Source organism: Rhipicephalus sanguineus, chromosome 10, assembly GCF_013339695.2.
Source record: "Rhipicephalus sanguineus isolate Rsan-2018 chromosome 10, BIME_Rsan_1.4, whole genome shotgun sequence".
Classification (NCBI taxonomy): domain Eukaryota; kingdom Metazoa; phylum Arthropoda; class Arachnida; order Ixodida; family Ixodidae; genus Rhipicephalus; species Rhipicephalus sanguineus.
In genome coordinates, this window is record NC_051185.1 from 111,574,757 (window position 1) to 111,646,845 (window position 72,089).

Consider the following 72,089-nt stretch of genomic DNA (forward strand, 5'->3'; position numbering starts at 1 on the left):
GGTGCAAGGGGGGGGGCGGCTGCCCCCCCCCCCCCTGGAATTTCGGATAATATCTTTCTATGCAGTAGCAATAAGCTGCACACGTTCGTTAGCACACAAAAGGTCCGCATATCCGTGTGAAACGGCCTTCAGGATTGCCAGCCAACTTTGCACATTATTACATGTTATTGACTAACCTTGCCGGTCAAGTCACGGTAGTGAACCCCCCCCCCCCCCATGGATGCACCCCCCTGGAAAAATTTCTGCGGACGCCCTTGCTCCTTGTTGCCATATCGCCCGCACTGCTAGCCGTATATTTACTGGTGAGCCTCCTAGTTCTTTTTCTCCACTGCGTGTCAACGCTTTTTCTATACAAATACCTGAAAACCTTCTCTGCCCATCTACTGTTCTTCATTTTCCTCAGCCTCTCTTCGAATCTCATTTTGCTCTGAGCTTCAAAGCCTGTCCATCCCATATCACCCTTTACAGCCTCATTTGTAGTCTTCCCGTGAGCGCCCAACGCGAGGCGGCCCACCGTCCTTTGATTTACATCCATTCCTGATTGTACCTCTGACTTCATGCACACTACTGAGTTCCCAAATGTAAGCCCCGGGACCATCACACCCTTCCACAGCCCTCGAAGCACCTCGTACCTATTGTATCCCCATAAAGCTCTGTGCTTCATATTTGCAGCATTCCTCTTTCCCTTTGCTACCGATGCTTGTACCTCCATATATCTATCCCCCTCATTTACCCATACTCCGAGGTACTTGTACTCGCTTACCCTCGGGATTTTTTGGCCCTGTATAAAGACTGCATGGTCTTCGTGATCATTGAATACCATCAATCCACATTTTGTTGCACTAAATCCTAGTCCTAGAGCCTCACATTCCCTTCCGCATATATCTGCCAGTCGCTGTATATCATCTTGACTGTCCGCAAATAAGACAATATCATCAGCATAAAATAGACCTGGAAGCTTCTGCTCAACCATCGTGCCGACCTGCTTGTGTGACAAATTAAATCCAATGTTGCTACCTTCGCTTTTTCCATCCTCACCATGTACAGCATGAATAACAGCGGGGACAAAGGACATCCCTGTCTCAGCCCCTTGCTAATTTCAACGCTGTCCTTGCTACTTATTCCTTCCCATTCTACACAAACTGTATTTTCTCGGTATTTCCCTCAAAAGCTGTATACAGTCGTCACCTATGCCCACTTCTTTCAGTATATCCCACAAAATTTCCTGATTAACGTTGTCATACGCCCCGGTAATATCTAGATAAGCTACGTATAAGGGCCTGTTTTCTATTTTCGATATTTCTGTACACTGGGTAAGAACAAACAGATTATCGTCTAACCGCCTGTCAATTCGAAATCCATTCTGAAGTTCTCCCAAAATATCATTTTGTTCTACCCACGCTTCTATTTTTAATTTTACTGCCTGCATCGCCAACCTGTATAGCACCGATGTAATGGTTAGCGGTCTATACGAGCGAATGTTATCCTTTTCTCCCTTGCCTTTATAGATTAAGTTCATTCTACTTTTTCGCCAACTGTCTGGTATTTCCCTCTCCTGTAAGCACTTTTCTACGGCTTTCAGCAGTGCTTCTTTAGTTTTATGTCCGAGTTCGTTAATGAAGCTGACGGGAACCCCATCTAAGCCCGGAGTAGTGCGCTTAGGAATTTTTCCTTTGGCCTTCTTCCAATTGAAATTCTCTAGTACTACATCTTCGTCGGTTGCACTCCTTTGCGTACTTTTACTCACTGGGGAAATCCCCGGGGCGACCTTTTTAAACGAATCAGCTGTTATCTTTCGGATGTAACCTAGCGCTTCATACCCTTCCAATTGATTTCCTCCTTCATCTACCATGTTGTTGCATTGTGACAGACTTCCTACCCAGCGCTTTTAGGTGGCTCCAAAATATCCTAGGCGCGGCCTTCTTCTTTTCGCGAATCTCTGTCATCCAGCGTTCACTTTCACCTTTAATTTTTGCCTCGACTAATTTCTGCACAATGGATTTTTGCTCTAAATATATTTCCCATATTTGGTTGACTTCGTCCTGTGGCCGCTTCTCCTTTTTTGCTTGTCTGTGCTCCCGTGATGCCTCACGTCGCTTCTCGATCGCCTCCCGGATTTCTTTGTTCCACCAACTTTTTGGCTTTCTCTTTCCTTTCCAACAAATAGTTTTCTTCTCTTTTTCCATTTCTTTCGTGATTACATGTAGCAGCTCACTATACTTCCAGTCTTTGCCTGGTAGTTCGTCTACTTTTTCCTCGACTCTTGCGGCTATATTTGTTATTTGTTTGTCATTTAGATACAAGCTGCCAAACTTTGATTCTATGTTCTTATTTTCAGTTTTATATCCCATTTGTAATATTATGCGTTTATGATCACTACCCAAGCTGTTAATGCCTTCCTCGTCTATTCTCATCTCTCTAAGTTTGTCATATATTCCTTCTGTCATGAGACAATAATCAATGCTCGATTGCCGGTTTCCGACTTCCCACGTGATCTGCCCCTCACACTTAGGCCCCACGTTAACTATCTCAAGACTACGTTGCTCGCAGAGATCTAGCAATAACTTGCCATTGGTGTCTGAATATCCGTCAAGGTGATGAATGTGAGCGTTCATGCCCCCTAGAAGGATTATTTCGGCATCATGACCAAATTCTTTAATATCGGTGCTTATGCATTTCACTATCTCCAGATTCTTTTCTCTGCAGTTATTGCCTGTCCACAAGTAAGCTACACCTAGCCACGTTTTCTTTCCACCTACTGTGCCCGAAACCCACATGTGCTCTGAACACGTTTGTTGCAGACACGCACTGTGGGACGCCATCTTGAGAGGATACAAGTGGCGAGGGGGGGTGATTTATTTAGCTAGCAGGCCAAATTGAGTGAGTGGAAGGTATTCAGATGGAGAGCGCGCGACCGTCGTCCTGTTGCGCAACCCGCCACATGATCAAAACCAACGTTACTAGATACATTCAGTTGTCAAACTCTCCGCTGCCGCCATACTCCGCAGGTGGCACCATTTCTGTGCTTGTCGCCAGATGGCGGGACCGTCGCATCGGGCTCCAGCCGGCGCGGTGTCGTCTGCTCAGCGCAGGCGCGTTTTTTCGCTTGATAGCGCTATCTAAGTGTTTTTAAAAGTTTTTTTAGACACTTCCCCGTATTCAGAAACGCTCCTTCACTTGAACTTGACTTGCCACCGCCTTCAACGCGTTTTGAACGCGCTGCCTTTAGGCTGTGCCAAGGCAGCACAAACGCGTTTCGAACGCGCTGCCCAAGGCGGTTGCAAGTCAAGTTCATGTCGAGGAGCGTTTCTGAATACGGGGGTTATGCGTTCATGGCTAGCAAACATGGTACGCTCTATTGCATTAAGCACGGGTGACATGCAACATTTTTTTTTTCAAGTACTCATTCACTCCATTTCAAAGCAGATCGGACGGTATTAACTCACTTGTTTATTTATTTTGAATACCTGCAGTTATACATCCTGCAGGTATTTATACATACATGCACTTACGCTTTTAACAGTTATACATCCACAAAAAATTATGCACATGTGCATCCCAGTTGCTGGCAGTCTCCTTTTCATAGCAATTTAGCACGCTTTCTTGCTGCTTTCACTGGCACACTAGAGTCTCGCTGCTGGCGAAGAAACTTCGAATAGAAATGCATCCGTGTGGTCAAATAAAATTTGATGATTCGCGCACTTAGCTCCTAAAAATGCTCTGTGCAGCCTACCCGAGTCAGAGAACATCCAGACAGCTCTCCCATTATAGTCCAGAACAACTCTCCGAACACTTTGTTACCATTGGTCCTTTTTTCAATTACGTTCAATGCCGCTAAGCATATATGTCAAAGCACCTGATGGATGCTGCAGTGCACCAGGCACAAAGGATCGCATCTCTGTTAAGGCTGCTGCTGCTGGTACGTGGTTATCAGATATACAAGTTGCAAGGCAATCTTCACAACTGGTGAACTTTCGCGCCTTCTTCACGACATAACCACCAAGGTAGTACAGCGCGCTTGCTTTCGCAGTCATGCGGCAGTAACTGTGCTGAAGTGTATCAGCTGTCATTGGCTCCTGCAATTTTATCTGTGAAATGACCTTGCTCAGCTCTTCCTCCCGGGCTGTCAATTCCTTGTCCGCACGTGGAACTGCTTTGTTCCAAGCTGCGCGAAGACTCACGTCGGTCGGAGCCAGGGGCGTAGCCAGAAATTTTTTTCGGGGGGGGGGGGGGGGTTCAACCATAATTATGCACGTTCGTGCGTGCGTTTGTATGTGTGCGTGTATATATACGCAAGCAAAACTGAAAAATTTCGGGGGGGGGGGGTTGAACCCCCCCCCCCCCCCCCCCTTTGGCTACGCCCCTGGTCGGAGCGTAGAAAAAATAGAGAGTTTTAGCAAGTTACGGAAATACGGTACGCAAATACGGTAAGGCAGTACGGTAGCGTTCCTCCTTTCCCGCTGGTTGTGCTTTTGCCGCTCCCCGTTCCAGTGACAATGCGTACCCCAAACGATAGGTGTCTCGTTAACAATGCGTGGGCTGGCGGGCAATAATAAGCCGTGACAACCCCACAGTAAATTTCGAAAAAGCTTTTGTGGTGTTGGGGTGCCTTCCCGGCAAAAGGTCGACGACCTGGAAAGGAGGAGCGGTTTTAGCAAGTTACGGAAATACGGTACGCAAATACGCTACCGTAGGACGGTACCGCTCCTCCTTTCCAGGTCGTCGACCTTTTGCCGGGAAGGCACCCCAACACCACAAAAGCTTTTTCGAAATTTACTGTGGGGTTGTCACGGCTTATTGTTGCCCGCCAGCCCACGCATTGTTAACGAGACACCTGTCGTCTGAGGTACGCATTGTCACTGGAACGGGGAGCGGCAAAAGCACAACCAGCGGGAAAGGAGGAACGCTACCGTACTGCCTTACCGTATTTGCGTACCGTATTTCCGTAACTTGCTAAAACTCTCTAATGTCTGTCCGAGCTGCTTGCGTCCTTGCGGTATCCGCTCGCGCACCCCGGCACGCAACAAGTTGGCATGGTTCACCCGAACAGACGACACATGATGCGAACGCAGTACGAAACGCCCAAAACGCCACCACAAAAGCTGCAGAAGGCAGATAGAGAACGCGAACACGCGAACAGATGACACATACCCTATCGCGAAATTTTTTTGTTTTTTGTTTTTCCGCGGCACGTTTTTTTTTTCGCGGCATTTTGGAATGTTTTTAGCGACTGAGAACATTCCGGAATGGATGGGGATACTTTAGCGCAACGCGCACCTGCGGCGTCTCCTCTCCTACACCATGCATGCAAGTCTCCTCACAAGCCGCCCTTATCCCGCCCAGGTGCGACTAAGTCATCCGAAGTGTCAATCTTCAAAAGTCAAGGTTCGCTTCACGACGAGGGCTTAGAGGTTGAAGTACGGGTGTGCTCTTCATTATGCACCTGCCGGCATGGGCGTAGGCAGGGGGGTGCAAAAGGAGCACTGCCCCCCTCAAGCCACACCTTGCCCCCCACCCAAGCTATGCCAGCTCTCTCTCCCCTCCCCCCTCCCCCAGCCGCGATGTAACACGGGTTTGCACCCCCCAAGGCAAAATCCTGCTCACGCCCAAATGGAAGTGCGTTATGAGTGAAGACTACGAATAGCTTCACGTCCGCTTTAAACTCCGGCGGCACGAACACATCGTTTTTGCCACTTTTCCAACTGACGCGGCGGCTGTTCTTCTTTAAGTTGTTTTATATAGTTGATTTTCATTGAAAAGCTTGATCTTTGTGCATTTGAATATTATCTATCAAAACCAAGTCAACCGTTCGTATTTTGAAATGGATAGCCAAGAATAAGCGCCAGTTACACGGGTTGGGCTGACTGTGGCTCATAAGTTACCATATTTTGGAAAATCTGCTACAGTTACAACACTATTTCTTGCACAGCACTGTCAAGACACATTTATCTATTTCCTCAACGTAAAAAATTAATCTCGGACTTTTACCTTATTGCTGCTTAGCTTTTGAAAACAGCCAACTTTAGTAACTTTCGCTACAGACTGTCCGGTAACTATTCGCCAGAGAAAATTCATTTTCGAGTCGTATATATAGAGGACAAGATTTTCCGTCTGAATGCTCGATTTCAATAGTTTACGAGCACTCCCTTTTTAATTATGTTGATCTAAACTGGGCGATATTCTCAATACATGTACCTACCTTGGTCCATTTTTGTGGAAAGCTACTGAAGTTCTGTGGCTGAATTTGCACGTAGAGAAACTAGAGCCCCCTATTTTTATTTCCTCAACGTAGCGCTTTTGAATAGAGCATGAAATTCCAAACGAAGCTCGTAAATTGTCTGAATTTATCGTGCCGCAAACGTCAACAAAACCTCAGTAATCTTCAAATAGCGCTGAAATCTGAGCATGCGTAGCCTGAAATATATCAGTTGCGGTCTCCTGATATAATTATGCACATGAATCACACAAATATTGCAGGAATACTGAGCAGTCTACATTATTACTATCACTACAACTGATGGATGGATGCTATGAGCGTCCCCTTTATAACGGGGCGGTGACAAGTGTGCCACCACGCTCGAAAAAAAAAAAATATATTTTCCCTTTTTCTTTTCTAGACGGAAACAACCAAAGCGCTGAATTTCAAAGCTCCCCGTCTCTCCGACTGTGGCGTGCGAAAACATTTGACATCAGGGGAGAATGTCTTTTCTAACTTCAAACCATGCGCCACCATCTGTAAGTCTAACAAGCGTTGAAAGCTAGGCGAGTTGATAAGGTTTCATCTTCTAGCAAACTGCGCAGCAGACGGGACACAAAGAAGGAACCAAACAGGCAGCTAAGCAGTGTGTCAGACCATGGCGAACCTGAGAACAGAGGACGGCTTTGATCGAGTTTTTGAAGAAACACAAAATGCCGCCATGATGTTGGGCCTTGATCAGAGTGAAGCCGCGGTCGCCAGACGCGTAAAACCGCCCCCGCAATTTGAGCAGTCAAATAAGACTGCTCCTCCAGTGGTATTGGATGCAAAGGCAAAGCTCCGAAAAGAGTTCTTTGCAGCAGTTGACTGCGTGACATCCGAAATAAAAAATCGGTTCGACCAACCTGGCATGGACTATCTAGCAAAGCTTGAATGTGCGATCGTCAGCAGTGCACATGGACAGCGATTAACCGAGAATGAACTGAAAGAAGCACTCGGAGTCCACAGAACAGCTTTTGATCTAGGCATACCCTTGTGGCACAGCCTGTACTCCTTCCAACAGTTATTTCTGGGGCAGATGTGAACGCTGTTGAAGGTGAGGCTCGAGTGTCAAACAGTTCGTAATCTTTTGGACCAGGTTGTCAAACTTGTGCAGTTTTTGTTGAGTGTACCGGCATCAGGAGAGCGTTCTTTTAGTGCCCTCAGGCGAGTGAAGACATATCTTCGGAGTCGCATGACGCAGACCGTCTCACTCATCTTCTTCTCCTGCACACCCACCGGGAAAGAACAGGAATGTGATCTCTGGATAAAGTCATCAACAAATTTATCACAAAAACGGCCGAACACTCAGCAACGTTTGGCTCATGCTAGCTGTGTTTTTTTTTTCGCAACCCAGTTACGGTTGAATACTGAGTGTCCTGTGTTTGTAATCGACGCAGGCGCATTTCATTATTACTTCGATACAGACATATTTTTGTTTCCTTCCTTATTCCGCATATTTCTAGCTGTCGTCATTTCCGTAATGCACTATGTAATCGTACAGAATAATGCATAACACCTATTTGCGAGTCCATATGATACATTATCTTTTTTGTTCACACCTATACTGGTTTGACAGACATGACTGTCGGGTCATGACATGAATAACGTGAAAATCCTGTCGCGTATGTCGTCAAACCCTTTCCTCCGGACATGTGTGGCGCATACCCGTATTCGAACAGGTGATTGATGGTGTATATCTACCCAGGAACGGCGAGAACAATGGTAATTTAAAGGGGTACTGACACAAAAAATATGGCCTCGCGTTTTATTGCTGCAATGTGTTGCTGGGGGCCTGTTAGTCATAACACGGCACATTGTTTGCTGCAGCGCACAACAGATAATTAATTACAGGCTCATTACCGACCAGTGTCAGTTTCGGTTTCAAAAACAAGCCTCCGGGTGCAGCGCTCGATCAGGTCAGCACACAGAACTGTGATGCACTTCCGCGCGGTTCGCGAGCAGCCGCCGAGAAGTAGGCTGCTGGAGCGAACGCGACAAAAAGACGTGGTGGCTATGACGTCGTCATAACTTGTTGCAGCGTGGTCATGTGAGGGAAGTAAAGGGTCACAGAGGGTCACCTTTGAGGATGTCAGTAGCACGAGGGTGCCGACCGCTCACGCAAACTTCAAAATTCATTTCAAATACCTTCCAAAATATATTCGCTGCTGATATTCTTAAGATGATATATGCATGTTCATGGGAATCGATCCCGCAGGCTATCTCGGCCGCGAAATTTTGTGTCAGTACCCCTTTAAATGCAGCAGCGTTAAGAAAAACTGACACTGGCAGCATTGACCTGACGAATGCAAAGAATAAAAATTAGGATCCCAGCAGGAATTGGACCCTAACATTCTGCGTGGCAGTCGGGTATACTACCACAGAGCCACACCAGGTCTAGAAACCGTTTTGGAAAAAGACCCATGCAGGCATAATTTAATGTCAATTGTGATTGTAGTGCTGGCTATCAAATTTTATAACAAATCAATAAGCACTACATATGTACCCCTATGATACAGACATCATGTCGGGATAACGTCAATTGTGGTTCCAGTGTTGGCTCCACTTTTATAGCAGTCTAATACACACTACATTTGTATTCCTATAATTCAGCAAGCTATATTCAAGCGTCGCTTGACCCTGGAGGAATACGCTAACGAAAGTTAAGTAGAATGTTGCACAGCAGTGTGATGTCATAGCGTATGATATCGCATCATCACACCGTAGTGTGCACTTCGTTTCGCTAACACATATTGTCTGTGCTCTAACGTCAGTGCTGATACTACGTCAGACCATAAGTTACCATTTAAACGCCAGTGTAGTCAGTGTGCCTGATAAGCCCACGATGTGCACACAACTCCTCCATTTACAAAACTAGCCAATCCACCTTATAACGCTTGGTTCAAAGCCAAAAAATGCAGCATAGAACTACTGGCTGCCTGCTTCGTATGAAACCGATTCCCACAAGGCATGGGATCTGCAGAATATTTTTATGTTGTATTTATTACTGCATTTTTGTTAATAGTGCCCACCCCCTACGTATCACCTTTATGCGCCCTGAGGGTAATTAAATAAGCAAATAAATACTGAGGCTCAAATCGCACAAAGGGACCGAAAGCTATGGGCAGAAAGCTGTGTCAGCATGCCATTATTAGCCATGAAAAAAAGCACGCACCTTAAGAAACATTTATTTTTGTCAAAGTAATAAAATATCTTTCAACAGAAATATGAGAAGAGTATGTAAGAGAAACAGGCAGAACACACACACAGCGACTTCTTTTGGGACAAACACCAGGAGAACTTGTTTGTTTTGTAAGAACTGCAGCTTATTGCCAGTGTTACTAGTGGGACATTTCACAGAACAGAAGATTGTATCAAATAATCTGCTAATCAAAAAGCTTGCTCCTGACAAAGTTTGCCACAAGAGGTATCTCCAGTAAAGCACACTCAGTACTAACAAAAGCAACACATAAATAAGGGCTGTCAAAGCAGTCTTGTCAGTGAGGGTAAATGGTGGTGAAGTACTAAAACATTACATTGTTAAGCCAGCACAAATTTGCTAATTTATCAGAATGCAGACATTGAAAAAAATACGGCAAGTCACGCGAGCCCTCTTTGTACAGAGTAGAATGACAACAAAAGATGGTGTAACAAAGTAGGACATGTGATGTAGCCACAAGTACAATTACTGCAGTCTGTGCATGAATAATGAAATAGTAAAGAGCAATAACAATTACTGGCACAAATACAAGGAGGTCAATTGCTAAAATGCACATATGGGACAAGCACATGCCACCTCCACACGACTATGTCCAATAAGGCGATATGAATGAGTTAGGTGGTAGACAACTGTCCATAATTATGTCTTGCATGTTGACATTGTGACATTTAAGTGGCAATATTATCAGCCCCAAATCCTGTAATCATTCATGTACTGATGAGATGGGTGATAAAAAGCTTTAGTGCATGAACTTGTGGAGTGGCCACCGAGTGAGGTAACAGTACAGTTGAAGAGCTTACTGAATGCCGATATATACTTAATTTGAATCACTAGAAGTGTCACTCCCGACGATGTGATGGTCCTTTCCGAAGAAAGCTGGCAGCATGGCCATGCTGATGATACCATCAAAACCACGCATATAAAAATTGTGCAGCTTGTCAAGCAGGTTGGGACCTTCGAAGGTCACCCAGATCCCTTTGCCATTAGTAAGCGTATAGAAAGTGTCGGCAGGTTTCAGGGAGGGCCCTAACGCAGCAAGAGCAGCGTTCCAATGATCAAGACGTCGTTTAGATTCTTCGTCCAAGGTTTTTAGGCTGCCTGGGTCTTCTTTTCTCACCACTGGAACTTCGAGTGTACCCGGTTCAATCTGCAAGAGAAATGTGGAATTGAGGCTACGGAGTCATGCGTGCGAGTGACACAACCAAATGAACAAGGATATGCTAAGCTAAAGTACTGTTGCAGCATTTTCAACCTGTCTCTGTTAAAGGGATACTGTACAAAAAATAGGAAAAGATGTCGAAAACACCGAAATCCCACTCCGAAGGTGCGACTGTTCCGATAAGCAGAGTTTATTTCACATATTTTTGAACAGTTGGCTGCACGCTAGAAATTGTGCATAGACGGCCGAGACATCAAGTGTCCCCACGACGAAAGCAGGGTGCACACTTTCCTACCCTCCTATTTCCCTTGCTCGCATGTACATCCCACCCTCCCCTTCCACAAAGGCGCTAAGATGTGCCTGTGATAAGTGAAGTGGCCGTGTGTGAGGTGAAGTGGTGTAATCGTGTTTGAAGTGCGCGCCACAGAGACCATCGAAGAAGATGACACAGTGAAATCAGGGAACGTGGTGGTACGAAGCAAAAGGAGAAGTGATCAGACATGGCTGGAGATTGAAGAACCAGGGCACAAGAGCAGAGACCCGTCGGGTTGCCGAATCAAGGTCTCAGCGGGCTCCCACCTGAGGCCATACCAGCCATCCTTGCGCTTCGGACCTGGCGTGGGTGAAACGTTGCCAGGACGTTTCCGCCAGGCGAATCCAACATCAGTGGCAGCGAGTGCAAGCCAGCGTTCGAGATAGGCATGGCAAACGCCATGCGTGCTCCAGGTCAACGACCTCTGCAGTGAGCCCCATTCCTGACCACGGCTGGCACCGCACCTGCCGTGCTACCCAAGTGTCGACCGTGGTACCGTAACACCAAGTTTTATCTATTGCCTTCACCTTGTCCATTGTTTTTTGCGCTAACTATTACGTCTGTAGTCAATACGCACCAACTAGCCCAACTTGCTTCTCTAATACATCCCTTCCCAGCGTTGAGTTTGCCACCTGCACTTCACCGCCACCTAGCACTACGGTGAACTCTTTTCTTTTAGGGGCAAAGCACCTTAAGGCCGAGACATGTCCATCCATCCGTATGTCGGCGTCCGTGCTTACACACCTACTCGGCCATTCGTCATGATTCACTTCGTGGAGATGCGTGATTTTAACAATCGATTTAACAATAGACTAATATCAATCATAATTGTGACAAAACAATATAAAACACCTGCAAGCACAAACCCTTTACACTAGTCCGAGACTTCAACATACACATTATGAACCTTAGGACCTCGCTTTGTCACCGACTCTCACTGTCCGCTGTCATGGTATCAGAAAACCGTTCCTATAGTGGAAACATATATGTATGTGTGTGAATTAAAAGAAAGGTTTACAATAGACGAACATCAATCATAATTGTGACAGAACAATATAAAGCACCTACAAGTACAAACCCTTTATACTAGTCGGCGACTTCAACGTAGACATTATGGACCTTAGGACCTAGCTTTGTTGTCGACTCTTTATGTCAATTTGTCACTTAATTTACATTATATGGGGCATCGTTCGGGTAACGTATGTTTACTCACCCATACGATACCCAGAGCTTTGCCCACTCATCATGATTCACTTTATGAAGATGCGTGTTTTTTTATTCTGCCCTTCGGACTCTTGCACTAGCAGTCCAAGCATGTGTTCTATTTTTTTCTCACTTGATTAATTATTAGACCCCTCTAATCTTCTGTAAATACATTGTGTAATTGCATAAACAGCCTCGTTATTGCCTGATGACGTTTAAGGCATCGTAATTCTTCATACACAAACACGAGCGTATCATTTAGAGCTCTGTTGTCTCGTTATACAGCTTGTTAAATTGACGTCCAAGGCGACAGGATGAAGCAGTTTATTGCATTGATAGTTGCTGTGTTCCCTGGTTACATTTCGCTAGGATTAGAAAAGACCAATCAAAGATGAGTACAGATTTAACGACACTAGTGTTGCACATGGGGCTAGAGGGAGCTGAGCTGATGGCTTGGGTAGAACGGGAGGCTCGAGCTCAAGAAGGGCTGCAGAACGCGAAGCAAGGAAAGAGAAGATGGAGCAGATGGAGTTAGAACGGCACTTCAGGAGGAATGCGAGAAGGCTGTACAGTTGCGTCTTCAACTCGCTGAGGCTCAGGGCATTAGAGAAGCAGTGGTGGATGACCAAGGCCGACCAGTTCGAGCATCTTCCAACGTGAATCCTCACAATTTCATCCGAGGGTTTAATGAGAACCGGGATTACTTAGACGCGTACCTAAAGAGATTTGAGAATGTTGCTACCAGTCAAGAATGGCCAAATGACAAGTGGGCTATGGCCCTAAGTTTGTGTTTGAGGGGGGAAGCTCTCAAGGTCTTTGGTCGTGTCTCCAGAAGAGGCACTCGATTACGACAAAACCAAGTTGGCATTACTGCAACGATCTCGTTTCCCGGCGGAGGGTTACCACAGTGAAAAATTCTGGCACAGCAAACCACAAGATGGTGAAAAGGGCATACAGTACGCAACAAGGATAAGAAGTTTTTTCGAGAGATGGGTTGAGATGTACAAAACGGAAAAGGAATACTCATCCATTTGGAATCTCATAGTAGCGGAGCAGTTCATAAACAATTGTCGTGACAAGGTGGCACTATTTTTGCGAGAGAAAAACTGCCACAAGCTTGAAGAGATCGCGGAAGCGGCCGACAACTTCTTAGAAGCTCAGCGAGAGACCAACTTGCTTGTTTTCCGTGACAAAGCGGACAACACACCGACAGGAAAAGGCGGTAATACAACTTCAAAGGCTCCAACACGACGTTTTGTGTGACAAGACCGGTCACAGAGCGGCAGAATGCCGCACTCGGATGAAGCAGCCATACTGTGGGTACTGTCGTAAAACTGGGCACGACACCGAAGCATGTACCAAAATACCGAGTACCACCCGGAAAGCGTCATGTTTATGGTCGCAAAAGGAGAACCATAGTAAAGTCAAGCAGGTGGATGACGAAAAGAACGAAGAGCATATGGCTAGTGCAGTGAATACCGAACCAAGGGTGACGAAGCATCAGATGCCAAAGTTGCAGGGCATCATATTCGGCAAGACTGTCTCAGTATTACGGGACACAGGAAGTAATACAATGGTTGTGCAGTGTTCCCTCGTGCCAGATAGAGCACTAATGGGAACCACAGCGACATTGTTCTTGGCGGATGGAATTGCTCTTCCAGAAGCAAAAGTGGAAATTTTTTCACCCTACTTTTCAGGCGTATGCATCGTAAAATGCACGATTTCCCCGTTGTACGACATTATCATGGGAAATGTGCCCGGATCACGCCAGGCTCACGACCCTGATACAACATGGAAAGAGAAGCTTGCTGTACTGAAATTAGAGCCGGACAGCACAGCACATAAAAGATACAAGCAGAAAGGTCATCACTTGAAACCCTTGCTGAGTGGCATCAAGAGCACAAGGTCCCAGCCGGATTCAGCCACATTCAAAGTTGACACTTCGAAGGTGACCAGAAAGGACCTCAAAGCGGCGCCAGCAGAGGACAAGACCTTGGATACCTACAGAAACAAAGTCGGACAAGCATATTATGGAAGGGGATCAACTCAGTATTTGTTTACCACAGAAAAGGGGATACCCTACCGCCATTACCGGTTATCCTCTGGCAAAACGGTAAAACAGGTGGTGGTTCCCAGCAAATTGTGCAGCCAAGTGCATGAGATGGCACACGAAAGTCTGATGTTGGGACATCAAGGTACGAAAAGAACGACTGATCGGGTGCTAGGATCGTTCTATTGACCTAGAGTCCAGGAAAAAGTTAAAGATATGTTCGATCTTGTCATACGTGCCAAAGAACGTACCCGAAAAGCAAAGTAGGCAAGGCACCACTTGGCCAAACGCTGTTGATTGACACACCATTCAAGCGAGTGGCAGTAGACATTATTGGACCCTTGAAACCAGTCTCTAATAGGGGTAACTGATACATTCTGACAATGGTTGACTTCGCGACACGTTATCTTGACGCAGTGGCCCTGCCTGCTATTGATTCAGTGACTGTGACAGAGGGCCTGTTGGAAATGTTTTCGCGCACTGGATTTCCCCGTGAGGTTCTGTGCGATCACGCACCTTGCTTCATGTACGAGTTCACGAGAGAAGTCAATGACTTGTTATCCATCAAACATCTCAGTTCGACACACCACCCCCCTATGTGCAACGGGATGGTTGAAAGGTTTAATGGCACGCTGGAACAGATGCTGCGCAAACTATGTCAAAAGGATCCGAAATCATGGGATTGGCTGCTCACACCACTTCTTTTTGCATACCGAGAGGTACCCCAAACCAGCATGGGATTCTCACCGTCCGAATTTATCTATGGGACATATATTCGAGGCCCTCTCTGTATATTGAAAGAGATATGGATGGGAGAACACATCAGTGATGAAGTGAAAACAATGTATGGTTACGTCTTGGATCTTATAGATCGTCTTGAGAAGACGTTGCAATTAGCCCATGAGAACCTGTCACAAGCGAGGAAAACTCAAAAGCAATACTATGATCGGGGGAGCAAGAACCGTCAGTTAGAAGTTGGAGATCTTGCTTTAATCTTACTCCCTACCATAGAGAACAAGTTACTAATGCAACGGAAAGGACACAAACACGATCGTATCATTTAGAGCTCTGTCTTGTAATACAGCTCGTTACAGTGCCCCACCCTAGAGCATTGTTTGCTGCCATTCATACTGCTTCTAGGAACTTTAGTGGGAGCAGAGCGGGTTGAAAGACTCTGGCCACAGCTGGCATGGTTGGCATGCCCGTTTCCAGATACGCTAAACGTCACCTCGTCTAGTTTACGGCGCGGCAGTTTGTGAAAAACGCATCAAACTCATTATTTCCCGCTAGTTTCTGCCTGAAATGAACGTTGTGTCTACCAATTTCAGGAGCCAATCTTTCAATTAGGCTGAAAATCTTGGTGGCAAAAATTTCGTTCAGTATCCCTTCAAGGGAGTACAGGCACGAATTTAAGAAATTTTCTTGTTGTTGCTCTAAATAAAAACACTAGTGTCAATGACCCTAAAGAAACTCTGGATCCAGCACTTAATGTAGTGTTAATTATGCTCTAATCCAGTGCTAATTCTGTGGTTAATGTAGGTCTTGGCGTAGTCCTAAATCCTGCGCTTAATGCAGCTTCACTACCGTGAAACCTGAGAAAGCGCATAGCACGGGCAACCCAGTAATTACCTTGGCAATCATGCACTTGCCACCGCCTTGGCAATCGCGCGATTGCCGAGAGGTTTTAGAAGAGTTTTTCGTGATTTTAGGTAAATTATTGTGATTGCAGAATGAACAGGGCGCAGACAGGAGGGCCAGAAAAAGATGGAGATGAGGACGGTTGTTGGTGGTCATGCTTGCTACGTTTCAGGCTGCTGGTCGCTACACCTGTGCTAGTTCTTTAATAAACGCATCACGGACTCAATGCTAAACGCTTACCATCACGATTAATTATTGGTTATTTCTGTGGTTTATGTTATCTTAGACCTTGTTAGTTTATTTTGCACTGGTACTGGGCATTGTTAACCTTGTTTTAGACCTGTACTGACCGCTGCGTGACCATGCGACATGATACAGTGGATGGTTGACAAGCCGGGCCCCTAAAGTGCTACGCACTTAAAAGAGTACCGTGGTGCCTCGGAACATATGGAATGCATTTTTAATAGCAATACCCTAAAAAACACTTTCGGTTTTGATATCGAGGGAGCGGTCTCACAGTGACATGTGAACGCAGTATGATGTACATCCAAGTCACGTGGGGGCAGCTCTTGAAGTACCAGCAGCAGCCCTGTTGTCTGCTCTCAACTACACATGATACACATCAACAACGATAAGCGAATTGTCATCCAGTGACCCCAACAAGATTTCGGTAATTTTGGCTGCATGTAGCCAGCCGTATTTGTAAGTTCAACGAACTGTGTTGACTCCACGAGATAATGTCCACTGTAGTGGGCCTGGTTTGCATATGCTGGGTGGCGAAAACTTTAAAATCAAACTAAAATATTTTGCACGTGTTTCCTGGCTCTGGCGTGTTCAGAGCATTAACAGTGCACGCCAAGAAAACAATAAATGTCCCTTTTGGGATGCCTCAAAATTGTGTCATTATTCCTTTAAAGGAACACGATTGGCAAAAAAAATAACATTTTATGTCAGAGTGAATGGTTAATGCTTGAGAACATCTAAAACGTCAATATATACACAGCAGTGCTTTAGTAATCGAGAAATTCAGGTAAATTCAGGACACGATTTGCATCACCAGTGTGAAATTCTGGAACACAAGCCTGATGACGTTCTAGGGCCTTAGTACATTTACTCACAACTACTCAAACTAACCATCACAAAAAAGAACATTTCAGAGCATTGCAAGACAGAATAAAATGCAACGTGTGCATTTCATTCTGGTTCACGCAAAAAAGAATTCTTGATGGTTATCCACAAGAACAACGCAAGTTCCGTCTTCGCCGGCTCTTGGGAAGTAAGGGAAGGGTGTGCATGGCAAGTTCTATGTCAGAAGGCTGTTCTCGGTGGCGGGTGTGGTTTGAATTGTGCTAACGATATGTGAATCACTAAAACATGATTTTCTTTCAAATTAGGCACGAAACAAGCACTACAATATTTCTGGAATGCTATTTCAACAATCTAAGCCGGCCTTATACTTGCCTTTGATGTCCTTTAACCCTTTAGTTATCGTAAGAAAAGAAGAAAAACGTGCCAAAATTAATGAAAACATTTTTTTTCACTCATTTTATAGAGCTTTTTCTTCTGAATAAAATGGTACCATTCTTTCGATTCAATGGGGTTCCTTTATTTCACTAAGCGTGTAAAAAATAACTCGAAGGTGGCTTCACGGCATGGCAATACAATGAAAAATGGCAATAAAATGAGAGTGAAGACACAAATGGCCCAACATGGACAAGTGTGGCCATCTAGTGTCAGTAAACACAAGCATGATGTGTACAGTGTTCATTGGTTCCGTGTGGAAACAACTTTTGTTGATGACGAGTGTAGTCGTCATCAGTCATTTTGTTAAAAAATTTCATGACGACTATACTCGTCAGCAGTAGCGAAAGGGTTAAGTTAAAGTTCTGTTTCAGCGGTTTCAACCCGTGTGTGTCAATATATATATTATAGGCCCTAGCATAATGTAACAGAAAATGAAAGGGCACTTTTAATGAACTGCTACACCATACTTGTTTTTATGAAGTACTTATTTTAGCGCACAGAATGCACCAAATGACTGGCCGGCTTCAGTTGTGCAACTTTTGTGGTTGTCAGATGCAAGTCTGGCCCAAAACAATGAGTGCAGCTTTGTTAATTTCGTTTCAATACCCAGTCTGTCAGTCACACTGAACCATACCCAATTTTACTGTAAAACAACAGCAGAAAAATATGTTCTGCGTCATGACTTTCTGACAACTTCAATGTTAAGTTAGGCATTTGGAGAGCAACTTTCTATAGTCGCTTACGACTTAAAAATAAAAACAGGCCAAAGAACTGTTGCATTACTGCCCTTCACCTGTGCAAGTGAGTTATTCCAGCTGGCTTCCATTCAAAGCACTAAATACTTTCTGCTAATGTAAATACTGAGCATAAAATAAAAGTGCATCATTTGTGTACCAAGTATTCTGCCTGTCTGAGTATTGGTCTCATAATTTCTGACAAAATTTGTCAGGACACTTGAGTATACGACACGAAACCAGCGACACAAGTGTATACCACGAAAATCAGAGAACTTAATTGGATGGATCATCTATACAAATTCTCTTTGGGTGGCACAGCAATGGCCATGGGTGAAGCTTGTATTTTTCTAGGCTGCAAGCGTCCGATTATCGTATTGCTATCACAAACTTGAACAGTGAGTGATAGCTTTCCATTTGAGAGACCTCTACATTAAACATAATTGTTTCAAGACACCTGGCTTCAATGGGCCCTAAAACACCTTCACTATTATTTTAAACATTTCAAGCAAACGCACGCACTGAGACTGATGATCCAAAAGCAGCTCCCTTTGCTCTTTGCTTCGCTAAGCTCTGGCTCATCTCTCCTCCTGGCCGAGTGTTCCTCCTCGCCATGCAAGGAGGAAGGGCGGCACATATGCGTGTACCTGCGAGCAGAGGTTCTTTTTGCGGATGACATGACCAGACGTGAATGGTGACGTCGCGGTCAATAATGCTGGGGATTAGTGAAACGCCCGGAGAGGAGAAGGGACTGTTTCTTGGAATAAGTGGTGAACCCAAGGATCTTAGTGCTGCCGCACCTAGCACTGTTCGCGACCACATTCGAAACTTTGAAATATAAAAAAAAAATATGGCAGCTTCGCACTAGTGGTGCCAAGCCTGAAGGAAGCCCCCTTCCTTGTTTCTCTTCATTCTTTCTTTCTCTATGTTTGTTGTATTCCTGTTTCTTTCTAATTCTGTCTTTATTTCTTTCTGGCTCTTTCCATCTTTCTTCTATCTTTCACTGTCTCTCTGCTTCTTTCTCTCTGTTTATTTATTCTCTTTATTTCTCTTTCGGTCTTGCTCTGTTTTTTCTATCTCTTCTGAGTGTCTGTTTCTTTCTCCCCCTTTCACGTGCTCTGCTTCGCAAGCAGAGTGTTCATTTAACACTCACGCGTGCCGTACTCTGTAGTGGGGCTTGCCTAATTTCTGCGGCGCATACCCACCTGTGGTTTTCAGTGGGCACCAATTTACGGCTGGCTTAAACATCTCTACTGTTAAGAATTATCCGAGGGGCTCTTCAAAGCATTAAAGTAAAACCTCTTGCACTCTCTATGGAGTGAGAGAAGAAACAAATGCATTGGAAAAAGAATTCCTGGTGAATAAAGAAATACATGAATAAAACAAAACACATTTTCTTGGCGGAGCGGGATTTGAAGCTGGGCCCCCACACTCCCAAAGCGACTGTCCTAACCAGGTGAGGGTGCCTTTGTGCAGCTGATAAAGAGGAGAAAGCAGGGAGAGTACAAAAGAAGGCAAGAGCTTGGGGATCCATGGGCCAGAGGTTTCTGGCACTAAGTCTACATTGCCACAAAAGCATTGGGCAACATGGGGGGGTCATGAGGCTGAAATTGTATGCACATTTAAAAAAGGGTTTAGACGAGTGAACAAAGATGGCGCCCTTCCAAGGTTACCAAATCCGATGCACTGACACCCTTGAAGTTCTGTGTCTCAAGTGCATTGCTCCATGTGTGTGCACTCACGATGCCTCTTCATTACCCTCGACAGGAGGCAAGTCAGCCACAGCACTATAAATTCGCCAACCTCTGCAAATTAGGCAGAGCTGATGGAACAGGCAGGTGGTGTTAAGTTTAACCCTACATTCTATCATCTTCATGTAAACATATCTTATCTAGCTGGCCTCCCTGAGAGCAGCTTAGCAGTACACAATTCACGCAATCTTATTTTTCTTTTTTCTAGTGAAATTTGTTAAAGCTGTTCACGTGGTACTGTTTTTTATTGAGTTGGTCACCTATGAAGAGTGAGTCCTTCTAGTCATATTCTAACGATGAATAGGTGTGAAATATGAATAAAACAATGTTAAGTAACAACGTGTGTGAATCCTTCAGCATAATGTTTGCTTCATGTAAACGTGACACGTTTTTTTAGGGGCGAAGCTCCTTAAGCCGTGGGTCTGTCCTTCCTCTGTGACCGGTTTGTAACCACCTAGTTGTATGACTCACTCAGCAGGTGGCGCTAGTGTGAGTGACGTCATGACGTCACTCGCACGTGACTGACGCAATAAAAGGCAATCGCTCTTGACGCGCTTCCTCTTTCGCAGCGAGTCACCGGATGGAGCAGGTGGCTGTAGACAGTAGACGAACAAAATAAAAGCACAAAATAAAAGTTGATTTGTATATACGCACATAGTCTCACGTCTTTCTTAATGATGTAATGGGCGAACTTTCACGGGAGGGTTACAGTTTTACCGATGATCTCCCCCTCTCGAGCTTCGCCCACTTATCATCATTCATTCCGTGGATATGGCGCAATTTTTTTTTAAGTGCAAAGAATTCATGTGTAGAGGTAGCATGTTAAGTTTAAGGCAAATAACAAAACAAGAAGTACAGGGTGCAAGCCAACCCGGCTTGCTCCTGAAGAAAAGCTGGCATCTCTGGCCAATCACACCCTGCACAACTTCTTTTCATGTTCCCTAAAGGTACTGCACTGCTTTCCTGCTAGACATATATGGTAGGCGAAATATATATATGCACTTCAAGAAACAACTGTTCCTTCTTGGCACTTAGGTGCATATTGACAGCCCACACGTTCCGAATGTTTAGTGCAACTCAGAGTAAAAGGAAACAAAGGTCGATTTTGGAAGGTAGGACCAGAACGTCATAGTGTACCAAGCCCAAACTGCTACTCTTGCGAAAGCCTGCATTCTTTCCCCCCACTTATTTCTTTTTGACATGACAAATGGCTGTCAGAAAGTCCCCGCTTACTTTCTACTGGAGAGTTAAAGCTGCAATTTTGGGTCATTATGCAGTCCATTCGGCTATGTTCATTCTCAAAACATCATGCCTTTGTAAAGTGAAACTGGTTCCACTGATCTCACCAAGATTTCCTAAACTTATTTTATTATCATTTTGTACTTTTCATGTTTCTCTTCTTACTGGGGAAAGTGTAAGAGGGGACCTGGGTCACCTTGCACACATTGTTATTAAGGCGAAAGCTTTTAGTGCATTATCAGATGCTGGCCTCGAAAAATGTCGTGTGTGGTACAGAAACTGACATGCCCTTTCAAGCATGACCTTATAAAACAGGGTTTGAACTGGAATCGAACCCAGGCGTTCAAGAGTGTACTCCTACAGAGTCATGCCAGTGCCAGAAACAACTTTGGAAAAAGACCCCATACAGGCTGGATATTTGTTGAGTTGCTGATTACTTTGGCAGATATCAAGCAAACATCAGTAGCTTTGCTCTGTGCACTACTCGCTCAATATAAAAAGAAAGGTGCAAATCAGCATATGTGTCATCAGGGGTAAACTGAGAAAGAAGAAGAAGGCAACAATAGGTGTCTCCGCCTCCATCAATGGTGTAGTTTCACGTTTTGTGCAAGACACTTGTAGCAGGACGTGCAAACGCACGCCAGCATACTGTTTTACAATGCAGTTTGTCAGATGAATGCTGATGTAACACAGTGAGCAGGTCACATGATCAATATCAGACAGCTGCCTGTACTGCATAGGTCGGCAAACTCCCTCATGAGTCGACTCACTCAGACTCAGATCGAGCCGTGAGTCTGAGTGATACCGGGCGAGTAATATTTTGGTGAGCTCGAGTCCGAGTGAGCCCTAAGCCCAAAATACATTTCTTGAGCGAGTCTGAGTGAACTCCACATTGCTTTGCCGACCTATGGTTATACCTACACAACTTCAATACTATCAGCCTTGTGTCAGCTCACCGTTTATACTCCCACCGACTGACAAATACTTCAAAGCACTAGCGTTCATACGCTAGCTCAATATTTATTAATCAGAGGTGTGAGCTACGTAGAACAGCGGGGGGGGGGGGGGGGGGGGGGGCAGGTTGAAAAGTATCTTGTGTGAGTCACCACTTCCAGTAAAAATGTCCTTACTGGATCACAACCACTGATAACTCATATTTGAAGGTTCGAGATCAAAAGCCACCAAGTAGAGCACCAAATATGAGAGATATTGGTGTTGAAGAGCATTGACAGCATGGTCAAAAAAGCCAATTATACGCTAACGGACTCATGAGTCAACTCGCGCAGACTCAGATAGAGCCGTGAGTCTGAGTGAGTAATATTTTGGCGAGTTTGAGTGCGAGTGAGTCCGACTGAGAAAAATTTCAGTAAAGCTAGGTCCGAGTGAGTCCATTTGAGGAAAATTTTGGTGAGTCGAGTGAGCTCGAAGGGCAAAATATATTTTATGAGAGAGTCTGAGTGGGCTCCACAATTTTTGCCGACCTATGCTGTGCTGTCTATAGGCCTAGTGCGCTGCAGCTTTGAACCGAACAGGCAGCGCAGGATTGTCGTTTGTTGCTCCCGGGCGCGCAGTCATGGTAGAAACGCAGGGCTCCTCGCCGAAAGGACGTAAAAACGTCGCAGTAGTCCGGTACTTTTTCGTACTTCGGCGTGCATGGCTGGCACAAGAGCTGTAGGAACACCGTTCGGAAGCAACTAGCTTTAAAATTCAGCGGGTTACCTCAGAAGTCAGACGAAAATGAAAGACAAGTCTACCGCAGCTGTGCGGGGCTGCGTAAGCAACGCCTCGAATTCCGTACATAAGTGCCCCCACTTTCGTGCGTTTTTTTTTCGCCTTTTATTATTTATTTTAAATGTATACACAAGCTTACAAGGTCACAAAGAAATAGGAAGATAGCAGGCTGACAACGGCCACCTAGAAAGGCAATGGGCCTGTCTGCGTCTCCTGCTCTCACGCGTGATTTCTTGCCAGCCAGAGCGGTGAGCAGGGGCAGCCGGTGCGGAATCAGACACAAATTTGCCACGTCCTGTTCGCTGAGAACGAAAACAGTTCGGTATGGCTCAGCACACGTAGAGCACTGAAAAATCAAAAGCTCACCTCCACTCGTTCGACGTAGTCCTCGGTTTTCGATTGCACTCTGCATTTCGCAATAATTTAGGAAGATTCCATCGCGCACATCAATTCTTCTTTCAGACCACACACTGACCACTCGCGTGCAACTTCGTACCAAGCGACCAAAAACTCCTTTTGAAACACACGTTATTGCAATTTCAATCCTACGGAAACCGCAGAACAACAGACGATCGTCGCGTCTTGTCCTCACGTTCACGCGCGGGCTGGCGGCCGTGGCTGGCGATGCACTTTCCTAGCAGACGACAACCAGACGAACTGATGGGCGCTCGCTTGCAGTCTCACTGTCTGTGAAGTGTGTCTGCGTGCGTTGTGAGCGTGTTTGTGTGTGGGTGGGGGGGGTGGTCTACTGTTCCCCGCGTGGTGTCCAAGAGACAGAAAAGAACTTGTTTCCGGCGCAAACAGCTGTCTTTTGTCTGCTTTTCTTTTTTTTGTTGGTAGGGCTCGCAGTTCGGTTTTCAGCGAAAAGAATGACTGAGAGGGGCCTGTCTTCCTCGAATGGCTTGAGGCGAATAGGGGACGAAGTTTTTTTTGAATGCTTACGTTAACAAGAGTCGCTGCATGCTGGTTTTTCGGCAGCTTTAAACGGCTGTAGTTTGAGAGGTTTTTCAGACAGGAAGAAAAACATAAATAAAGATAAGTTAGCACAGCGTATTTAGACACGCAGACTGAAAAAAAAAAGAACTACGGCAGCCGTTTTTGGAGAACGGCCGCCGCCGCAACCGTAGCCTTGAAACATGCAGTTGGGCCCGTAGGCGACAATCCTAACAGTGCGCCGCTAGCCCGATAGAGGGCGAGAGCAGTAGCGCCACCATAAAGTCCCTCTATTTTTCAAAAGTAGCGAAAGGCCTTGATCCAGCCGCCGCGTCCTGCAATAGGTCGGTTGGCGACAAGTGACCTTTTCGCCTTCGCGCCCCGCCCAAAGGGTCCAGCGGCGGCAGCGCTGTGCCGGCGATAGGTACGGATCACTGTATTTTCAAGCGTGGAGTGGGGTGATTTTAGCGAGTAGTGAGTACTTCTCGCGCCTCTGTCGCATTGTTGTTGCAAACTAGAAGCGTTTATGCACCTGAAGTTGAGTGGACGCAGGAATTCCGCGTTTGAATTTAATGTTTGGAGCGTGACGTGCTGGTATGTCGGGTCTCTATGCCTTCGGTTGCCTCCCCGCGCGGAGGACAGAAAAAAGTTTCTTTTTTCTTTTCGTTCCTCGCGGTGAGAAAAATATGTGCTGAAGGAAGGCCCAACAAAATCAGTCGCAAGAAATTTGTGCCCACAGAAAACACCCGGATATGCGAAGTACGTGATTTTGTAATGGTTATAACTTCAAGCAGCCTTTCGGCTGGCCGGCGTGCTTTCTTTCGTGCATATGCATGAGCATTCTCAGAAACACTATTATTGCTTCGGCATTCTTTATGCCGTAGATTTGTGCGCAGTAGTCAATGGAGAGTCACACCCCGTATCTCTAACATTAAATTGCTCGGAACCCAATAAAGCTGCCTTTGTTTTTCTCACCGAGGTGGCTTCAACACTACAAGCTCACAGGGAAATGAGCATTAGGGATTAGTTTTTTGCCACACCTTGGCGTGTTTTGCCGTACTGCTATGTGCGAGATCGATTAGGGCTTCTTCGTTGAAGCATTCCGCGTAATGTATTCCCTAGAGGACCAGAATGCCTTTGACATGTTCGAATAAATAATATTGCAAGACGCTGGGAGGAAAAGACTGAAACCATATATGCCGCACCGAACATCGTTGCTGATTTGCCAAGGCAGAAGGAACGGAAGCCACCCTGCAAGCGAATGAGGGGGGATCAGTGCTCACAAAAAAATACTACCAAAGAAAAAGTTTGTTATGAATTCATGCAATAAAACCCAGTTTTTCAATAAGTACTCTTTTGTTCTCTTGCATCTCTACAAAAAGCCACCTAACACAGCTTTTTTGTTGTAGTCTGGTTTTAGGGCTTCTACGTGTATACATACCCCAAATTTATTTGAAATGGCATTGGGTAACATTGCAACGTGCCTTTATGTCTGCGGGACACGGAGGCAGCGGGCGTAGTAAAAGGGGGACGGCTTTGGGTAAATGCACGTTGTTAAAAACAGTTAAACATTAAAATGGGCGAGGCACAAGTGGGCATGCTATATTTCCTAGATCTTGAAAGGTACTCAAGTTGCTGATATTCCTCAAATGCAGTGCAACTGCATTGAAGGAATATCAGCCCTTCTCCTAAGGGAGGAATGCATGAGGAATATCCCCTCTTCTCCTAAGTAAATCTCTAAGAGTATAAGCAAAATAAGCGTAGTTAAAATACCGTGTAACCGCGGAGACTTCCGAACACTGACAAACACAGTCAAACCAATAATAGCGCGTATTTTGCGCTACTTAATACAAGAGCGCTAGGTGCCCGATGAACTTTCCGAGAGTAGCAGTACGCTGACTACCTGCCTATTTTATTCGAGCTAGAAAACGAGCACTTTTAACTCACCCAAACACCACCTGTTCTTAAAGTTACGCTGAATGTCAAAATATGCAAAGAAAAAAAAAATAAATGCCCTGCATGACTGCTGCTGTGGGGAACCCGCTCGGAACCTGCTTCGGAAACGCACGCGTTTTATTTCAATATTTAACGTGCTCCGTGCTCGTTAAAGTTATTGTCCCTGTAGTTTCATAACTGATGAACATCTTAGGCCACAAATATTAATAATTTAGCGGTTCAAGCGAGCACCGAGTTCGGTTTCAGGCGCCCACAATATGCACGGGAGCGAGCGGCGCGTCGTCTGCTATCGCTGCTCCTTGGACCCCTCGAGAGGGCGCGCGTGTAGTTGTCGCTACCTTTATAAATATAGGGACCTTACGCCACCATACCAGCTCACGAGGTCTATAATAAATAGACGACTTTTAAGGGCCTTGAATACGTATACTTATCAATTTCAAGAGTTTTTCATGGACCTGTACGCACACTGCATGATGATCATAAGCGATTCTTCCCTCAGAGAGGCAGCGCTGCGCAAAACTATGCGTTCGGGCATTGTACCTGTATCATCAAGTGCGACGAGCAGCAGGCGTGGAAGACCACCTCGAGGTCCCCGTTCGGCACGTCCAGTTCCTGCATCGGTGCTCCTACCGTCGCCCTGTGTAAAGCCAGTCGCAAGCGGCGCACTGAGCGTTGCTCCGGGGCAAACATGGTCACGAGCGGCAGCCCGGGCCACAGGGCCACGTAGTACGCCTCGTGGTCGGGAGACAGGCTCTGCAGCCTCTCTACGAGCAGGCACGCGAAGACGGTGCCCTCGTCCAGGGTCCACGTTAGCGTCACCTCGCAACCGTCAAAGCGCAGCACCGACGCCGTGCGTGAAAGCACCCGGCGAAAGTCGGAGAGAACCTCAGCTTTCTGGAAGCGAATAGCGTACCACGGCCGAATACTTCTGCGCGGCAGCAACCAGCAGTGTAGCCAAGCGAGGTACTGCAGCCGTTGTCTCGGGGCATCAATGCGTTTTAAAGCGCGAATGATGTCGCTGACAGCACGACGACGCGTGCTGTTTTGCAGCGGCGGTAGCCAAGGAACGAAAGCGTCGTCCAGGGTCCAGAGTTGGGCCGGTGACAGCTCCTCGAGCCACGACTTCAAAAGTGCCAGGTCGGCCGCTGTCATCTTAGCGCACACACGCCGCGTCAATTCTCGCGCGTTCAAAACGCGTTTGTAGTATTTTGTGTTCGAAAGCTAGGTACCTAGGACCTGACATTCACGCGCGCTCTGATCCCCGTTCTGCGCATGCGCGAAAAAAGAAAAAAAGGTACAATTTGCAGTGTTAGGGATCTCTCTTCTTCAAACTTTAGGTACTTTCTAGGTGCTTCTGTGAATCGCTGTTTTCCCTAGGTTAACGGCTCGGGCAACGTTTTTGTTTTGCTCAGAGGCTCGGCAAATCGTCAGCGCGGGAAAGATGGCAGTTGAATGCGAGGTAGGTCCTTCGTTTTTCTTTCACGATTTTGCCGTATCGGAAAATGATAGCCGCAATTAAAGGCGCGTTGAGGGCTGAAATGAGGAGGCGATGTCGTCTGATGTAGAAGTTGTTGTGTCGTGCATATCAATTAAGGCACATCAAAGGAAACATTCGTTCCTCATTCTTTATTTCCTCTTCGTCGTCTTCGCTGAGGCGGCCGCCGAGCACGTGCCATCTCCTGGCGCCGTAGTCGGCAGTGACGCCTTATAGGCACCGTACAGTCGAGTTTTCCAGTGCGACTGCAGCGCCAGAACGCAAAACCTAGCGGACAAAAAACTCAATAATGAGACGGGGTTGCTCAAAATGGAACGCGATGTGCGCGTCTCCCTCTCTGAATGAGTAGGCGGACTGCGGCCGGGATACACGGGGGACGCGTTCGCGCGTCTGTTTTCTGCGTGCCCCTAACGGCCAATGCCAGTGAACTTGGGACGGGCCAGTGCGAGCAACGCAGCTCCCTCTGGCCAGTGTACGGTGCCTATACGACATATCCCCTTTTGCGAAAAAAAAAAAAAAAAAAAGTTGCTACCTAATATAGTCCTTGAACTTCTGCGGTGTCTTCTTCTTACGAGTGCTCCTTCTAATACGCGCTTGAGATCCCGACATATTGGGTGAAACTTGCGCACTGTCTGCTGCGAGTGGTTCAGGAGAGTCCGCATTTTCATGATTATCCTCTCTTGACGTGCCAGGATGCGATAGATCACCCATAACTGTACCAGACGATTGAGTGGATGCCGGTGACCAGTTCATAACAGCAGATGTGCCTGATCTCATTTTGCTGACAGCTGCAGGGTGAACAGCAGCTAACTTGGACGCGTTCCACACTCGTCCATCTTCCAACAAGTACGAGGCTGGTCCACGCTTTTCAACGATCTTCTTGGGCGCGGAGAACTGTGAAGATAGCTTCCCAGGAATGGCAGATAATTTAACCCGCACGTAATCACCAACGGCGAAGTTTGGTTCTTTGGCTCCGCGTTTTTCATCTGTATAGCTCTTCGACCTGGTTTGCTTGTTTTTCACGCGCTCTCGCAACTGCTCAATCGCCCTTGACGGGTCCGTGCTGAAGCATTTGTCGGGCATGCCCACTATGTCGAGCCTTGTTCGAGGTTGGCGTCCATGAAGAAGTACAGCGGGCGCAACACCAGTTGTCGCGTGAGGCGTACATCGATATATTTGCAGGTAATCAAGCATGGCTATTTTTATATCACGGCGTTCAAACAGAGCCAGTTGTATGTATGACTTCAATACCCTGTTGAATCGTTCCACCAAGCCGTTAGCTTGCGGGTGGTACACAGAAGAGTTGTAATGCTTGATTCCCCGTTCTGCGAGAAATTCTTCAAAATTTGCTGATGAAAACTGTGGCCCATGATCGGATACGAGACCACGTGGGTATCCTTCGCGTGCAAAAAGTTCAAGTAAGAATTTCTTCACTGTAGGTGTGGTCGCGTCTCTTACGAAAGCCACTTCAGGCCACTTGCTGTAATAGTCAATGATTGTAATGGCAAAACGGCAGTCGGCTGAAGCTTGCGTGAAAGGTCCTACGATGTCGATTGCAACTTTTTCCCAAGCTTTGTCAGGAAGAGGAACGGGTTGCATTGGCGCTGCAGAGGTACGTGCAGACTTGTCACAGGACTGGCAAATCACACATGTGCGCACAAGCTCTTCAATGTGACTGTCCATGCACGGCCACCAATAGGACTCTCTCAGGCGAGCTTTGGTGCGACTAATGCCTGGATGTGACTCATGGGCCAGATCCATAAAACGGCGTGTCATAGACGCTGGCACGACAATCCTTTCACCCCGGCACAAGATATCATTTACAACTGAGAGTTCAGCTCGCACATGAAAGTAAGCCAGCAGCTCTTTCGACAAGGATTTTTTGTCAGGCCAAGAAGTAATCGTGAAGTGCTTGGCTTGAGAGAGAGCGGGGTCGTTGGCACTGGCTTCTTGAAGCTCTTGCATGGTAACGACTGGAGACAGGAAGCATATGAATTCTTCTTCGGGTGCATCGCGGAGTAAACTCTGTACGGGCAGCCGGGAAAGAGCGTCAGCCACGACGTTTTCGCTACCCTTTCTGTATTCCACGGTGTAGTTGTAGCACAGCAACCGTGAGGACCAGCGCGCAATCCTTAATGGACGGTGACCGGTACCTTTCGTTGAAAGAAGCGTAACCAATGCCGCATGGTCAGTCCGTAAGATGAAAGGTCTCCCCCACAGGTAAACGTGCCAATGTTCGCAAGCCCAGACGCAGGCAAGAGCCTCGCGTTCGCCAACTGAGTACTGCCGTTCATGTGGCTGCAGGGTACGCGAGGTGAACGCGACAGTTTGCAGTGAGGTTCCGTTATCTTGCTGAAGTACCGCACCTAATCCATATCCTGAGGCATCAGTCGTGACGTACACCGGTAAGTGAGGATCGAAAAGATGAAGAACCTCGCAAGATGTTAGAAGAGCTTTCAGTCGCTCCAAACTGCCTTGTGCTGCCGCAGTCCAAACGAAAGGTGCATTTCCTCGAAGCAAGGCACGCATTGGCTCCACAACGTCAGAAAAATGGGGGATGAACTTGGAGTAGAAACCTGCAAGTCCCAGCAGGTAGGTCGGAGGCGCCCGAAGCAACCATGTAATTCTTGAAGGCTTGTATCCATTGCTCCCAAGGGATGACCGGGTGTCCAGGTGACGGCAGGAACGGGGGTGGTGGTTGTAGTCCAGAAACACTCATCGTAGAGGACGACAGGCGTACGTACAACACTCACGAAGATGAAGGTCAGACCGGTAGCACATAGGCTCGTAAATCTTCGTCGCCAAAATATGTTGTGTCGTGCATATCAATTAAGGCACATCAAAGGAAACATTCGTTCCTCATTCTTTATTTCCTCTTCGTCGTCTTCGCTGAGGCGGCCGCCGAGCACGTGCCATCTCCTGGCGCCGTAGTCGGCAGTGACGCCTTATACGACAGAAGTGTTTAACGCCAGAGCGTTTGCCGGGTTAATCTACTGAGGTGCACGGCGGTTGAAACGCGATCCTTTTTTTCGACACTCGGCGGGCGTTTGAGGTCGCCTAATCGAGCATTTGTCACGCAGTTTGATTATTTCGATTTAGATTGCGTTATACAGAGCCATTCTAAGACCGCTATACACGAAAACTGCGGCTCGACGACGAGTCAACATGTATGAGCTCTCTCACTTTGTTGATAAGCTGACGGCATTCCCCCGGGATATTGACTAAAAAGGTTGGAGTGCGCGTTAGTACGATGCGCGCCGAAAAGTCCGGCACCTTTCGCGGTGTAAGAATTAGGGAAAGATCTTTTATTTATTTATGCAGGTGCCCTCTCCAGTTCCCCTGATGGATCTGCGGAGTCGGATATCTGGCGCTGCGGAGAACCGAGCTGATTGCAGTACCAGCACTCTGAAGCACTTATTTGAGCAGGAAAGATAAAGGTGAGCAGAAAGTTTCGAGGCAAGACTGACTTCACGTGTGGAGTGGAATCATGTTGATATTCGGTGCAACGTTGGTGTGCGGCCCGGCCCGAACCCGAGAAAAAATTTCACATCCCCGGCCCGGCCCGACCTCAGATCGGGCCCGACAGAGGCCCGGGCCAATAATCTAGGTCGTGTTGCCCGAACATGGAATCGACAGCAAGGCGTTTTAAGTAGCAAATATCTACGTTTTGTTGGCACACGGTACGCTAACAAGTATGCTTTAATCTACGGTAATTCTTACGGTAAAGGGTCTCACTGTGGTAACAGGTGACCGGACATACTGGGTACGATTCGGCAGCGGTATACTATGCATATTTTTTCAACAAATACAGTGGGAATCCTCAAGGGCGTTTCGTAGCAGATATTGAAGCAGAAAAAGGTGATTTCATGGCCAGGAATTGGGGACATTGATGGAGTTAAGGGAGCTGCCACTAAACGCACCAGTGGTGAGACTGACTTACTGAGGCATTGAAGCACCCTCTTCGCCTCGCTCCGCCGCACACGCTCCCGAGCATCGTATTCAAAAATTTTTTCAGCACCGCGAGCTGTTCCGACATAATCTGATACAATGAAGGAACAGATGTGGACTTTGGAAACAACAAGAATAAGGCCGACAAACGCGACCGAGGAAGTTACATGGCGTTAGCTACACAATAAAGCAGCCTATCAATTGAACAAGCGCTTCTCAGCCAATCTAAAACCGGGAGTCATTTTTGAAACCTCTTCTTTGAGCTTCGTAATCGAAGTCGAAAGAAGCCAAAGTGGGTCTGAATTTAGGCGGCTCTCACAGGCTGCATGGTACAATCTTCAAATGGCCTGGGAAGGTAGGCGCTTTGCGGCACGTTATTGGAATTACGCCTAAATTGTTCAAGTGGTTCCCTAGTATCTGAAACCGACAGTCGTTTTCAGTACCATATTTTGTTCGTGAGATATTATTTTTGTGTGTGTGTCCACATAGGCGTGCGCACAGGGGGGTGGCCGCCCCCCCTAATCACCTAAGAGGGGGGTGCAAAATCTGCCCCATACATTGACATAGTAGGGTGGGGGGGGGGCGCTGCGATGAACCTTCGCCCCCCCCCCCCTGATGGGGAACCCTGCGCACGCCTATGTGTGTCCATGCTTCCCATTCAGTTACTGCAGGGCTCCCTGCCGCCGCCAGGAGATAGCGCGACATGCACATGTCCCGAAATAATGGGGACGGCAGCATGAGTTCAGTTTCAACAGGGAGCGCAATAAGAACAGAGGAGACAGAGAATAGAACGCTCTCTTGTTTTTATTGCGCTCTCTATTAAAACTTAAACCATGCTCTACCATCAAACCCAATCGTGCACCTTTCTGGATATGTAGCACCTGTCTTCAGAATGGGAGCACTTTGCCACGGCAAGAGAAATAGGGGAAGAGAGCCAAATGAATTATCTTTGTTTTAAATACACTAACCTAGATAAAGATCATAACGAACTCCGTGCACCACATGTACTTTTCGAAATATGTATAAACAGCCGAAAGGACGAAAAAAGCTATTTGTTATAGCATTATTTCCATATATCACACCTCTGCTAGTATATACAGTCTATAGTGCCGAAGAACTTTTTCTTTATTTATTGTGTGCTGCAATTCTTGTTTGCTTTTACTTCTATTTCTTTACTCACTCCCCTCTGCGATGTCTTTGGTCTTGAGGGTATCAGTAAATGAAAATTAAATGTAATAAGTTTGTGTGGCATAGTTTACAGTTAATTTCCTGACATGTCATTGTGCAAAAAGTCAATTTTTCAAGAGATTCCGTCTGTAAGCATGCCATGCTCTGTTGCATCAGATATCCTACTGCTCTACAGTTTCTTGAACTGCTTGCACTAGCCGCAGGAGCGCACGAAATCTGCCTTGCGAATTGTGAAGGCTTCGGCAGTCGTAGTTCCCAGACCTCCCACACTCGAGGAAATTTCGGGCATCTCTGCGGACTTCTGCAGAATGTACAGCTCATCGCTTCATTTGTCTTGTTCTCGAACGTCATGCCCTTTTCAATATAACCCATAAAACTCCTCTTTGAGGGCTTCTCTTTTCTTTCTTTCGCGACTGATCCTCCGCTTGAGGTGTATGATATCATGGGTAATCCAGGGGTTCCGTTTGTTCGCCCTTTTCTTTGTAACAGGTATGAAGCTGTCAATGCTATGGAAGATGATTTCTTTAAATTTAACCCGCATTACTTTAACGTCAGTCTCAATGCTGAAATTATCTAATGAATATGAAAAATAATCGATTATGCTAGTGTCATCTGCTTTCGAGAAATTAGGCACGTAAACGAGGCGTTCCTCAAGTTTAGTACGCACAGCTACGTGTTTTATTTGAACGAATACTAGCTCGTGATCCGATATTCCCTTGTCAACTGCTAATTCATAATTATCAAAGCACCTGGGCAGAAATACTAAATCTAGGATAGACTTTGCTGAGCCTGCCGTTCGTGTATATTGATGAACTATTTGCTTTAAAGGGGCCCTCCAACACTTTTTTTGAAGCGCCTACATCGCTGCTGACCGCATCAACGCGTAGTGGCGCTTGCCAGAACTATTGCGGGCGGAAATGACGAAGATGAGCGCTGGCCTATGATTGGATAAATGTAACGTTACTGCAGCGCCCTGGCAAAGAATGCGCCGAACGCCACGGCGCTGGAGGGAAACTGCGCTCGGGACGCTCCAGGCGCCGTTGTTTGTAGAAACTGAAGGGAAAAAAAATGTAAGAGCGTTGATATAGACGCCGTCGCAACAAGAAACACGACTAAAACTAGAAAAAATGTAGAGGCGTTCATGATCTGCCTCATTTCACACGCGCAGTTCACTCTTAATGCACCACATTGTTTGTTACTATCGCAACGGCGTCATCAATACGTTGGAAAGAACAGGCCAACATTGTATGCAAGCTTCCCGTATGTAGGATCTTTCAGTTCATTTCATTGGGGCGCCATCAGACGTCACAGGGTGAGTGAAACGTGGTCAGGTGACCCCGCGAAAATCGAGTTGAGGGTAGGCCTCCATTTTATTGTATTTTGAGTGTTCTAGGCTGAATAACTTCGGACTGCGTGCCCCTACCTGCTGCCGTTCTTGCTGCACTAATCTCTTCAGCCTCCAGTCTACGCAACCCGAAAGTAAAAACTGTAAAACATGAGGTCAGGAAAAGTGTTAGAGGGTCCCTTTAAGTCATGCACAAAAGCTATATCAATGAGAGCGTCACACTCTGGGCCCTCTTGTGAACCTACAGTAAAAGAATCCCAGTCAATATCTGGTAAGTTGAAGTCTCCCGAAAGAATAATACAACCATGTCGCGGCTTGTGTTGATCTAAATAACTTTTTATATCTTGCAAGTATGAAGCCGATTTATTAGGCGCTCTGTAGATAGCCCCGAGGAGAACAAAGGCATTGCCAATCCTGACGTTGCACCATACACTCTCGTGGTTTTGGATTCCTTGCAAACGGATGCATTCAACATAATCTCTAACTATGGCAACGCCACCTCCTCGGGATTCACTATCATTCCGCATTATCTTATAACCAGGTGGTGCTAACTCATTGTATCGAATATCAGGATTTAGCCACAACTGTGACAATGTGTGGGTCATAATTGGCTAGGGTGTATTCCAGGTCGCCAGTTTTATTTACCAGGCTTCTAGCATTTAAATTGACGAGACGGAAGCTGTCTCTTTTGTTAGGCGCACACCTTCAATCATGGCCTCTTTGCGCTGACGGGTGTGGGCTACGTTTAACCTTGACTCGGCGGTTTTTTGTGGAGTCCCAAGAAAACGCTTCATTATTAATGTATATTTTGTCGTAGTCAAGACGCACGCGCTGTTCCTTCTCCCTTTTCTTCGCAGCGGAGTTCCAAAGCAGCTTACGTTTAGCCACGGTTGGGCTAGACCGCACGCGCGCGCTCACTTCTTACGGCCTTCGCATCGGGTGTAGTACATGCCTCTCGCCGCTGCTTTGAGGGGGGCGCTGTGACCCTGACCCTCCTCCGCCGCTCCGTGCAGCGCGCGCAACGCCGGCACATGAGTTCAGGCGCGCTTCTTCACTCACCACGAGTTGAAAAACAAGTTGCCTAATCGTTGAAGACGCACAAATGGTTTATTCTGACTTCTTATATGCGCAATGTGCATCGAGCTTAAGCTTATCAAAAAACGTATAAATGCAAGAGCCGGGAGTACAGCGCTCCGCCATCAAACGTGTAGACATTCTGAGGTCTGGAAATAAATATTTATTGCTCGTAAGCACTCGCAAATAGTTGAACGCTTTCAAGTGAAAACTTTGCCGGACTTCACAAATGTCTCGTTCACAACCTAAAATGCTTCCTAGTCGGCTTGTGTGCGTAGGTGGAAGGCTTGTCGTTCGCGTCAGTCAGTTGGTTTGTGTGATTGACGAGGAGAATTCTTAGGAATTTTTCGGCTATGAGATCTGCGGATCATCGGGAGTGGCTGTCGTCAACGCCTTCAGGGCAACTTAAGATGGGAGCGCGTTGCAAGTAGGGCTGGACTGCTGTTTCCAAAACTCCTAGCACATTCCTGCGTGGCACGTGTTCAGAGGCCTTATCGAAAATGACCACTATCTTGTCCAAAAGAGCTAGAAACTCAGGCCTCGGGTTGTGTAGTTCGTTCCTGTCTTGTGCTCGCAGTAGCTTGTACAGCTGATGCTGCCTGTTGTTGGTCGTCAGTAGCACAGTGCAAGAGTCAAATCCGAGGTCTGTAATAATAATAAGCGACAAGGAGAGTCTGAAAAGTGCGAGCGATTTGAGCGGTTGTGCGTTTTAGCGGTGCGATTAGAGCGGTTGTGCGTTGTTAGCAGTGCGATTTGAGCGAATATGCGTATGCGACTTTGTGTTATGAGTTTTGCGTTGTAACCAAGTTGTTGATAATTAAATGTAAACTTCTTTTTCCCTTTTAACTGTGTGTCGTGCGTTGCGTTTTCTATTGTGTCTTATTTTACGGCCCAGCCATCCCGACGCTAACAAAAGGACCGCAAAAGAGCTCGGGGTCCCTGGAATTAATGTTTCCAGGTGGTGTTAACACCAGGTGCCACTCTCGGGGCGTGCCGTCCGAAGGGGTTATTCAGCAGCAAGAGTCCTCTCTTGCTTTTTTTACTTTCTTTCTCCCTATACGCAGTTATTTTCAACCATTAGAGATACGACTCACGTACGTGCTTCAAAGAGCTGTCAAGCTGCAGACCGCAGCTTTTAGCCCTGAAAACCACTCCAAATGTATTTGGAAAAATAAAGAAATAGAAAATAGCTAGCAAAGGCAAGGCGAGCTCTCTCAATTGCGGCCTCATTGTCCAACGAGACCAAGGGCCAAAGGTATTTGGTGCTCTCTGCTTGCAGAACAGGTGCAGCGTTATTTATCTCTCTCTCTGATCGTTGCCAGTGCTTCATGCCTCCTGCATTATGCCTCATGATGGTTAGCGCAAACGCAACACGGACGAAAAGAAGAAAAAACGACGACACAATTGAGCGCTATCTAACAACTGAATGTTTATTGGAAAAATCGCAAATATATATGTCTAAGAAAGAGAACTGCGTGAGCTGCCCTTCTATCGCTTTGATTGATGAGGAAGTGTCTTTCCTAGAAAGGGCGTAGTTTTGTTATCATACACGTTTTTATCTGTCAATTATCTTTGGCGCATGTGCGGGTTTGTTGTTTTTTCTCTTTCTTATACATATATATTTGTGATTTTTCCAATAAACATTCAGTTGTTAGATAGCGCTTGTGTCGTCGTTTTTTCTTCTTTTCGTCCGTGTTGCGTTTGCGCTAACCATCATGAGCAATTTCCAACTCGCCCAATTCGCTACCCTCCTGCATTATGCCTCGTTAGCCGATTCTTCCGCAGTTTTACTGAGTTTAAGCTTGTATTATCCACGAGCACATGCATACCGACATTATGCGGAGAGCCGTCTGATAACATTAGTTTTTTTTTTAAAGGAGGCGATCCTTCCTCTACCCCTGACTTCTTGAATAATCCCCCTCCCCTTTCTCCGTCGAGAACCCCCATTCCGCGGTTTCACATCGAGCTAGGTTAGGTTAGGTTAGGTTAGGCGCAGCAGATGCACGGTCAGGGTCGCAGCGCCCCTACCGCCGACGGGCGGCGAAACATACTGAGAAACTCTCCCATTGCTTTCGCGACGGGTGAGAAGGCCGTAAGGAAAGAAGCGCGCGCGTGCGGTCTAGCCTGGCCGTGGTTTAGCCAAGGTTTCCTTGGAAAAATTATCTGAGACTGAAATACCAGTTCCTTTCAGATTCTTACAATTTTTGTAGAGCTGCACTTTTTCCCTGTAATCATATAATCTTAGAACAACAGGGCGAGGCCTCGTGGTCTGCTTTTTTCCTATTGTGTGCAAGCGTTCGACAGTGTTTAGCGTAACATGCAGCTTCTTTTCCATTACATCATTTAGCACTTTACTGCGCAGGTCTTGTGGTGTTTCATTCGGTTCCTCTGGTAGGCCAAATACCATTAAGTTGTTCCTTCGGCTCCTATCTTCGAAGCTAACAAGCCTTTCCTGTTTTTGAACAGTTGCGCCCAGTTCCCGTACTGTTTTCGTCAGCTGTGAGATAGCTTTTTCATTTTCTTTGAGGATCTGTAGGCTGTCTTCGACCTGTTTAATCCGTGTACATAGCCCCTGCAGTTCGTTTTGAATGGTAAGAAGCAAGCAAAAGCAGGTGAAATGTAGATTGTTTCTGTTGTACTGTGACATAAAATGAAAACATAATCACGACACACAACATAAATAACATAATGGAGCTGCCACACACAAAGGTTCAGGCTATCCCAGATAAAAGGTTCCTCCCTTCTTTATGAAATATTGACAGAAAAAGACACTGAAAGTAAAAAGCAGTGACACTAAAACTGCACAGGACAATTAATCAGTCAGTCAATGAACTTTTTCATAAATTGTCCAGAGGAGCCGATTACCCTTGAGAGGGAGGACCAGCTGCGGGCCGCACCCACGTGGAAACTGGAAGGGCGAGCCTCTCCTGGACAGCCCGTATTTGGATCTCCTGGTCTGAGCTGATGATTGCCATCCTCCAGGCATAATCTCTGCTGAGAGGCTCGCCATCGTGCAGCGCTATGCATTGCCAGAGCACGTGAGGTAACGTTCATCGTCTGTTGTCACATTAAGGGCTTTGCGGCTTTAAGCCATCAATAAATTTACTGTAGACTAAAGGCAACAGATAAGAACCCGTTTGCAGCATTCTTAGGGAGATTGACTGGGCCCTCAAGAGTTCAGGGTGCGAGAGCAAAAATGTACACCTGGCCAATTGATAGTGTTTACAAATTTCATTAAAGCGAGGAGTGGATCAAGCTGCCGGATGCCTTCTCCCAAATTAGAGGTCGATTGCCTGTCACGGTGGAACAGTTCGCATCGCGGGCATGGGCAAACTCATTGGCATTGGGAATAACCAAGTGGGCATCTGTGCCCACCCGGCTATGATGTATGGTGTAGGTCTGAGCTTCGAGCTTTTTAACAGTAGAGCTGTTTGAGCTGACCATAGTCTGTGCAAATCGAACAGAAAACTTATCATGAACCGGCACACGCTCTTTTCGTCCTCTTCACCTTCTGCTTTGCTCTCAGAACATGTGCATCGATTTGTCTGGCGTGGGATGAAATAACTCTGATGGGCAAGAGAAAGGGTACAGAGAAAGAGATATAAAAAGAAATAGAGAGACAGAAAGGGAATAAAGACAAAGAGTTAGAAAGACTGAGAAAGAAATAGACAGAGAGAAAGATGTAGATACAGACACAAAAAAAGAGATAGCAAGTCAGAAAGAGAGAGAAAGGCGTAAATGTAGGCACAATAAATTTTTACATAAATGCAAATAATGTAAAAAAAAGTTTGCAACCATCTACAACAGCAAAGCAAAAATTGGGGCAGCTGCACACTGGTGGTGCGAAAAATTGGGGTAGTAGTGAAGCTAGCCTGCACTAGTGGTGCAAGGCTGGAAGCAACAGCAGAGCGAGTACTCCCGAGGAAGAAGAAGCTGCCCTCCCAAGCCTATGTCCCTTCTTCGCTTAAACGACATGGGTTTAGCACGAACATGTCGCGTGACTAGTGCTATGCGATTTTGCCGGGAACATGTCACGTAGTTTTGGTGGGAAGATATCATGTGACTAGTGCTACATGATTTTTCACTCTCTCTCTCTCTGTATTTCTCACTTCTATTTCTCTCTTTCCTTCTCTGTCTTTCTATCTTTTTATTTCTTTTCTTTTTTCCTTTCTGTGTCCGTTTTTCTCTTTCTTTCTGTCTCTTTATTTCCGTCTCTGTACACATTCGCTCGGCCATCCGTGTTTCCGCATCCCACAGAGGAGAATTCGCCGCAGCAGGAGAGTGCCCACTGGGCTTACGTGTTAGGGGAGATGAAGAAGACGACGAAGAGAGTGCGTGCTGGCATGATGACTGGTGCACATGTTAGGGGAGATGAAGAAGATGACCAAGAGAGAGCGCGCGCCAGCATGATAATGATAATTTATTGCAACACCAGGCAAACTATGGCGAGCTCCAACAGCTTCGCTGTTAAAATAGTATTGTTTATGATGGCACAAAGGCACAGGCAGTTGAACATAGCCGTGCAATTGTCCTTTTTCCCACACAGTTCACAGAACACTGTCGCTGCTCTTATTCTGTAGTATCGTGAGTGAAGAGTCTACTGTCGGATCAACACACTCCAGGGTCTCTTTCTTCTCGACATGGCTGAGAAGGGCAGCACAGGAGCAGATAGCCAGACCGCTAAGAGACCAAAAGGGAAGGATGCATCGTGTGTGCCGGGTCTGATCGCATAGGGTCAGTTTCGCCCCTGTCGGTGAACACCTGAAGAAGTAGATTACAGACAAAAGAAAAGCTGCATGCACATCACATTTTTCTTTCTTTTGCTCTTGACTCTCCTTTCCCCTGACGGCTCTCCACAGTTCCCCATTCGCCATTCGTTTGAGTCATGTCAGCGTGGCAGCATATCGTGGCCGGTGCGTCCTATTTCATTGCCGCTAGCGGTTGTTTTCCGGAACTAGAGGACTAGGTTGAATCCCATAGAGTTTCATACAGTCAATGTTGCCCTGTAACATGAATAACGCTCTCAAACTGTGATTGAAAGCGAATTTTGAGGTTAAATAGTGTTCCTATAGGTGCCGGTTTTGAAAATAAGCATTTATAGGCATTTAGGCACAAATTCCAAAAATAAGCATTCATAGGCACTATAAAACACTCTAAAAGCCTTACTTCAACTCAAATTCATGCTCATATATCAGTATGGGGCAATAGGAACGCAAGGAACAAAATGGGCATTTGCCTAAAATCTAGTCTGTAGTTATCACTACCTTGTTCTCACGGTGGGTTTAGTCCGTTTTTCGGAGCATGTATGGTCTTGCCCATACAATCGAGAGGGTTCGAAGGAATTTTGGAGCCTCGCAGGCAAATCAGGAGAGTTGGCAGGTATGCAAATATAGTTGCATTATGACATGGTGATTCCACAAGTAGCACGTGACATACTGCCCATGTGTGACTGCCATGTTGCAATAAAGCACATCTCCACAGGTGTGCATGTCAGCTGACTGCAAGGCATACCATCAACTGTTACATTTTTTTTTTTCCCCGCTGGCAGCAGTGAGACTGGGGTGCTTCACCTATCAATGGGCATCACTATGTGCCATTGCCTTGTGGCTCCAAAGCAGTCATTTCCCCAGATTTTCAGCGAAATCATGTTTGGGCATTGCCACACAGCACCTAAAATCTTTAAATTAGCCGGGATGGTGAAGTCGCTACTTCGAACTTTCCTGTGAAATCTATGTTAGAAAATATGTGACCACAGAAATTCTTCATTAAGCAGGATTTTGACATAACAGAGTTTGAGTTATCATGGTTTTACTGTAGTGAAATCTAGGTAACGCATTGTCAAGCAAACACCTAGCTAGGTGTTTGCTTGACAATGCTCTCGAGCTCTGCTCATGAGACATGTAAGAGATGCAAAGCTTGCAATGGCAAGCCCACCAGTGGTTTTGGAAATGATATGCATCTGTAAGTACCATTGTTGTGCACTCAGTACAAGACAAGTGACCTGCTGAGGCACAAATTGTTGGAAACAGCATGGGTGCAGTGTACTACATGCTACCTCACATGAACATCGGATAAAACAAAACAGTAAGCAGATGACCATTGTTTGACGTTTCTGAAGAGAGAAACGTCTGCATTATTTATGGCAAAACTACCTCTCGAACGTAGGCATTGGTTCCCTATTTGCCCTGAGGGAAGAGGGAGGCAAAAAAAATAATTTTGTCATTCTTGTAACCAAATTTCGGAAGTGCTTTTATGCACAGTTCATTTCAGTAATGTAGTACACCTCTCCAGGACAAATGCAGATAGTAATTGGGGCTGCTACGATATGTCAACCACGGGGACGTATCCTCCTTGTCCCTGCTTGACCCAATACGGTGGGGGGAGGACACTCTTGCCCCTCCCCCTTCGTTAGCTGATGAGTCTGCTCTCAAAGCTTCTATAACACCCTCAGTGTCACCGATGAGCTCGTATTTTAAAAATCATTTATTGGAACACCCCCTCAGGGTTTGTACAGGCCCTTGAAAACCCTTGAATTTTAAAAGCATGTTTTCAAGGCCCTTGAAGGTCCTGGAATTGTATTCTGCCCTTAAAAACCCTTGAATTTCGGGACCAGTGCAGTCTAAAGTCCACAGTGCGACCTGCTTTCTGTGGTAGATTAATGTCGCTTCGGCAAACTTTCCATTACAGAAACAATACGCCGTGCGAGTTTGCATGTGTTCTGTTTGTTCATGCCTTGTCCTATTCTTCATTTCACGCCTCACCCATCGGTTCATCGTGTCCTGCATTTATGCTGCTTTTTTTCCTGTCAAGCGAGTGGTGCATGTAGTATACTAACGATCGAGAATCGGGAATCCACTCTTCGAACCTGGGACATCTTTTGCAGCGCTTTCTTGGAAACTTTCACAAGCGTCGTCCGAAAGGAAAGGGCCGCAGCCTTGCTGGAGACACGGATGCAACTCCCAAACGAGAGTGTAACCGTCCTTGCGGAGCAAATGACCTGTCTATTCCGCCACGCTGACCCTGCCATGACCAAGGAAAAGGTCCATTTCCTCATGCGAGGAGTAAAACAAGAGCTCTTTGCCGGGTTGATGCGGAACCCCCCCTTGACAGCTCAAGAATTTGTCTCCGAAGCAACGACCATCGAGAAGACGCTGGAAATGCGAACCCGCCAGTACAATCGCCGTTCGACTGAAGACAGCCCAGCTGTCCATGCCCTCTGCTACGACGACCTGCGCGAAACGATCCGAGCGATCATGCGGGAGGAACTGCGCAAGCTGTTACCCTCACCACAGCCTCAAGTGGACTCGATCGCAGATGTCGTTCGAACAGAAATCCAGCAGTCGTTGGGCAACCTTGAACCGCCACTGCCTCAGCCGCAAGCCACGAGCTATGCTGCTGCAATCCGACGCAACGCCCACCCTCCTTGCGTACGTCAAGACGCCGCGCCGCCGCAGCAGTTCCACCGCCAGCGGTACACGCCGAGGAAGACCAACGTTTGGCGCGCCCCCGACCACCGCCCACTCTGCTACTATTGCGGAGAAGCTGGCCACACCTACCGCCGCTGCCAGTACCGACAGATGGGGCTGCGTGGGTTCACCATTGACGTGCCGCTTTTACAGCGGGGTGAACGACCATCGCCGACTACCTCGCAGGAGCGCAGTGGACACCCCGACAACCTTCCCGTTTGCCGTCGCCAGGCCGCTACGTCTCTCCCCAACGCTGACCATACACTGGCCCAAGTCGGGGCCGGTCACCTAGGCCTTTTCCGGAAAACTAAGGGCAGCAACCGATGGAGGTGCGGTTGCTGTACAAAGAAATACCAAAGATCCTCCGCCGCCGCGGCGACGATATCTAAATAACATGCCTCAAGCTGAACAGAGAAGAAGACCTGACGATTCAACGGGGAAGCAGCGGAACAAGGCGACGTAGCCGTGACCCGACGCCACGACCTAACTGCAACGCAAGACAACGAACTAGCGACCTCGACGTTCTTATCGACGGCCACAGTGTCACAGCTCTCGTCGACACCGGAGCCGACTACATATTCTGTCATCAGTGGACCATTCACCACGAAGCTGAAGAAAGTTAGGACAGCCTGGGAAGGCCCCGATATCTGGACAGCTGGAGGTCATCTAGTAACACCGGAGGGAATCTGCACAGCGAGACTCACGATTAACAACCGGATTTATCCCGCGAACTTCGTAGTCCTGCAGCGTTGCTCGAGAGATGTCATCCTTGGTATGGACTTCTTAACCCTTTCAGCCCTGGATATTTTCTTTTGTTCGGATACTTTTTTTGTGCGTGTTTTACTAATAATTAGGACCTCAATAGACTACAAACGAAAAATTGAGCCAGTCGTGCAAGTAATAATGGATTTACAGACATGACATCAAATTAGGTCATCAGGGGTCAGCGGTCGTTAGAGAAAAATGGATTCTTTTTTCCTGCTACTCACTAGAGTACACAAAATGTGAACGATGTCTGATTTTTCAGTGTGATACTCATTGAAACAGCTTCGATACGTCGACCCGAAAATGACGCTTACCCGCCTCGGCGTCACCCATGACTTCGCTCAAGCTTCGTCTTCTTTGCGGCTCCCAGCTCAGCAAGGATGTCACAATTTTGGTGTCAATCGCAGTGGGCATCATTGAAGTATTCCCCCAAGAATGATCAGTTTTGGTTTCATTTCCAAGGTGCTAGGGGAAATGTTGTGTGGTGGTGTCAATTGACACCGCCAGGGCCGAAAGGGTTAAGCCTTCATGGTGCAGTCATCGATCTAAGATCCAAGTCGATCACACTATCCACAGAAAAAGCACTATGTCACGATCTGCCCCGGGACCGTGGACGAGGGGGCGCCGAGGCACCCGTGCTCTAGCAAGGACGACCCAAACGCATGGCGGGGTAACAGCTACCGACTGCCGAGGCGTGCTCGTCAGTGTTTATTATCCACACGCCACCAAGGTTGCCCGCCGAACCTGGCGAGGTAACGAAACTAAGCTAGGCAGGGCGCCACACGCTCGTTACATCCTTCACCCCCAGTTATTGCACACACAAAAAAAAAAGAAGTCCCAGCCTGTTCGACGTTAGCTTAGGCGAAAAGCGGTCTGTTGCCCTTCGTCGTTGAGTGCTCCGCCTGGGTACAGGTGTTGAGGGACTAGGTGCGGCAGCACCAGGTGCTGCCTGAGCCGTGCTTGATTCATCCTGAGGCTCTGCCGTGGTTGACAGAAATGGCAGTGAACTTGGCGGTGGCCCAACTAGTGGCGCACAACTGGAGGCGCCTGTCCCTTGCGTAGTGGTTGTCGTCTCACTGGCTGCAGCTGGTGCTGCTGTGGATGCAAGCCGGGTCCCGCGGTTAGCCCTCACATGGTCAGCATGCCGGTGCCATGTGGTTCCATCCTGCATACGTACGAGCAGAGAGGAGGAGCTTGCAGGCAAGAACCCTTGTCCAGCAGACCAAGGTGGGCCAGAACGGAAATTCCTGGCGAATATTGGCACTCCAGGCTCAGGCAACAATCCAGGACGGCACCCTTTGTCAGCAGCCAGATTCTGCTTCAGCTGCTTGAGCAGCGCCGTGGACCGGAGGTCTGGATGCAAAATGTCGAACGGTGTCTTCACCATCCGTCCCAGCAGGAGCTCACAGGGGGCACGGCCGGTGACATCATGGGGTGTATTCCGGTATTGGAAAAGCATGTGGGCAACTTGCGTACGGAAATTCCGAGCCTGGCTCTTCTTAAGTTTGACCTTAATAGTTTGCACCACCCGCTCAGCTGCACCATTTGAAGCAGGGTGGTACGGGGGAACCAATGCCGACCAGAGATCTTCAATCCGAGGCAGTGGGTACTTTTCAACGGTAGCGACGGGGTTGATCATAACCTTGAAATCCCCACAGATTCTGACACTACTCCGCAGTCTTGACTGGTACCAGGATGCCTTCTCGCTGCAACCGTTGCAGCTCCTGGGTGACCCCGTCCTTCAGTGCGAACGGCAGTGGGCGAGGCTTGAAAAACCGAGGCCAGACTCCCTCGGGTACATGGATGCCAGCAATCGTACCGGCAAATGTGCCCACCCCTAGCTGGAACAGTGACTGGAAATCTGTTGGAAGGCTCGGGATGTCTTCTACGACATGTAGGGCTGCTTCCTGGCCTTCTGGCAGCCGAACACCTAGTGCGCAAATCCAATTTCTGCCGAGCAGCGTCGGTGACGACCCCTTGGTCAAATAAAGAGGAAGGGTTGCTTCCCTGTTGCCAAAACGAACGCTGCCCTATGAAGACTGCCTTCATAGCACCAGACGGCCTCTTTGAGTTCAAGGTCATGCCCTTCGGTCCTTGCTTGGCGCCTGCGACTTTCCAACGCGTTCTGGATACAGTACTGGCAGGCTTGAAGTGGCAAACTTGCCTCGTGTACTTGGACGACATCGTTGGGTTTGCCTCAACCTTCGACGAGCATCTGCAGCGCCTTGAGGCTGTAATTCAAGCAATCAAAACCTCTGGACTCACCCTGAAGCCAGAAAAGTGCCGCTTCGCGTATGAAGAGCTCTTGTTCTTGGGCCACGTGATTAGCAAGTCTGGAGTTCACCCGGACCCACGGAAAACAGCTGCCATCGCTGCCTTTCTGCCGCCCACTGACAAGATGGCCGTACGCCGATTTCTGGGCTTGTGCACCTATTACAGGCGCTTCGTCAAAGGATCTTCAAGGATCGCAGAGCCGCTAACGCACCCCACGAAAAGCAACGTGGAATTCAAGTGGGGAACGGCACATGTCGAAGCATTTCAAGAACTGAAACAATGCCTGCAGACGCCGCCGATACTTGCGCACTTCGACGAATACGCCGACACAGAAATCCACACAGACGCAAGCAGTGTAGGGCTCGGAGCCGTCCTAGTGCAGAGGACTGACGGACTAGAAAGGGTTGTCAGTTATGCTAGCCGGTCACTATCTAAGGCGGAAGCAAACTATTCCACAACAGAAAAAGAGTGCCTTGCCATCATCTGGGCTACATCAAAGTTCCGCCCCTATCTTTACGGGAGGCCTTTCAAAGTTGTGAGCGACCACCACGCCTTGTGTTGGCTAGCTAACTTGAAGCTACCGACTACCTCACCCGCTATGCCGAGACAATGGCCCTGCCCAAAGGCAATGCCGCCGAGGTGGCCAAGTTTTTCGTTGAGAACATCGTCCTGCGTCATGGCGCCCCAGAGGTCCTCATTACTGACAGAGGTACCGCCTTTACTGCGGAGCTAACTCAGGCGATCTTGAGATACAGCCAGACAAGTCACCACCAGACCACCGCCTACCACCCTCAGACCAATGGCCTCACAGAGCGTCTAAACAAGACCATCACCGACATGCTGGCCATGTACATCGACGTCGAGCACAAGAAGTGGGATGCCATCTTTCCGTACGTGACCTTCGCATACAACACGGCAATACAAGAAACCACGCAGCTACCACCGACGAAGACAATCTCGACGTCGCCACTCATTTGCAACATGCCGAAGAAGCTCGACAGCTCGCCCGCCTGCGTATCAGGAACCAGCAGAGGATCGACAGCCGTCACTGGGGCTCTTCGATTTTCCACTTCTGGCTACCCGCGGGCTGCCAGAGCCAGCCAGAGCGCGCTCGTTTTTCTCGGGTTGCTTCGACCCCCCCGCGGCGCACTTCCGGTTGGCGTTCGTTTTTCTCGGGTTGGACGGTTCTGACGACCCGCGGGGAGCCTGAGGGTCGCCAGAACCTTCCAGGACAATTTAGTCGTGGAAGCTCTCTGGAAGGTTTCGGGCTAGCAGACGCCGAAAAGAGACGATACGCGCTCGCCACCATCTTTGTGAGGACTCGACGGATTGCAATGCGGGCGCTTGCGGACTACACCTTTGCTTGTCCTTACGCTCGGGCCGCTCGGCGCCGTCCCGCCGTGCGAGATGGCGCGATTACGAGTGGCGGCGAGCATTTGGAGCTAATGTTTATTGCTTTTCTTATGTGTCCCGTGAAGTTTCCTTCCGTGAACAACACGGCGAACTGTCGCGTTCTAACCATTCTAACTGCGTCGTGCACATGTCCCAAAAGTTATGTACACGTTCGTACGAACGCATGGAGACCCCCTTCGAGTTTATTTTTTCGTAGTAGTATTCGATTGTGGTGTCGTGTGTGCTTTATGTGCATTTAGCTGAGACGATTGTGATCGAACTACCTATTTCGCTCCGTCGTATGTTTGCGCGCGTGAACCCCGTCAGAACTTAACTATTTCAACTAGCTAGGTCTTCGATGTTGATAAAATGCACTGATCGAATAAAAGCGATCGCGACATTGTTTTTTGTGTGATCCTCGTTGGTCGCGAACGGCGTGCGAGCGTACTTCGTATTATGTTATGCTACGACGCGTCGATGTGAAAAAACGAAGATGAATTCAGAAATGTACACATCATTTTGTTGCTTATTTCATCGTCGGCTCAAATAAAAGCTGAGCTAGTACATGAGATTTTTGGACTGCCACTTAGGACTGGAAAAGAGGCTCAGGCAACATCTGCCAAAACGAGTCGAAGACGCGTCACACAGAAGTTTATTTTAGATATAACGCGCACTCGTGGTACCCATATCGCCGCATGTCTCGAGTTATGACAAAACGCAAGCTGGTCAAGCGTGTGTGCGACGTAGTACGCGATAGATCCTCGAGCTCTTTTGGGGACACGATCACTTTCGCGAGATTTTCGCGTCGTGTTGTGCAGCGACTGTTACACGTACTAAGCAGACGTGAGCTGGTTAAGCCGTTAGCGGCGCGGTAGCTCACCTTGCATCGCTTTCGTGGCGCCGTGCGCCAGCTGGCTGTTTTGTTCGCGGGCGGGGCGAGTTGCACACGATTTTGCGAACGTACGTGATCGTATCCCAAATCCGTATGCTCGAGAATATCACTTCAGCTCTTCAGCAAACCTAGCCACATATTTTCAAGCGGGCAATGCAGAAAAACCAACGCGCACGCGGCGCAAAGTTTCGTTTGCTGCCACGGCGGTAGCGTTTGTTTACATTTACGCTGGCTGTCCCAGCGTTCGATTTTGTAATCTTGGGGCAGCTTCGGGTTGTCTCGGGCTTCCCACACATGTGACCAAGACGCTGCTTCCTGTCTCGACCGGAACTTGCTGGCTGACCCTCTGGCTATCTCTGGCTGCCAGAGAACTGCCAGAAGTCCGAAAATCGAAGAGCCCCACTATAATCTTTGGCGACGCCACACGGAATACCAGCCCGGTGACCCTATTTGGGTCTGGACTCCGATACGCCGACGTGGACTCAGTGAAAAACTTCTTCGGCGATACTTCGGGCCATACAAGGTGCTTCGACGTCTCGGCGCTCTAGACTACGAGATCATCTCAGACGGCATTACGAACTCCCAGCGAGGCCGTGCACGACCTGAAGTCATCCATGTCATGCGCCTTAAGCCGTGTTTTACGCGTTAGTGAACCTGTGGGCTCTACTTTTTGCTTTTCTATTGTAACTTATTTGCGTAGGCACTTGTTTTTACCCCTTCTATGTTCTGTCACAAGCATCGGGACGATGCTTTTTCAGAGGGGGGCAATGCCACGCGCGCTTCTTTTGCTATGTTTTTGTAACTTGTCCGTTGCACGTGTAATCGCTGTCTTGCGCGGACCGCACCAGAATGTCTGGGAACATTCCAGACTGTAGTAGATCATTTTGTCAAGATTGCGCACATGAGGTGAATAGTCAAGATTATTCCAGAGCTTGCGCGACCACCAGTGATAAGGCTGGAAAGTTCGATGCATGATGTGTAAAAGACAGCGCGTCCCAGCCATGATGAGTTTTATCGACGGCCGACGCTCTGTTTGCCGCTATCAGTGTACAGTGTGTATTGCTATAGTTTAACTTTCCGTTTCCCGGCCACAAGTTCGGCCAAATAAAGAGTGTCATCTTCGACACGCCGACTGCTGCCTTCGTCTACGTCATGACCACGTGACAGTATACAGTTAAAACTCAAACTAACAAAACCCAATTTTCAGTAGTTCCCAGTCTAAAGAAGAAATTTGTATACGCCGGCAGCTACTCGTAAGGTACAGTGTTGTTGTCAATCCGAACTAACAAAACTAACTTGGAACCAAAACCGATTTAAAAAGTTTTTCTGAAATTAATAAGTAAAAAGAAGCACTAATTTTCTGCCTTTTTTTTACACAGATGGCTGTTTTCTTCAAGCGTGGACACTAATGCTATGGTGTTAAAACACCTGTTGCCTATAGTCACAAGCCTGGATTTATTTTGACAAGGATACACGTTACTCACATGCACTCACATGCACAGTGGACTCAACAGTCGCGCTGTTACGTACCAGGTGGTACTACGGGTGGCGGTGGTTTATTCCCGTCAGTGCTCCCACAGGAACACTACTGTGTGCTTTCATTAATTCGTGATTTATGCGACAGATGACCCTGATCATCTCGCAACTTTCGTGCTCGCCCTGCTCGGAAAATCGTTGCATTCGTTCTTCCCTTGCATTTCGGCTGCATGTCATATTTCATGTGACTGTCTACCTGGCCTCCCTTGCCTGGACCACATACGTGAGGCTCAACGTTCGGTAAATCTGAACACACTTTTCTCACAAGGATGCGTGGGTTAGCAGCAAAAACAATGCTGTGGTAGATTTTGGGTGTGTCTGTTCAGTTTAAGTTTTCGAAGGACTGAAAAACCCCCTTCCCGATTTAACTAAGTAATTCGAACGTGGTGATGACTTTGTGGGATGCCGTGTAGATGGAAGGACGCATCCCAATATAAAACGTAACGACTGTTTATTAGCGTAGTAGCAGGAGCGGGGCGAGCATACTGACGCTGCGCTCAGTTGGGTAGCGAAGGAATGGGAGCTTCCGAGCTGGGCAGCTTGGGTTTATAGCCACCGTCGGTGACGCAAGCCTCCGATGATGCTGCGGTGGCGCTGTCCCTTATCGGAGGCGTAGTGCAGCATGCAGCCGTGTCACGCTGGGCTAGCTAGTGACGAGGTGGAGGCTGCGTCGGTTTGTGCGCAGTGTGTCGCCACAACTTCATTAAATTGAGTTCTAACTGTATAAGTGCGATAACTTTAGTCAGTATTTGAAACATTGTCATAGTACAGAAAAACAGAAATGCAGCTCCACTCAGAGTATCTACCAAATCTTTCCAAATTACCTGACTTTTCCATGATGATTCTAAGCAAATTACATGACTGGTAAGTCTGCTTGTAAAACTCTGTGCACTGGAAACAAACCCTCGAGTGGTTTCAAAAAAGATGGAGCACTCACGTAAACTGCAAGCCATGCCACTTTATTACATTGGCTGAAAGCATCCTTTACAATAAACAAAATATTTAAAAAACAATAACTGTATCTACAAACAGAAAAGCTGGTTTATTTGCATTGGCAATGGTTTTACTGTCAAAGATTCAAGCTCTTGCTGCACCATAGAGTCTTGAAGTCGTGTGTCTTCTATCAGCTTTAGCTTCTTATGATTCAATCTCGTTCACAAAAGCCAGTTATCTTCTTTCTTTCAACATCCGATAAGTCCAACTGTTCCTTCAATTTCCTCTCCATGTCTCCTTTCCATCCGATGCTGGCACTTCAAACCATGTCGATCATCTTGTCTGTTATGTCAACTTCTGCAACACCACCTCCTCTGGACACCTCATCGTACACTCCACGGAAGAATTTCAATATGAAAGGCAATGTGCCATCTTCACAAACAGCATTAGTTCAACAAGGTGTGGGTTCGAGCTAGGTGGTACTCCATGATCAACACTTCTTGCGCCCGTCTGTCTGTTTCGTCCGTTGTCTAAGGAATTTTTGCCCAAGAAGTGTTGAGCATTAGTTATTTATGAGAAATTTACCATAGTTACACCCACAGTGTCACTAAGAGCTCTCTTGTGCAATCAAACTTTCACAAACACAGGGGTGAGACGGCTGAAATTGATTTGGGAGCAGTTTTGAGCAGCAAAATTTCGATTTTGGAGCAGAAGAACCCTGATTTGGAGCAGTTAACGGAATTTTTTTATGTCATCTCAGGAGCTTGAAAAACAGATTTGTAGCAACTTGGGGGGACAAGTACATATTTAAGTTGGCCTAGGATAAACGTAACACAGAAGCAGCCTTTGGAGAATGTATCGCCAGTTATGAACTATACTACCTCTTTAAATACTATGCGACCTATCTAGCCCGGGCAAGAAACGCATGAAAAAGGTTCTGCAAACTAGGTTCACATCATAAAAATGTGAAAAAAGCAAAAAAAAAATGTGATTGCACAAGAATTGCAATTACATAGCAGTAGGCCTTTTTTAGCAGATTACTGCTTTGGCTTTTATTTCGATAGCAATTATATGGACATTCTGAACAGGTTTTTGCCGTCGGCATCGCAGTCATGTTCCGTACAAAGTCCAAATCGATAACATCCTGCGCGCATCATGTTTTACCCTTAGGTAAGAGCGTGCGAGCGAGGGCGACGAACGTGGCTGAGGCAGAGATGTAAAGAGCCGACCGTTCCCACTCATGCAGAGAGGAAACGCGCCGCCCCTCTTGAAGGAGCACGAAGGAACGCGAGGGGGGGGGGTGTCCCTCAAGCAGCAACTGTAGACTTTGACTTTAAGGGCGCGGTCGCGATCTCGGCTGGCATCACAAATGGCTCGTATGCCCTTCTAAGTGCTGTGATCTCAGCGCTTCTCTCCTTTGAGCAGCCGTATTCTCTTACACCAGCGTTTTGTAGTTACGCGAGATCGGATCCATAAGTGTTGGTTAGCTGCCAGCCTTACTTCGTATAATATTACAATTTGATGCTATCGCATTCATTGCTTCACTAGTGGTGGAACTGATTTTATTGCGATAGCTATTATATGGACACTCTTGGCTGATTTTTGCAGTCGCCGTCTGTCGACGCCGTCATGTCCCGGATATGTATATGTATGTGTATATATAAAAAAGGCACAAAGAAAAATAAAGCAGAAGAGAAAAGTTCTGAAGTACCGGACCGCGGATTTGAACCAGCAACCCCTCGCTCCCCAGCGTGCTGCGTTAGACAACTCAGCCACACGCCACGTATGCGCCGGCGAAATAACGGCGAGCTATTTATATACACCATGTACCGCTGGTGGTAAGCAAATCTCGGAGGAGCGTGAGCGTGTTTTCTATCACGCAACGCTCCTAATTTTCTTTCAATTTGAAAACTGCCCTTGAGTCACGCACGACAAAGTGGCCTTTTCTGTACCCACTCGTGATGAGGAAGAAAAAAAAAAAAAAAAAAGAACACCGGGAACACCTAGAGTCACTGTATATGCTACCTTTAGGTAGCAGAGTAGCGCATAGGTCCGGCTAGCAACCACAGCTATGCGGTGAAGTCGCACTTCGTTTTTGCAGGCGACATGCCTACCGTGTCGCCGGTTAGCCTGCCTGGCGTGTCGAAGACCGGCGATAAACATTGGCTGTCGATGGCTAGTGTTAATTCAGTTCGCTGCAGCGGCGGCGTCGAGAAATAAAAAAATTGGCCCAAGCGGCAGCTTCTCTGCAATGCATGGTTGCTAGCGGCGTTGGAAGACAGATGCGCAACTCTGCTACCTAAAGGTAGCATATACAGTAACTCTAGGAACACCTTGCATCAGACGCCCCTGTGTGGCTGGAGACGCACGGGGTAACTCCACGCGCCACAGTTTAAAAGAAAAAGAAATATCTAAGAGTGTCTGATTCTCGATTGTCGTCACTTGCAGACGCAGCGCTCCTAATTTTCTTTCATTTCGAATACTGCCCTTGAGATGCGCACGACAAAGTGGCCATTTTCTGTACCCACTCGGGATGTGGAAGGAAAAAAAAAAGACAAAGGACACCGGGCGCACCTTGCATCAGATGCCCCCTGTGGTAGGAGACGCAGAGGGTCACTCCATGCGCCACAGTTTAAAAGAAGAAGAAATATCTAAGAGCGTCTAAATTCTAAATTTCCCCACTTATTAACCGCCGGTTTCATGGCCAATCCCCCGTAGTGGGTAAGAGCCAAGAATTAAGGGTCAAGCAAGCAAGCGTCTGATTCTCCATTGTCGACACTTGCAGCGTGTTGATCAAGCACATAGGGGTAACAACTGTGACAGTTGTTAGTTCACGCTTGCCCTGTGCATGCCTGTGCATTCATTTAGGGCGTCCTTCTTTGTGCTTCAGCAGCACACTGCAAGTATCGAGCTGCTTCTGGTTCTTCGTGTGACATTTCGATTTCTTGCTATCGCATTCATTGCTTCGCCCTTGCGGCGAAACTGTGATTTTTTTTTTTGTAGATCTGCTTATTTAGCTTTTCAAGCTTTTCCAGAGCTTCCTGTAGGTCAGTGTTTGTAAGGAGGACATCACAATAAGCGCCTTCAGCTCGGCCGCGCAGTTGGCGTAGCGTCAAACCTACTGCACGCTTTGAACAGGCGAGAACAAAGGCACGCTACCGCCGTTCGCTGCCCCCTCGTGCGGAACCGCCTTTGAGAGCGCGGCGCGGGCGCCAAGATACCTCGCCGCATTTACTATCTCATAAAGCTATCTCGCACTGACTATCGCGTACGGTACTGCGAGCATAGCGCCGTTGTAAGCATATTTCACACTTACACGAAGGCGCTTCGCATCAGTCCGCTGCCAGCTTCGGCGTGAAAAACCGCCAGAGCATCTCAGAGACGCGCCGTATGCAGGAAGCTAGTTGTCGCCGCGTTGATGCAACAAGGGTGATGCCTCTCCCGTGCACGGTATGGGTCGTAACGGTACAAACACTCCCACAGCAAATGCGCGCGTAGGTGACCACACGCAGCAGCGTCGACGTGAATACCATTGTGACCGGAGGAGCACGCTATGCACAATGAAGAAACTGAGAGCCATTCCCACTACACATGCCACTTGATAGCGCCAGAAGACACAGCCTAGCGAGAAGCAGCAGCACGCTCGGGGCACGGCAGAACATTTTTGGGGCGCCATGTATATTTACAACAACTCAGAGGAGGTTATGGCGGCATCATGGGAGCCCTCGTTAGAAAGGTGCATAGAAGCACGGTTGGGCGCGTCTATGCGTTTTGCGAACGTCTCATTTTCTTGGTATCCCAGTCGCTGCTATAGGTGCAAATTGGAAAATCATGTTGTCAACTCTGCCTTTTTTCCCAACGAAGCTGACGTGGGCATAGAAATTCTGGCTTTCGAGGCTGTTTTGGAGCAGTTCGGCGCAATTTTTGCGATTTTCATGCTTTTGGAGCAGCTTGGCGCAGGAAAGCGGAATTGTATCAAAAATGCGCAATATGCGCAGCTGTCTCACCCCTGCAAACGCACTTTTGCAGTGCTGGTCAAGCACGCTTGCATGTATGACTGACCTCTGTAGTTTAGATGAACTTGTTGTTGGGCAAGTTGGTGCATCTTAACAAAAAGTAAAACCCTGTGCAACCGCACAACCCACACATGAGCACAGTTTGTGTGTCTGGTATATGTGTTTTTGTGTTTTTTCTGTGGTGGCACAGAGGAATTTGTCATGCTGCAACAGACGGTGGGGCAGCACCATTGCCGTATCAGGAGGCAACAGTTTCCTCAATTCCGTGGAGGAATCATGGAGGTCGGTGCATTCCTTTCGTTTACGTACTCTTCGATAGACACGATGCTCAAAAATAATCACAGATTTAATAATACGATTTCAAGAAACCGAAATGAGATGTATAGCTGCAGTTATGCCATGCTACCCTTGAAACCCGAGCTACCAGCAATAAGTGTATAGCTGAGGACATTTTCTGTTTCATTGCCACTGAATAAGCTTGACATGGCCTGGCGAGCCTCTGCTGATGGTACTTCTAGCCTATCCAGCATGCTTTCAAGCTGAGCCGAGATTATGACCAAGACAAGGATGCACAAACTTATCGGCGTGAGTAACGTCGTGCTTGGGATTTGAGAGATGCTCTGTGATCTGTAGAAGCAACAGTTATGCACTGTCTCTTTTTTTTTTAACGCTTCTGCTTAGGTGTTCACTGTCACTGCAGCCAAAGGAGCGATTTTTCAAGCTCTGATAAAAGGTAAAGATTATTTCCATGACGGTCACACAGACTGCTGTCAGTTTCCATGACCTGGCCAGGTTTTTCAGAAATTCCATGACTAGTCCCTGACATTTCGAGATGTGTCCAAATTTCCTGACTTTTCCAGGTTGGTAGACACACTGTCCACTATTGTGAAACCTGAGGAAGTGCGTAGCACTAGGCACCCAACAATTCCCGTTGCGCTGTTATAGGTAGCATGCACTGAGCCTTGATCCGCAAGGTGGCAACACCATCGCCGTGCCATCTTGGAGGTCTGTTCGTATACGCCGTCCGTGCGTAGGCGTGCAGGAGGTGTTACGGAGGTCTCTAGTCATTTGTGCCGTACGGATCTCTGACACAGCACGTGCGGAGAGTGCGTGGACCGTCAAAATGGCAACCCCACCGCTAGCGCTCCTCGCAGATGACGTCAAGTGCATACCCCCTATTGTTATTGATGCTAACAATTGTTGTTGTTGCAATGTGGGTATTATGGTATCGTGAGGTTTTAATGTTATGTGCTGAGCAGTAATGTGTAATGACGATTAAATGCTGTTATAGTATGGTTGTATTGTTGCTGGTGTTGTTGCACACAGGAAAGGTAGTTGAGTTATTCTGGCGCATTTGACATTGCGCGGCAGCTACCTTCTCACGCACCATGGTTGAATTAGTCTGGTGCTGTAGAAGTTTCACTTGTGCTTGCTTTACCTTGAGTTTAGGATCGGCTTGCCTGCACTAACGAGCCGCAGCGGTCCTAGCTTTAACGATGCCGGGGTTCTGTTGTCATCCCTTACGTTCTGCAGCTGCTCACTGGGAGTTCACATGGAGAGGCAGTGGCTGTTGTTGCTCTTGTCAAGTGGCGGCTGCTTGTGAGCCTTCACCTTAGAATTTGTCTGGCGTCGACGCTGTCTTGCGCGAGCCAGCGCTCGCTGACGCTCGATGCACTCTTGCACAGCTGGATCCATACGGAGAATTTAGGTGGAAATGTGAGGAGTGGTTTATAAAGGTTCCGTGCAGGTGCGGTTGCAACACAGCACGTGCTAATTGGCCGCCAGAGTAGGTGCCAGTGGGAGGAGCCATCGCGCACTTGGCGAGACGGCGGCGCTCTCTCTTGTGCAACGCCGGAGTCACTCACATGTTTCCAAAATGTTTTTACTGTGTTAAGTTAATTACAGCAATTACTTCTTTGTAACTTCTGTTAATTATATTATTTTAAAACTGGTTCTTTCATTTTAACGTGATTTTGAGCATTGCTAGCCTTGTTATGGCCTTCACTGAGCTCTTTACTGTGAGCGTGACTACGCCACATGAGATGTATGGATGGACGACAAGCCGGGCCCCTAAAGTGCGCCGCACTTCAAATCATCATGTGGATGCCGTTTTTTAGTCCTTGAAAAACGTGCGACAGGCTCTTGAAATTCCTTGAATATCCTTGAATTTTCTTCTTTGAAACCTGTATGAACCCTGCGGGCCCTAATTGTTGCTTGCGAGAGGTAAAGCCACATCGGCGAGGCATCTAGCAAGGGCTCTGTGTACCAGCCACATGGCTTTACCAAGATTTCTTGTCTACCAATGGTTGTGCCACAAATAGCAACTCGTTAATGCATTTAGCTGGGCTAGTTGGTACTGATTGAATGCTTCCATATTACTAGCGAACACACACAAGGACTACAGAGAAAGATACAGGACAACCGCTAGAGGTGATTCGCTCCGTGGAATTCATGCGCAACGGTTGCGTCGTCCACGATGCCTAGTCTTCTCCGCCTCTCGCCGATCGTCATGCCGTGATGGTTGCCTCGTCCGCCAAGCCGTGTACCTCTCACCGATCAAGGTTCGCCTTTCCGTGATGTACCCGTGCCCCTGGCCGATCGTGGCCCCGTCCCTGAACTCTGTTGACCGGACACCCCACTCTTTCCTATTATTCTTTTAACCCCTCCTTATCTTCCCCCTGAGAACTACTGCTGAGGTGTCACCCCAGAGATAGACAGTTGCGGGGCTCGTTATTTTTCTTCCCTTCCTGTTTTTTTTTTTTTATTATTAAGAATCACTACCCCCTCCTCCCCCCCCAACCGCTAGACTTCAACTGAGTTGAAGTCTAGCGGTTGTCTGCTGTATACATGCTCTGGCTAGAATAGTTGGACTTTTATTTGTTTCGTTGCCGTGTGATTGTGTGCTTGCCTAGCACGACACTTTGCAAATATTGCATACTATATTTCTCTGGTCTTTCATAAATGCGAGTATAGGGAGGGCAGAAAACCTTTATATGTAATGTGTATCCCATATAAAGACAGCAGCTGCTGTGAGGTACATGGTTCCTTGACTCAGCAGCCTGATTCTTTGGGATAAATGGTGTTCAAGATATCTTGTATAAAAAGGAAATGTCACATCGAGAGAGTGAATGAATGTTAAAGCAAATCTGGGAAAGAAATAAAATATTATTGGCTGATTTGCAAAACTTCATGTCATTTAATTCTAGTTAAATGAAAATTTTATACTTGTTTTTGTTCTAGACACTTGTTTGCAGTAAAAAAATGCCTCATGATTTTCCTCACAAACAGCTGATCTCGAACGTTAGGTGCTTGATGCTCTATTAGGCAAGCGTCTCGTTATGGCAGACTCCATGCCTTCAGGTAGTATGCAAGGGACTTTTGGTCAGCTACCAGCTCGTAAAGAGCTCACGTGCTACATAACGCTAGCAGGCAGAACAAGAGTGTTCCACACTCGCCATCATGACTACGAGAGGGGTGATTAACACTCCCAAGTACCCGTTAAAGTGGACGGGAGGATGACTGCCGCCGTAGCTGAATTGATAGAGCATCGGACGCGTTATTCGAAGGTTGCAGGTTCGGTCCCTGCCAGTGACAAGTTATCTTTTCGTCCAGTTTACTTTCTTCACATTTGCATCATAATTACTATAAATAACATCCCCTATACTCTCCTGGGCTTGATTGTCTATTTCTCATTAATGTTGCATCTAACACCCCCCCCCCCCCCCAAAAAAAAAGCCGGTAAAATTCATCTTTTGTTCTATTAGGTTTCTAATCCATGCACATGTTTATTTCCTTGTGAATAAATCTTATTGGTAACCACTTTCTAATACAAAAACGTAATGTACAGTATATTTTTGGTGGAAGTGTGGACAAAATTAGGCAGCAAGCAGACCAAATTACGCAGTCTTCCACTCCAGTGCGAACCACCAGAAGATAAGTAAACTTAATTACATTGTGTATGACACGGTGCCGATCCCGACTGCGGCGGTTAAACACTAGAGGCCTGTGTACTATGTGTTATCAGTGCACATTAAAGAACCCCATGCAGCGAAATTCTATGGAGCTATCCACGATGGCATGCATCAGTCATGATCATGTTGCACTGTTGGCCATAAAACCCCGGAAATTATCAGCAAGTGGTCTTTTGTTAAACATTTGTTACCCTTACTAGAATTTTTTATTCTATGTAAATGGCGACCAGCATGTTTGATTCAGTCACCAGTTAATGGACTTTGTATAATTTTGCAGCACACCTAGGGTAGTTGTCAATCCCTTTAAGGAATGCGTGGATTTATTTTCTGCCTGAGAGTGAACCTACTGGAGACTGGCTATTAATACAAACATTTAGACTTGAGAGTCCGTGATGGTGTAAAACCCCTGCCTCATGGCTTCTTTGGTTTTGTGAGGGTTTGCGCTAGGGCTTCCACTGTGTTTGCTGAGCCAGTCTTGGGTGAGGCGCAGGTAGATAAACTGTTAGCGGCCATCCATATCTTCTTTCTCTCATTCCTCAAAGAGGCATATCCACCAACCTACCATATTTTCCTGAATGTAACGCGAGTTTTTTTTTCCGTATTTTTGCTACTAAAGTCAACCCTCGTGTTGCAATCGAATACCGAAATTCTATTTTTTCTTCCTGGACGCAATGAAAAGTCACCCGTCACGTTACAATCCAGTAAATACGGTATGTATTCTTATAAAGATTTACAGGGAAATTCTTCCCCCTTCCCAGAAAACTGGTCCCCCAGCTTTGGGGACGTTAAAGGGAGGACACTAAAGAGCAAAGCGATTTTTCTCATATTAGTAAAGTACTCTTTCACGATACCAAAAACACCAAGCTTGCTGTGAGAAGACGCTTAGTAAGCGAGAAAATAAGCGAAAACAAAATGTGGGTGGCGACGCCACCTTGAAGTTTCCGCACCATTCGCTGTGACATCACGTTTTTGACGGCGGCTACCCTACTATGTAGTTCCTAATCAGTAAAAATGAAGTACATTGTCCTCTGAGGGGGCCATGGACTTAACATAGCAAGTTTGCTGTAATTTGTTGAGCCAATGGCGCCAAAATACGATAAATACACTTTGAAATCCGTGACGTCACGCGGGGAGATTTCAGTGCGAAATTTGAAAATGAAACTTTGAACTTGATTTTGTCCTCTATTAGTAAACCTATGATGGCGAAATTAACGACATTAGAGTTCTCGGAGCACAATTTATCGATCTAAACCGATTCATTGTTTCTCTTTAGTGTCCCTTTGAACTTTGCCCTTCCTTGGTAACGAGACAATGATCTCAACACGAGGCGCCCTATTGCAGGGCGGCACAACAGTTTAGTCTACGTTCTAAAGCTGTCAATGCATCCATTTCTTGCTACAGTGAAACCTAGCTCCCAACAAACGTGGCCAGCAGATCACTGACGAGGAAGAGGAGGCTCAAGTAACACTCCTCAACGAAGCTTGGCGGGCTCAGCTGCTGAGGCCTGTGGAGCCCTGGACTGGGAACCTCACCGACATGCTTCTCCAACCTCTTTCCTTTTACAATAAATAATTCTCAGTTAATACTTGAAGTCATATGCCATAACCAAACGTGCAAATGGTTCAGCCAATTTAATATAGTTGTCACTGACACATGCACTTTTGATTGCAATCGGGGCCGATCCGGATCGGACTTCTTGAGCGCGATTAGCAAGTTGGTCGCTGCTACGCGGTGCAGCCTGAGCCAGGTTAAGTTTGGCATGGGCATCAGCCAAATCGTGATGCACGAATTGTGATAGTTTTTGATCGCAATTAAATGTGACCGTGTAGCAGCTCCTTATCCGGATCGAGCCTAATCCAGATCAGCCCTGATCGCGATCAAAAGTGCCCATGCGACACCGGTATAAGACGCACATGATGCTTGCAGAGGATGAACATTCCAGATGTCTTGTGGTTGGATTATGTCCAGTGTGACAAAAGCTCATTAATGAACAATGATTCCTATTGAAGCCCTTGTCTTGTATAGAATTTGCCACACAACTTAGGTTACAAATTAGGGTGCCCTACGATGTCCATGACTGAACCCCCCCCCCCCCAAAAAAAAAACATCAGTATTGAGTGACATGACTACACAGGTGAAATTAACGAGACACTACGTGCTTCATATGCATAAATAAAATTTCACTTGCAAACTATTTTCTGTTGTTGCAATAGTCGTCCTGCTACAGCATCTGCTGTACCAGCCCAAACAAATAATGTTATATTGATTTGGCAGGCTGGAACTAGACCTCACTATGCTAGTTCAACCAATAATACAGCAGTTTATATAAGTGTGATGGCACGGCAGAGGTTTGTGGACTGCAGTAATGTAAATGCTATGCGAGTCCTTAGACTGGAGTCATAGAAGTGCCTTGTATTTATTGGTTGCTGTTGTGGTTGTAAACTACTGAATTTCAAACTTCAATGTCACGTAGCTGCCAATTTTCTTCTGTAAATATTTATTGCCATGTACTACCTGTTAGCCATACGCATGCACTTGCAAAAATGTAAATACTTTCCGTAAGCCTGTTTATCTCATAAGCATTCTTTTTGAAAACTCGCCAGACATATGTCTTAAGCAGTTAGCAGTCTCAATATGGACAGGTGTCAAAGAAGTTCATGATAAAACGGTGCCCTATTCAAGGTGAGCAAATGCATGGAGAAACTGAATCCTCTTGCCAGACATCTGTCTTAAGCAGTTAGCAGTCTTAATATGGACAGGTGTGACAAAGATGTTCATGATAAAACGGTGCCCTGTTCAAGGTGAGCAAATGCATGGAGAAACTGAATCCTATAGATAGCTTGCACGTGACGTCCTGGACGCAGCTTCTGAATATATTGGCACTCCACGATGGCAGCTTTGATGACAAACAGGTTGCGGTTAACCTGCTTCAATGTGATAATGACGAGGCAAGAACGCCTCTGTGCATGAATAAAGAACGGACCTGCATGCGGTGCTTTGATAACATTAATGTGACACTGCAAACACCGTGTCCCCCCATGCTGGTACTCCAACACGGCACTGCGGTTTCAGTGACGCCCCTGCAAGCCATCTATTGTCTTTCCATTGCAGATCCTGCATTGATTTCAGTTAAAACATCTGAGCTACAAATGACGAAGACTGGCACAAGAAAATATGCCTTTTTGCTGCTAGTGTTGTGCTAATGCTCTGGTTTTCTTAATAAAAAGCGCACAACTTAACCAAATTATGGGGCAGTTGCCTATGCTGTCCTTATTTGCGCTAAGAGAGCACTTGCGGCCACTTTGCACATATATTAGACGCACGCACAACATCATGTCGGCGAATTCAGGAGACTGCAGACTGGGTGCCTGGGCATCCACAAAACGCTCCCGCGCACGTATAGAGCTCAACACCCTTGTCAAGAACGCTGCAGCGCCGCATTTATCTTTGAAACTTTATTCATTCCATCATTTGGGATGCTGAGGGCTGGGGTCAAAAAGCCTCTTCACGGGCACGACTAGGACCACGACCCCGTACAATTTCAGACTGCATAAACGGCGTTTACTGATAATGCGTGGCTTGAGGTAACCCTAATCTATTTGGACGAATGCAGCGCGATTTAGACGAAGTCAGGAGAGACATGTAAACACACACGACTCGCCCAAGTCAAGGTAGTATTGGAACCCAAATTTAAGCATGCGCAGCTACGAGTGATGCACGACTAGATTGGGCTATTTCAAACCAGACTTCATCGCTAGACGCCACGTGTGCAGTCCCGAACTTGCCGCTCAAGCGTTCGCGTGTTGAGCTCTGTACAACTTTGCAATATTTTACTAATATCGCGCGAGCGTTGACCCCTAGTGCCTAATATATGCAAGAAGTAACGAGATTTCCTGCATGATGCGCAAGCGCAGAGAGCACACCCATGTGCAAGCGCCGTATGCAGCGCTATTTGCTAAGTGATTCGTGCACGCTATCAGCCTTATTTGTGCGATCACATCTTCAGAAAGCCGGTGTGACGCTGATCGTCGTATCGCTGATCTCGTTGCTTCTCTCCAATATCAAAATCTACCGTATCGTAGCGTCGACGCTCGCGCGATATTATTACAAAATTGCACGGGTGTAGGGATAATGATCAGTAACCATAGTTATCTCATACTTTCCGCTATGCATGCAGAACCATCACAGACCGTACAACACACAGTGCAAGAGAACATTTCGAGTAGCAAGAACGTACAGTCAATACTTACTTGTGTATGCACGAAAGCTAGCGCAGTTGCTGCGGTTCCGCTTGGTACTGACGGAGACACAGGCCTCTTGATTTACCGACATCAACAACTTTTTGAGCACGCGCACATTGTTAATAGCAAGTTGGATACATCGATAAACCCATGGCTGTTGAGCTCGCAGCGATTTCTTCGCCGCCGCAGTGGTCCATATTGTAGTGCATGGAATGCAAGTCAACAGTAGTCACATAATGGCAGTGAATAACAGTTAAACAGTTCAATGGCGTAGACCGCACCGCAGCAATTACTATAATTCTCATCAAACCCCGCAATTGCATTACCCGCGCTCCGCTGCGGCGCCACGGTCGCGTACGAGCAGCGATGGCGATGGGGCTGGACTAGAACAAACAGCAAGATATGCATTTTTTTTTTCTGCTTAGCCGCAGTGCAGTTCTCTTATGCAGTTAAACATGCACAATGTTTTCAATGGCTTGAAAAGAGGGTGTAAATCGGTGCAGCAACGTAAGAAACGGTTGAGAAGGTCTACTTGTGCACTTTTTACACGTTGAGGCACTCTCCCAGCGACAGGAACGCTTCAATGAGCAAAACATTACAGTAATAACTGTACATGCTCATCCGCAAAAAAATGTCGCATGAAAAAGCAAGTTATCAAATCATGCACCGCATATGAGACAGCGCACAATCCGTTTTCTTTTTTACTACCTCCGTCTTTGGCACTGCTTGAACAATATCACGCGAGAAAAGCTCGCGGTTTACAATTTTTCCGTTCGGGGCCAAAGTAACGTGATAAATAGTTTTGAACAACGATTACCAGTAGTCGTTAGAGGTACCGGCGCTCGCAATTATAAGACGCGTCCGCGAATGTACTATTACGAAACCCTTTTTCCACTCATAGTGCACTTCATTGCACGACACTGCTGTAACGCAGCGAAGTAAACTTCTGCAGCGCAGCGCGCAGTCTTTTTTTTTCCCCCGCGAAAGCAAAACAAGCTGTTGCATGCGTCACACTTCGTCTACTAGGTACCACTTTACGCTGCAGTACGACGCGCAAATGATCACTTGTGTGCTAGTTCCTGATCGTAAAATAACAGCGCAAAAGACGACGGACGAACACAGAGACAAACGAGCGCTCTGTGTGTTCGTCCGTCGTCTTTGGCGCTGTTATTTTACGATCGTGAACAACCAACTAGCCCGATTTACCGCCATCATGCTAGTCCGCAAGAGCGACTTATATGAACATAAGTGATTTACTTGCACTTAACAAAACCATCGGTGCATGTTGCCGCAAGCAAAAGTAAACAGGGGGAGGTGGGTTCAAACCCTTCCCGAATTTTTTTCAATTTAGCCACTATATTTATGCAATATATGCACGCACGAAAATGCATAAAGTGCACAGCTACGGATGAGTCGGAGTTCTAAAGTTCAGGAATTCGTAACACCCACTGAATTGAGTGCGATCCGGGAATGGTACGAGAAATAAACTTTCTCGGTGCATTTAAGGGGTCAAGAAAGGCTGCAGTAACCAGGAATTATTGTCAGAACTTCACTTACACCGAAACCTCACATTGAATGGTGTCACCATCCGTAAATTGAAGGAAACCAGAGGGATGCACACGTACACAATTCACTTCAACTATTTACTTCTTGAACGAACATGATAATGAATACACACAAAAAGCACTGCCCACTATATTACATGATTCGACATCGCTAATAAAGAGTCCAAATCACAGCCTAATGTCGCGGCACGTAAAGAAGTCCAAATTTACTTTCGTTTGTGTCGGTCGCCGTCCGGGGTTGCACTTGTGAGACGTCCCCCCCTTGCTATCGACCGCCAAAGAGGGGGAAGCCAAGTCCCTTTACTCGACCAACGCTAAGGTCGCCACTATCTACTCTCGCTCACACCTCTTGGCTATGCGTCTCAACAACTTCTACTCGAAAAGGATTCGTGCTGGGGCCGGGAAGGAAGAGAGGCAACGAGCTTCCCTTGTTTACAAACAAATTATTTAATAGTAATTATGACTGACATACAAACAGGCTCTCCGCACACGCCACACAATGTCATAACAAAAGAATACAACACTCGCGACAACATTGCAGAATACAGGATAGATATCAATGACAATAAAACCACACGATTAGCACGAGAGCGCGAAGATAATTAGTCAAACTGCGCAACGTCCCAACTCGCTGCTTCCCGCTTCGCTAAGTTCGTGAATATATAAAAAGGGTGTAGCTCATCTCACAAGTGAGTCCATGATGTCGCAGGCCTAGGGGCTCGTTGTTCGGGTCGAGGCTCGTGAGTTGTCTTCCGGGTCGTGGTCCACTCCTTCTAGCTACTCTCAACTGAAATCCCCACTGTGCAATCCCCACGGTGCAAAAGTTTTCCTCTCACTTCAACGAGGATGAAACTCTGCCTTCACTTTCACCTGCAACAATGCATCGCATGCTGAGGAAGATAGGTTCTCGGTTTAAGAAACGGTCTCGCAACGCCCTCCTTATTGAGGCAACTCACATAGTTCAGTGCCGATGCAAGTACTTATGGCAAATAGAAGAATTGCGGCGGCAAGTACAGCCAATTGTCTACACTGATGAAACATGGGTTAACGTAGGGCACACAACAGATAAGGTGTGGGTTGACGAGAGTGTCAAAACTGCGGAACAAGCAAAAAAGGCTGGACTTTCAGTTGGCCTGAAGAACCCGAGTGCAAGGGAGCCCGATTGATCGTGATGCGCTGCGGAAACGAGAATGGCTTTGTGCAAGGTGCCGGAGAAATATATCAAGCAAAAAAGGGCACAGGAGACTATCACGAAGGGATGAACGGCCCCCACTATGAAAAATGGTTCGAAGAAACTCTACTACCACGCCTTCCTCCGAACAGCGCGATTGTCCTTGACAATGCGCCGTATCACTCCGTGAGGCAAGAAAAGGTCCCCTGCATGAGTAACCTCAAAAGGAAAATGCAGGCATGGCTTTCAGAAAAGGGGGTTCCGTGGAGTGACAATATGGTAAAGGCAGAGCTGATGAAGCTTATTCAGACTGTGAAAGTAGATGGCAACTCATATCGTGTTGACTGTATTGCTGCTGCAGCCGGACACCTCGTTTTAAGGCTACCGCCGTATCACTGCCAGCTCAATCCCATAGAGCTGGTGTGGAGTAATATGAAGCGTTTTGTGGCTTCTGCGAACCGGGCAATTAAAATGGAAGCGCTGAAGAAACACGTTGCAGAGGCCATAGCACAAGTAAGTCCGCAGAAGTGGAAGAACTATGTTAAACATGTGGTTGAGGAAGAAGAGAAGATAAAGCATCAAGGAATTATACCAGCCGAAAACAGACGAACACAGGAAATGGTGACTTTCACCGTTTCCTGTCATCGAGAAAATGGCACGTGAAATACTTGAGGCCTTTCACATTGCGATGAAGGGCGAAGCATGTTGTAGTGATAGCTCTGCGGCATTGCACAGAATGGAAGAAGATTTCCTACAATCTTTTTTGTAACCTCGAGAAGGAAGTGAGGATGCGAAGATGACACACAGTAATAGCATGCCATGTTTTGTGTTATGCCTATATGGTTAGTTCGGTTGATGTAAAGAGCAACAGTGATATGACCATGTGACCGCATGAGTGTATATATTTGAGCCTCGCTTTGGTGATTAAAAGAGTTGGTAGTCTAGCCACTTTCCTGTCTCCTTCACCGTTTCCTGTGTTCGTCTGTTTTCGGCTGGTATAATTCCTTGATGCAATGCACCAACTAGCCCAACAACGAGTTCTACAAGATGAAGCAAATGAACCACATCATTGACGATGTAGTAGGCAACCAACAAGCAGTCGTAGTCAATTTAGGGGAGGACACAACTGAGGAGGAGGAGGACAGTATGGACGATGAACAGTTCGAATGGCGGTGACTTATAAAAGTTGAAAAAACTTTCCCGTAACATTTTCTTTACCAGTTACGCAATAAACACTGCAGCACGATTTTACGTTGAAAAGCATGTTTTGTTTATTCACTTATTGCTCAACTGAGGGCACGCACAGTACGTTACGCATTGAAGCACCCACAAACTGTAACGGGAACTAAATATTGAGCTGTCGGGTTGTCAGTATCAAGCTACTTTCGGCAGTACCATAACTGAGCCTTAGTGACTTTAGTTGGAAGATATAATGTTACACACTTCGCGAATGCTGTAATATACGTAACGTTAAAATAGCCACACTACGTGTAGATAGGGGTGAGGGGAGTTATTAGCCTTATTTATTTATTTATTAACATTTTCTGGCGTGAAAACAACCTATGTCAACTGTGGAGAGCAAGTACCGAAAAAGCAGGTGAGCCGACGCCAAAGAGACGCCCTGCAGACGACGCAACACGGATGAATAGATCTCGAGGGGCTTTCGAGTTTCCCATTGGCTAAGACGCCCTGCAGCTTCCACAGTGCTGAGATGAGTATAGATGGTTCGGAGGAAGGTGCGCTGCACGCCAGGCTCTCCGGTGTCAACGATGTACCACCAGAAGACCTTTATCTGTCACACTTTCCTCTCACAGTGCTCTTGGATAGAGCGTCCTCTTTATAATGGGGCGGTAACGTGCGCAACCAGGCTCGAAAAAAAAAAAAAAAAAGACGCGCCGTTGCTACAGCCGTCCCATTCGGTGCGTTTGCAACAGAAGTGTAACTTTGTCAACGCTTTAACCAGCGCTTTAACACACCGCAAGGTGGTGCTTTTAGCCGCTCATAGCATCCATCCATATCGAAAAGTAGCTCTCCGACGTTTGCCTGGCTCTCGCACCGCGTTCCCCGCTCGCCCTGTGAGAATTAACGGCCAGGCTAGAGGGATGACACGACGCGCGTAGCGTTCCTCTTCGCGTTTCACGACGCTTTGAAGGAATGCATATCGAGTATCAGTGTTTACTATGCGCTTGTTGATGCCATCTTTGCACGGGATTCACCATATGCGGTGTCCGGGTATATAATGACAATTTCACCTACCGCAATGGTTAAATCTTGATCTTGGGCGTTAGTCGTCGGTACGGAGATGTGCCACTAGGCGTTAACGTGAGGGCGTTCACATCAAGCGGTGCTATATCTGCCAAACAAGCTCTCATATACCAATGCACTATAAACAACCAACTACATCGGTGACAACATGTTTCACTTTCATGTTATCCCGATTCCTATGACAGAGGGATCAGCCATCTTTTTTTGTTATTTATAGCGGCTCTCCGGCCGCCATCTTGAATTTCGGTTCGGGACCGAGCAAGCACCCCCCTCCTAAATCTGGTCGAATTATCCTTCGCCGCATGGGGGAGCGCTTGCTCGGCATTTTACGGTAGTTTTTTTTGCCTCAAAGAATGTGTTCATGCTATGAAAATATACCAACATATTGTTTCGCGCCCCTGAATAATAATAATAAACAAATAAATAACAAATTTGCCCCGCAGAATTGTACTCTAAAACAAGCAAAAAACAGCTCCAATACTGTGAAACCTAACGAAGTGTGTAGCACGGGCACTCACTAATTCCTGTTCATAGAGTTTCCGCTGCTCTGTTTACGAAACTGTGGATAATGTCAATGTTTGAGGTAAGCATGTAGGGTTTCCCTTGCATGAGTAGAATCTTGTTAGGGAGATTTGCTAACTCGGTGTGTGACACGCGCAGTACTTTTTACAGCGAAAGCTGTTATGAGATCGTTTCACCGGCCGTTTTTGGCGCCGTAGTTGTCCGCCGCCGGTGTTCGTAACCGCTATCGCACGAAATAAGAAAAAAATATCCAGGATGGAACAGGGTTCGAACCTGGGCCCTCTGCATGGGAGCCCAGTATTTTACCTCAGAGCCATGCCGGTGCTTCGGAAAAAGACCCTATAGAGGCTTCATGTCGAGAAGGAACCACATTAACATATGTAATATAGCATGGTAGAAGAGCAAAATAACTACCAGGCGTCACACAACGCAAATCCTGTAACCAGGTGTCACACAATGTGAATTGCGTAATGAGTGGGTTGTTGAATGCGTCCAACCCATTACAAAGCACTCTGCCATAATTCTTCATCGTCACCAGGCACAGCATCAACAAAGTGCAAATAAGGCCTTACAGGTGTTTGGCGAATACCACGGTTCTCCGCAGAATGACGAATAATGTCATAGTTGCTGCTTGCCTTCTTCAAAAAAATTATGATGATTTATAGCGTAGTGGGTTCCTCCCAAGTGCACTTGTATTGGTTGCCAAGGAACCCCATAGGGCCCCCATGATCTATTTCCTCAGGGTCTCAATAAAGTTCTTTCCTTCTCTCTCTCTCTTTCTCACATTAACGTATTTTATAGAGCGTGGTGGGAGAGTGAAATAGTGACCGGGCATCACACAATGCGAATTGTGTAACTAGTTGGTCATTTAAAGCTTCAAACCCATTACACAGGGCTGAGCTGTAATTCTTCGTCATCAGTCGTCCTCCGGCGCGTGCTAATCGCGCGCAATGAAGGACCTCAATAAAGTTATCCATCCATCCATCCGTCGTCGCATCAACAAAGTGCACATAAAAATGCCTTTCAGATGTGAAGCTGGTTCCTCGCTTCTCCGCAAAGTGATGTAAAGTGGCGTAGTCAGTGCTTCCCAGCTTCACAAAAATTATGAATCATGGAGTAGTAGGTATCTTGCTATTGTACTAGGTATTAGCAGCCCCAAGTGAGTTTACAACGGGCTCTAGAAATGCCGCTCTTCCAGCTTTCGCTGTGACTGTGCTGCGCTTTCCGCGCAGGCCTGGCTGAGATACGTGTCGTCTGCAGCAACCGCCGCCGGGTTGTTTCCCCCTTCTGACGAAGTGACGAAGGTAGCAGAGAAGCGCTGGTCAGGGGAGCGATTGCGCGCTTTGCGAGGCAGTAGCGCACTCTCTTGAGAAGCGTGGGTGTCAGTCGCATGTTCTCAAAGTGTTTTAGCAATTCTAAGTTAATTATTGCGATAACTTCTTGATTATTTCTGTTAATGACATTATTTTAGACATTGTTTGTTTACTCGAATCCAATTTTGAGCATTGCTAGCCTTGCTTTAGCCCTGTATTTAACACTTGATCTTGAGCGTGATTACGCCACATGAGGTCTACGGATGGACAACAAGGCGGGCCCCTAAAGTGCTACGCACTTAATAAATAAAAGACTTTGCTGTCGTCTTGCTGGGGGCGCGGCAGTTGCATGCCACGTCACTGCAGGCAATGCAATGAAAGGGTGGAGCAAGCGTTCATACACCCTGAAGAACTACAACATAAGGATAAACACTGATAATTGCAAGTTGTTCCTACAGTGAGTAAGATACCTAGGCCATGAAGTTGACAAGAATGATTACCACTACAGACAAAGTAGCAGTCACAAAGCAATTGTTGAGTCTGGACAACTTAACTCAACTGAAAGCCTTTTTGGGGTTGATTAATTTCTACTCAACACTTTTGCCTAAACTAGATATGGTTCAAGAACCCCTGCATGGCTTGTTGCGTAGAGAAACAGCATGACATTGGTCGCATCAGTCTCATGGTGCACTTAGGGCTTCTAAAGAAATTCTGACCAATGAGAGTGCGCTTGAGCTGTATACTGTCAAAAAAAAAAAAAAAGAGATATGGCGAATGTGTGATGCAATGGAATACATTCTTGGTGGGTGCTGATTTATCCCATGTAGTGGATGGAAAGGAGATGCCAACTGCATCTGTGTCACGGTCACTGTCACATACTGAATGCAGTTATGGCCAGGTAAAAAAAAAGAAATAACCTTTCAGCACTGCGTATGGTGTGAAAAAATTTCACTACCACTTGTATGGTTGAGCTTTTAATGTACTAACAGACCATGAACCCCTAACTACGCTTTTCGACCTGAAAGAAACTGTGCAGCACTTCATGAAGTGTACAAATTCAACACAGCTACCACATCTGGCTCTGTGCAAAATGTGCAAACACCTATCATTAGGGTGCACCTTGACTTTGGCAAGAAAGAAGGGAAATTGTTCCTTTTTGATGTGTACAGCAAGTGGTTGTAAGTTAAAGTGTGTAGCTCAACAATGGCCATCATGACAGTTGCAGTAATTAGGTCTCTGTTTGCAGCACATGGTCTGCCTTTAGAAGTGCTATTACATTCCAGGCCACAATTTCATGCAGATGGGTTCCAAGACTTCTTGAACGTGCAATATGTAAAGTACACATTCAACCCTCCATACCACCTGCAGTCCAATAGGGTAGCTGGGCGCGCTGTACAGACTACAAAGACAGCACTGCTCAAGCTGTTGCTGGAGGACAGAGAAAAAGGCAGTACAAGGACCTTGCAGCACAGAATACATAACTTTCTCATGCTAGTGAATAATGCCACACACATTCACCAGGACGACATTGACAGAATTGTGGCAATTGTAAACCAGATTTTCTCTGTCAATCTGACAAGGGCCATGACCAAAGAAGAAAGGGTGAAACAATAAGCTGATAAGCGCAAAAGGAAGCCGCAATAATCTGTAGCTAGTGGCCTTGGGCTGGTCCATGCCATGTGAGATGAACCGGTGAAGTGGCTGCCTGGAAAAGTTAAGCAAGTGGAGTCTCCAACTGCTTATCTGGCTGTTATTAGAAACAAAATGAGTTTTGTACATGCAGACAATTTAGACATTCTGTGCTTGACAAGGGAAACCAACATAACAGGGAAATTTGCTTGCCATTCACATTCGAGGCCACCTCTCCTTCGCTGCCTGTTGATCAGCTAGAGCCTCAAGTTTAACCAATCTGATACCACAAACACAGAGCAACCGCGAAAGGCTGCCTCCTGCACAGTAAGGCTACACCTGCTTCTGATCTAGCACAGATGTAAGTGTTGCATTCATAAGCGCGTCTACCAGGGGGGCGCTAGCCCCCCCTTTGAGAAAAGTTAGTGGGGCGGAGCCCCCTACTTTAAAAAGTGGTCACTGTATGCTACACACTGGGAAACCAACAACTAAGACAGCAATCATTCAACACGGCAATCACGTAATCATATAATGAAATTTGTCCGACGCTTCTGCTGTGAGGATTGTCCTCCGTGTCTCAGGACTACGCACCGTAGGCTCTCAAGGTGCAGGCCGCTAATCGGTGACGTAGCCAGGGGGGGACACACCGGGCCCGTGCCCCCCACCCCGAAAATTTTTATTTCCATGGGATACAGAGCAAAAAATGACACTCGACCCCATTTATCCGCCCAGACCCAATGTCGGATCTAGGAGGTGCCCCCACCCCTGAAAAAAATTTCTGCCTATGCCACTGCCGCTAATGCGATGCTTTCACCCATTGCAGAGGAGGCTACCGCTAAGCAGGGGCGCTATAATGTAGGAGCACTCTGTCATGCTTTTGTTCGGCTCTGCCTAGCCTAAGTTTACATCATCGACAATGCAGATATGGGAGGAAACCAGTAAACATTTTGTGGACCGATCAAATATTGTTCCTGTTTCAGGGAATTTATTTTCTTTATTCGAAAAAGAATAGCTTTGAGCTGCATTGAGTCAATGAATGTGCAGAAGTGTTGAGTGTTTTAGTTGGGCCGAACTAGAAGAGCTAGAAAAGATTTCTGCTTTAGTCTCTGATTAACCTTCTTCACCTTGCTTATCATACGGTAGCTTGCAGCAATCACAGAGGCTTGCAAGGTGACAAATAAGGTAGGTGACTAGAGCGATTGGGATCCCCACTTTCAAGCTTACCCCTCACTGACCTACCGGACCAGGGAGATGGTCAGTGTCCACGGTTTTCTGGACCAAGGAGATTGAATTGGAAGTCGGGATAGTTGGGTTTATTCATCTTGAACTACCTTGTACAGCGCAACATACAACTTGGACTGCAAAGAAGCGCATACACTCAGAGCTCTAGGTTTGTCTATCT

The 72,089-nt window shown here is 46.9% G+C and overlaps 2 protein-coding genes and 1 long non-coding RNA gene across 3 annotated transcripts; 1 reads left to right on the forward strand and 2 right to left on the reverse strand.

The window, feature by feature from the left end:
* Positions 1-10,112: 10,112 nt before the first annotated feature.
* Positions 10,113-26,838, reverse strand: LOC119372261 (uncharacterized). Its single transcript, XM_037642740.2, has 2 exons — positions 26,227-26,838; positions 10,113-10,602 (listed from the first exon to the last, which is right to left on the reverse strand). The coding sequence occupies exons 1-2, from the start codon at positions 26,836-26,838 to the stop codon at positions 10,273-10,275; spliced, it is 942 nt and encodes a 313-aa protein (XP_037498668.1). The 3' UTR covers positions 10,113-10,272.
* An 11,132-nt stretch (positions 26,839-37,970) lies between these two features.
* On the reverse strand, positions 37,971-44,606 carry LOC125760293 (uncharacterized). The gene is made up of 2 exons (XM_049420172.1): positions 43,878-44,606; positions 37,971-38,183 (listed from the first exon to the last, which is right to left on the reverse strand). The coding sequence occupies exons 1-2, from the start codon at positions 44,604-44,606 to the stop codon at positions 37,971-37,973; spliced, it is 942 nt and encodes a 313-aa protein (XP_049276129.1).
* Positions 44,607-54,298: 9,692 nt separating this feature from the next.
* LOC119372262 (uncharacterized) lies at positions 54,299-59,566 on the forward strand. Its single transcript, XR_005179499.2, has 3 exons — positions 54,299-54,595; positions 54,692-54,743; positions 59,383-59,566. It is a non-coding gene; the product is annotated as an uncharacterized LOC119372262 (long non-coding RNA).
* Positions 59,567-72,089: the final 12,523 nt, after the last annotated feature.

What these genes read in the sequence shown, in the direction of transcription:
- LOC119372261 (XM_037642740.2), bottom strand. Translation starts at nt 26,838, where the DNA reads ATGACAGCGGCCGACCTGGCACTTTTGAAGTCGTGGCTCGAGGAGCTG. An exon ending in CGTCGCACTTGATGATACAG is followed by an intron (nt 10,603 to 26,226) that starts GTACAATGCCCG and finishes TTTCTCTTGCAG; the next exon opens with ATTGAACCGGGTACACTCGA.
- LOC125760293 (XM_049420172.1), bottom strand. Translation starts at nt 44,606, where the DNA reads ATGATCAACCCCGTCGCTACCGTTGAAAAGTACCCACTGCCTCGGATT. An exon ending in CACCTAGTCCCTCAACACCT is followed by an intron (nt 38,184 to 43,877) that starts GTACCCAGGCGG and finishes CGATTTGCACAG; the next exon opens with ACTATGGTCAGCTCAAACAG.